Source organism: Procambarus clarkii, chromosome 2 (genome assembly GCF_040958095.1).
Source record: "Procambarus clarkii isolate CNS0578487 chromosome 2, FALCON_Pclarkii_2.0, whole genome shotgun sequence".
NCBI lineage: Eukaryota > Metazoa > Arthropoda > Malacostraca > Decapoda > Cambaridae > Procambarus > Procambarus clarkii.
Genome location: NC_091151.1, coordinates 45707541 through 45779629, shown reverse-complemented (window position 1 = coordinate 45779629; position 72089 = coordinate 45707541). Strand labels below are relative to the sequence as shown.

Sequence of the window (72089 nt, the reverse complement as noted above, 5' to 3'; positions counted from 1 at the left end):
TACCTGGGTGTAAGTCAGCTGTCACGAGCTGCTTCCTGGGGGTGGAGGCCTGGTCGAGGACCGGGTCGCGGGGACACTAAAGCCCCGAAATCATCTCAAGATAACCTCAAGATAACCAATAACCGTAATAAATTTAGAAGCACTAAAATATTTCCAATCTACTTACGTCTACTTACGTCCAATCTACTTACGTCTACTTACGTCCAATCTACTTACGTCTACTTACGTCCAATCTACTTACATCAAATTTAGTTTTTCGAAACACAAAATGTAACGTTGAAGGGGAAAAGCAACTATAAGGACGAATATCCTCAACTGTACAGAACATCACGGCGGTAGAGCAACAGAAGCACACTTACATCGCACTTGGATACCCATGTGCATAGGGAATAGGTTTACAGGTTCCAGAAGATGAGAGGAAATGTCAGCACTGTGGAGAAATGCCTGACAGACCACAGGAACATTATCTAACACAGTGAACAGTTACAAATCTAGCAAGATTTCAACTTAGATTCAACAGAGCAGAAGAAGTTGTTAAACACACGAGGGAAAATCTTACTGAAGCGACCATACGAGTCATAAATACTCATAGAAATGGCAGTCTCCGTGGTGTAGTGGTAAGACACTCGCCTGGCGTTCCGCGAGCGCTATGTCATGGGTTCGTATCCTGGCCGGGGAGGATTTACTGGGCGCAATTCCTGATCTGTAGCCTCTGTTTAACGCAACAGTAAAATGAAATGAAAAAACTTGGATGAAAAAACGATTCTTCGCGGCAGGGGATCGTATTCCAGGGACCTGCCCGAAACGCTACGCGTACTAGTGGCTGTACAAGAATGTAACAACTCTTGTATATATCTCAAAAAAAAAAAAAAAAAAAAAAAAAAGTCAAACAGAAACAAGTAACACTTAGTGGGCCAGCCAGAGGCGTAGCGCCCGCGCAGAAATATCCCTGCAAAAAAGAAAAGAGGAAAAAGACATCACGTCATTTGGAATGAAACGACAGGATATAATTAGAACCAAACTTCGTCTAAGAATATTTGATATGCCTTCCAGACAGGGACTGATCTTCGAGGACGTCCGAACAGAGATCCAAGTTGTACTCGTGAATTGATAAACGATTGCTGAACAACTGATTGCCCGGCAGGTGACCTAAATGCGGATAAAAATGCAACAACGCAATTTTCGAAAATTCAATAAAAACAGTTTTTAAGTAATTCTCCAATACAAATCAAAGGAATGTATAACTATTTTCTATTTAACAATAACAAACAAGATAACTCGATATCTCCTAACAATTCAATTGGCAGTCCTCGTCATTCTGACTTTCTTTTTCTAGCAATCACTTCCAGTTTTTGTTTTTCCAGCCAGTATATTTATGCTGTTTATTCATGCTACAGCACCAATTTATTCACAACCATTAGCCACATTTTAGCAGAACTTCACAATTCATTTAAATTTATTCTCAACTTTCATCACTGTTATTGCCATTTTCTATATTTCCGGCTTAGTCTTTACTCTATTTCCTGTATATCTGGGAGTGGAGTATTCCAACAATATTTATGTGCTCTACAGTGACGCTTAAACTCACTCGCTTAGTGCTAGGTCGTATATTTATGTCCGAACTCTGTAATCCATACCCCCCGAGTCTGTAATCCACACCTTGGCTCTGTAATCCACATCCCCGACTCTGTATAATCCATCCAGTGTCTCTGTAATCCATCCCCCGACTCTGCAATCCTTCTACTGGCTCTAAACATTTGCGATTTACTCTAAAACAGTTGATATGGGAACTAAATCTTCGTATTTCATGTTTCCGTTCTGTGTTATTGTCGCCGTGTGTTATTCCATCACAGCATTAATGAATATATTTATAACATGTTTTGCAAAAAGCTCAATTTGGTTTAATGTTATATTTTTGGTAATATATGAACAGAAATGTTTGTAGTTCAGAGTATAATCAAGTAAATAGTTTTCTTATTTCTTCTTCTTCTTATTATTATTATTATTACTGTGGTTGTCATTTGTTTTAATATTTTTATAATACAATTTATAACACTGTTGTTGATTTTGTTCTGTTTATAAATGGAGCAGGAGAGGGTGGAGGGCCCAGCAAGGGTCAATGAACAGTAGTAAGCTTTAGAAATTAATCTTATTGGCAGCAAATATTTTTCATGAAGATAAAGTACGTAATTTTCAGAGTGAAATTTACGTACTTTAACTTCATATTTCATGTTTATGACGGACTGTCTCTGTCTGTCTGTCTGTCTTCTTCATTCTTTCTCTCTCTTTTCCTTACTAAAAAGGTAGAGAGGAGGGATGATAGGCGGACGGGCATAAAGGAAGTGGAGCGACAAAGAAAGGAATTAAGGAATAAGGCAAGAAAAGAGGTTAGGAAGCAATAAACTAAATACAGGAGAGGAACACATATAAAGGACGAGAACGTAAAGGAAGAACATATAGAATTATAAAATGACAGAGCGGGAAGAGGAAGTAATTAGAATAACGAAGAAGGGTAAAGAAAAATAAAGGAGTGGGAACAGTGTAATAATATACAGAATGACATGGGCAGAGAGAGAGAGAGAGAGAGAGAGAGAGAGAGAGAGAGAGAGAGAGAGAGAGAGAGAGAGAGGGAGGGGGGGGGGCAGGAACAGTCAATGGTGTCAGGGACAGAGGAGAGGGGAGACGAAGCAAGAATGGGAAGAAGAGGAGAGAAGGAGGAGTGGAAGAGAATACGGAAGTGAGAGGAAGAAAAGAGGGGGAGGAAGTGGATGAGAAGGAAGAGGAGACAGAGGTAGGAATGTTTTGTGAGGTTCAATGAATATGAAAGAAGGAGAGAGTGAGTGAGGGAGAGAGAGAGAGGGGGGGAGAGAAAGAGATGGAGGTAGAGAGAGGTGAGGGGGGGGGTTAAGGAGAGAAAGGGTAAGGTGAAGAACGAAGAAGCAAGGAGAAAATCCTGAAGAAAAAACTGATTCACCGGGTATCATTTAAAAATGAACAAGCACCACCAAGTCTTGAGTCATCAGTAATACAATCATTAATTCACTCTGCTGTCTTCTGGATCTCGCTCCAACCACAGTATTATCGAAGACACGGCAGCTAAATACCATCTTCTTCAGAGGAGCTCATTTGATATGTAATGAATCTGATCACGTTGCTACAGAGACTTAAGTAAAAACATCCAGATATCAAGCTTAGGAACTTTTCTTTTTAACTTTTGTTTCATTGTTACACAACGACTTAAAAATACTTAACATTATGCTGATACAATTGCTTGGGTGCAGAGAGAGAGAGAGAGAGAGAGAGAGAGAGAGAGAGAGAGAGAGAGAGAGAGAGATTGAGAGAGAGAAAGATAAGCGTAATTACGTGGACACAGTTGAAAAGGCTCACTACACTTTAGCATTTTGTTAAACTCTCAAGTCCTCGTCCCATAAGTATGAAGGTTGCTATATGATGTTCAAAACAAAATGTGACATATAGTTATGTTTTTAAACTGCCTTTTGTTATAAGTATAATTTAAATTTCCCACGTTGACAACTCAAAAGCTTATATTTTGATTATATATATATATATATTATATATAAATATATATATATATATATATATATATAAATATATATATATATACACTATGGGATTTTTATTGAATTCTAACGACAGCGGTGACAATCAGAACTCCTTAGAACTTATACTCAAATTATACCAATAATAAGTCGCCGCAAGCCAGGATAAAGTGCAAAATATCCACAGCTCTGCTTCTAAGGCAGACTTTGGTACACCTCCAGATCACCCGTTATTTAAGTATGTTAATCTGTTGGCCTGACATTTTGTACAGTGAGAAGCCCCGTTCCCTCCCCTGGTGCTGCTCATCAATATATTACTTCATGTCTCCTTTGTCATGCAGTAACGTTAAAGGATCGGATTTAAGTTGAAAATTTTTCAGTGGAAAACCAGAGCATGAAGAATCTTTTTGGTGACCAGACCACACACTAGAAGATAAAGGGACGACGACGTTTCGGTCCGTCCTGGACCATTCTCAAGTCGATTGTCAATCTCAATCGCCTTGAGAAAGGTCCAGGACGGACCGAAACGTCGTCGTCCCTTCACCTTCTAGTGTGTGGTCTGGTCAACATTCTTCAGCACGTTATTTTGACTCATTGCCTGCATACGAATCTTTTTGTTGTTGTAGAGTAGCGGCATATAAACTTTGGGTGAGTATAAGTATATTCAGTTTGAGTAGCATTTGGACACTGGGTGAGTAAATGTGGTAAAATAAATAAGTTGACCCTCTAAATACTAGGGGGAGACATGATTATGACGTTCAACATACTAGTCGGCATAAGGTAGAGAGGACAAGGATAGAGAATTACAGGTATAAGGGAATTAACGTTCACATCAATATTTTTTATTTACCTTGCTCGCTAACACACGCACAAACAACTCCCTCCTCCACAACACACATAAATAACCCCATTCATTACCATACCAGCATAAAATTCTCTCATTCAACAACATTCTGACATACACCTCTCCCACAAACACACCAACATAAACCTCTCCCACAAACACACCAACATAAACCCCTCCAACAAACATACCAACATACACCCCTCCCACAAACATACCAACATAAAACGCTCCAACAAACACACCAGCATTCACCCCTCCCACAAACACACCAACATAAATCTCTCCCACAAACACACCAACATACACCTCTCCCACAAACACACCAACATTAACCTCTCCCACAAACACACCAACATACACCCTTCCCACAAACACACCAACATACACCCCTCCCACAAACACACCAACATACACCCCTCCCACAAACACCCCAACATACACCCCTCCCACACACACACACCAACACCTGCCCCTGGACACAGTTTCTCAATCCCAAATCCCTCAAAATTGCACGATGCACTGCAGCTGCCGGAGGAAGCTGCACTAAGTTCCTGCCCACTCAGCTAGATTACAAGCGAGGGACAGACTCTAGTGTTTTACCTAGAGTGCTCGGGATGCTTTGTGTGTGTGTGTGTGTGTGTGTGTGTGTGTGTGTGTGTGTGTGTGTGTGTGTGTGTGTGTGTGTGTATGTATGTGTGTGTGTGTGTATGTATGTGTGTGTGTGTGTGTGTGTGTGTGTGTGTGTGTGTGTATTCACCTAGTTGTGCTTGCGGGGGTTGAGCTCTGGCTCTTTCTGTCCGCCTCTCAACTGTCAATGAATAAATCAACTGTCTCCCCCCCTCCCCCTCTACACACACACACAAGCAGCCCGTAACAGCTTTCTGACTCCGAAGTACGTATTTACTGTACCTATCTAATGTATTTGTGCATGTGTGTGTGTGTGTGTGTGTGTGTGTGTGTGTGTGTGTGTGTGTGTGTGTGTGTGTGTGTGTGTGTGTGTGTGTGTGTGTGTGTGTGTGTGTGTGCTTATCCATTTGTGCCTAGAGATCGACCTTTATGAATGTATACGTGTGTACGGGTACACAGAAGTACTCATCTGGATGTAATCACCTAGATGTCGTACGACAGTCGAGCATCAACTTCTAAGCTAATTACTTCCAGCCATCTGTAGTTTAATGCAATCATATTAAAATCGACGGCATTGCGTCCAGTCTCCTAAACTTATTTTCTATTAATCCCCCACAACTGTCGTTCAGTTCCTTCGTCAATCGATTCCTCGTTCTGTTAACTTTTTCTTCCTATTCATCGTTTTTTGTTAACAATATCGATTCCTCTTAAAAAAAAAATTGCATGCTGTTATGTCTTCCTCCTCGTTCGTTTGTTCTGGCGTGGCGGGGCTCGGTTATCTTGGCCTTTGACTGTAGTTCATTCCTCTGAATTCAGAGGCAAGCTTTGTTGTTGCTCTTTGTCATGGTATACTGTGTGATTTTTCAGGTAAGTAGTGTCAATATCTACACACCCGGTGCGTCAACCACTATAACAGTATGCCACAAGGATCTAGCTCAACTGAGGTCCACACTATCACTAATAGGCCCCCCCCCTCCTATCAAGAATGTTCCAACCTCGCAGGTCCAGTCCGTAAATGGCTAACCTAGGTCTAAGGCCCTCCAACGTTTCCGCCAATATTTGTGAATTCTATATAAATAAATCTGATATTTTTCATAAACCTGAAAACTTTACAAAAACTCATATGGAAGCACCTCGTTTCACGGCGCAACCAATGCAGGAGACCAAAGAAGCGTCAGGCGGAAAACGAAACAGATGCTGAGGTCTCAATATCCTCCCAACACACCTCGTTATCGTGTACACCAATTGCAATAAGTATTCTAGTATTTAAAAACCAGCATTAATGCTTGGTCACTCAGCGGACGGCGGATAACCTGGTCCAACTACACAGAACGCGCTTCATTGATTCAGAGAACTTTTTCTAGCATCTTTGCGAGACTTTCCCAACTTTTAACAGATAATTACATGCTTTCACTTCTTAAGTACTGTAAGTGGAAAGAAATCGTGTCTAGTCAGAAGACCAGACACAATGTACCAAATGCGAAATGAAATTGTTAAAACATTAGACAGACAGACAGAAAGATCTGAGATTTTAAACCGATCCACTCTTTCTCTCAAAACTCACATCAAATAGACATCATCAGTGACATATGTTGTGTTGACCGAGACAAGAACTGCCTTTAAAAATCTGAGCAAGAATTATTTAAGACCTTCCGTATCTATATTTCAGACTGGAATATGTGCGGTCCTCGTGCAGCCCTTATCTAGTCAAACACAAGCAAAGTTGGGGAAAGTTTAGACTAGCACCGGAGCTAAGAGGTATGAGTTACGAGAAAAAACTACAGGATTGAAACCTCACCTTACACTGGAAGTGGAAATCTCACTGGGGGACATTCTTACCTCTGCCAAAATTCTCAAGACAATTGAAACGGAGAACATGGAAAGTCTAGTTTAACATGGGTGTGTTCCATGAAGCATGGAACACAGGTGGAAACTATATGAGCCACAGAGTACTTATAAATAATGAGTTCGGTGTTGTACTTATAAGTGAGCACTTATGAGCATTTATAAAAGTGGTACTTATAATGAGCGAGTACTAATGAACAAATGGAACCCACTAAGAAGTAAGGTGGTGGAGGAAGATTAATTTTAATGCTTCAAATGCAGATTACAAACCCGTCCGCTTGAATAGTACTTCACATTTCGAATATAAATCCTCAAAGGCCAAAAACTGCTGTACTCAAAATCGTAGCGACTCGCAAAATTGAAGTGATGTCTCGTTTTTTTATTCTTGGCCCCTCGATTAGGTTAGATTCGGGCAATTTAGTACATCAATTTAGTGACTTCGGGAACGCTGAAGATATAATATAATAATAGTAATAGCACAGGAACCTTTACATCAGCTGATTGAAAGTTGATGACCGGGACCAGAGAGCTGAAGTTCAACCCCTGCAAGTATAATTTCACGAGCACACACGCACACACACACACACACCCACACGCATACACGCACATACACATATAGTTCTCGAGGCTGTGTAGACAGCACTTGGGAGTCATAGTCCAACGGGCCCGGGTTCGATTCCCGGCCTTGGCAGAAATAAACGGACAGAGTTCCATTCACCTGATGTTCTGTTCACCTAGCAGTAAATAGGTATGCGGGAGTAAGATAGCTGATGCGGGCTGCATCCTGGGGATGTGTGTGTGTGTGTCTATGTACTTAATTGTGCTTGCGGAGGTTGAGCTTCGGCTCTTTGGTCCCGCCTCTCAACTGTCAATCAACAGGTGTACAGATTTCTGAACCAATTGGGCTCTATCATATCTATTTTTCAAACTGTGTGTGTATGTGTGAGAGAAATATATGTAGTACATATCAAAGAAAATTAGGTCCGGCGTCAGTGATTAGAGAAATGATGGCTAGAAAGGCGGGGTCCAAGAGCTAACAGCTCGATCTTGCAGTTACAAACAGTAAACACACACACATACACAAATACAGACACATATATCACTCAGTTTTTCTTGTTTGAAATGCCTTGATCTTACAGGGAAGCGCGCAAGAGATCTGGAGAACTGGATGTTAAGAATTGACGACTTCGGATATACAAGACGCGTGTCTGGGGGTGACATATTACTTTCTTAGTGGGGGAAAGGTCGAATGTTGTCAGGTGTTTGGGTGAGGTGCTATGTTGTGAGGGTGTGTTTGTGTTTTGTTTGTGTATGTATGTTTGGGTGTTGCTTGTGAACGTATGTTTGGGTGTTGTTTGTGAACGCATGTTTGGGTGTTGTTTGTGAACGCATGTTTGGGTGGGTATTGTTTGCGTATGTATCTTTAGGTGTTGTTTGTGTATGTATGTTTGGATGTTGTTTGTGAACGTATGTTTGGGTGTTGTTTGTGTATGTATGTTTGGGTGTTGTTTGTGTACGCATGTTTGGGTAGGTGTTGTTTGTGTATCTTTAGGCGTTGTTTGTGTATGTATGTTTGGATGTTGTTTGTGTACGTATGTTTGGCTGGGCGTTGTTTGTGTATGTATGTTTGGGTGTTGTTTGTGTATATTTAGGTGTTGTTTGTGTACGTATGTTTGGCTGGGCGTTGTTTGTGTATGTATGTTTGGGTGTTGTTTGTGTATATTTAGGTGTTGTTTGTGAACGTATGTTTGGGTGTTGTTTGTGTACGTATGTTTGGCTGTTATGTTTATATGAGTGCTATATGTATGAATGTTTAGGTATAATATTTGTGAATGTTTTAATATTGTTAAGGAAAAGAAAGAAAGAGCATTATGAAATTGAATATATCTAACTCTACTCACCTATGAATTCCGTGACTGAGAGTCAGCTCCTGGGATCCGGCTCTTAACCATTTCTCTTGAGTTGTGGCTAAGCCTCCTACAATACTTATTTTTATCCTAGCCCTTCATCGAGGCTCATAGCTACACAGAGCCTCAGACGAAGCTTATTTTTGCCCTCTATCTCCATCAAACCTTATTGATAAAGTAAGTTTTCAGAAAAGGCTTCCGCAGACTAATTGTTAAAACAAGGTTCAATAACAAAATATAATTTTGTTGTCGTTATTATTATTTTTTTACGACTTTAGAGAAGAGTCGTACCTCGAAAAATTGCTCAACCCTAATTTAAAACTTGTATTATTTATAGACCAGTTGCGATGTACCACGAAACCCTGTTTAAACCAAATTATTAAAACATGTCATTACTTCATCCTGTCATTACTTCAGCGGAGCCGGTCGGCCGAGCGGACAGCACACTGGACTTGTGATCCTGTGGTCCTGGGTTCGATCCCAGGCGCCGGCGAGAAACATTGGGCAGAGTTTCTTTCACCCTATGCCCCTGTTACCTAGCAGTAAAATAGGTACCTGGGTGTTGGTCAGGTGTCACGGGCTGCTTCCTGGGGGTGGAGGCCTGGTCGAGGACCTGGCCGCGGGGACACTAAAAAGCCCCGAAATCATCTCAAGATAACCTCAAGATAACCTCCGTTAGTGGGTATCGTCGGGCACTGAGACACTAACAACGCTGCCAGTCTCAAGCGATAGCCGGACTCACCATCATGCCTCAAAACTCACGCTAAAGAATACATCTGGCAACAGCCATAAAGTTAGCCAGCATTTGCATATCAACACACGCTCGCGAATGCAATCTATTGAAAAGAAAACACATGAAACGAACCGCCCCTGCTTGTTTGTATATGTATTTAGATTCATACATAATATAATACACACCCACGTATAATCTGCATGCAGGTGTGTGTGTGTACCCTGGTGTATAAGCAACTTGCCTCCCCAGAATATCCAACCGAAGGACACTGCCGGCAAGAATCTAATTCCCAGCTCAAATCTTGGGTGAATGAATCTAACATGGACGAGTCGGTCGGTGCAGAGGAAGTCACGAGGCAGCTGATGAATACGCATAAACCGGATAACTAACCGTTTCATAGCCGGAAAGCTGATTTGCGGCGGCCTGCATTCCTAAGTGGTATCCCCGAGGGTAGAGAGAGAGAGGGGGGTGGGGGGCAGAAGTAGCCTCATTTTGCAGTGGAGAGAGAGAGTGAGTGAGAGATTGGAATTGAATGGAGGGACGAAATGGATCAACTAACAGTATACGTGAAAGAGAGAGAGAGAGAGAGAGAGAGAGAGAGAGAGAGAGAGAGAGAGAATTAAGTATCAGAAACAACATTTGGAACCAAAACACACTTCTAAAATCTAACTAACTCGTGGATAACATTTTCAGCTCATCAACAAATCCCACGTTTCCAGCTCCTGAAATAAAAACCTTCAACTAAAAATCAAAGCGAAAAACAATTAGTTTAACAAGCAAATCAAATTAGAAACAACGGAATGTGTTAACACACACACACACACACACACACACAAACACACACACACACACACAAACACACACACACACACACACACACACACACACACACACAAACCACTCAACAGCCGACGAGAAAGGCAAGATTGAGTTGCAGTTGTTTGCAATTGCTTGCGTGGGACACCTGCTACATCTCATTTGCTTGGAAACTGAGCCAAAATTGACTGATCGGATAGATGAATATCAAGTTTTATTTCTTACAAATTGGTGAGAGTTGCTGTTTTCCTCCTTGAATTGCAACGACACACTCAACAGCAAGTACAGCAACAAGAGCAGCAGGCACGGAAACAGAAGCAACTACATCAAATAAAGCAACAACAGCAGGAACAGCAGCAGCAGCTGCAATAATAGCTACAATAATGGGAGCAGAAGCAACAGAAAAGTAAGGAAAAGTAACAAGAGAGAGAGAGAGAGAGAAGAGTATCCCTTTCAATAATAATTCTTTCAGGAACAACAGCCATAGGAAGAACAGCTGCAGGAACAACTGCTTCAACAGCTGCATGAACAACTGCTACAGCAGCTGCAGGAACAACTGCTACAGCAGCTGCAGGGACACCAGCAGCTGGCAAATACGAATCCAGAACTGGAGTCACAGAAACAATAGCAACAGGATCAGGAACTGAAGAGCAGCAACAGCAGCTGTACAAACAGCAGCAACTGTTACAACAACAATAGAAGCAGCAACTGCATCAACAGCAACAGCAACAGAAACATGTTAAAGAGACAAAGGATGAGGAAGGAACAGAAGGAGACAGAACAAAAAAGGACAGAGAAGGAGAAGCATATTAAGCTGAGAGGACGGAAGAAATATACGAGAAGGAGATTGGGCGAAGGAAAAAGAAGGTAGCAGCAGCAGGAGAAGGAAGAGGAGGAGGAGGAAGAGTAGCATCCTGCCTCTCCTCCTTCAGGAGGTCCCTCTCGACCATCCTCAGAGCGAGTCAACTGCTCGCAACATCTCGCCAACTCTTCATTACCTCTGCTCCTGAGAACGACCCCGCCTGTTCTGAGGCTGGGGATGGGGGGTAGACGCCGCCCTCAGATGGACCACGCCCACCCCTCCCACACGAGTGGAGGAGCGACGTACCACACCCACACCTCCCACACGAGTGGAGGAGCGACGTACCACACCCACACCTCCCACACGAGTGGAGGAGCGACGTACCACGCTCACCCCTCCCACACGAGTGGAGGAGCGATGTACCACGCCCACACCTCCCACACGAGTGGAGGAGCGACGTACCATACCCACACCTCCCACACGAGTGGAGGAGCGACGTACCACACCCACACCTCCCACACGAGTGGAGGAGCGACGTACCACGCCCACACCTCCCACATCACACAGTGCACAAAGCGATAGTATTAAATGAAAATGTTAGAAATACCCTTTTTTTAATCACCGTGTGCGATCATGTCGGATAACAAAGACCTTTTTCATGGCGCAGAAGTAGTCACTTATTTTTCGTTCCTATGCCACAAATCATATAGACTGCAAGCCAGAATAGCCTTGGATTATGATCTGTGCCACGGGGACGGAACACAGCAGGATACCACTGCGGCCCCAGGTCTGAAAAGAGGGGGGTGGAAAAAGAAGCAGATAGCCGCCATCTCTTTCCATTTTATTTTGATAGGTTCTGTGGTACAGTGGTAGGGTACTGGCCTGGCACTTTCTGCACCTCAGTTCGCCCTCCCCGAAAAGCCAAAAGGGATAAAATAAAAAACAATAAAAAATAGAACAGAATAAGGTCATGAACCCTGGTCTATAACGATCAGATCCTTGAGGAAAAACAAGAGCGCATCGCCAAGTTAGCTGGAATAACGACCTAAATAAAACCCCGGACTCGGGGGTAATTGAAGGGAAAAGCCTATTTAACCGGCGTCAATTACCTTCCATTAACTGGCAGACGGCAGGTAATGCTCGGAACACACCTAGCTGTTGCCTGTCTCTCGTTCTGTCTCTTTCTCGCTCAATTAAAATAGCGAGAAAAATAACCGAAAAAGGAATTGCGGGTTAATGGTTGACTCGCGCGGTGCCAGCACCAGGGAGGACTTGGTAGGGGCGTAAATGAATTTCTGGGTCGTAATAACGCAAATAATTACCACTAGCTTGAAGGCCGTCTTGAAGGGGTTTATGTCTCCTGGTGATGACACAAGGAGGTGGAGGGGGGGGGGGGGGAAGGAGTTAGCGAGCGAGGATAGAGGGAGAGAGAGAGGGAGTTAGCGAGCGAGGGGACCAGGAGGAAGGGAATTAGAGAAGAATAGATGGAGAGCGCGGCAAAAGAGAAAGATGAAGTGAGGGATGGAATGATAAGGGAGAGAGAGAGAGAGAGACACAGAGAGAGAGAGAGAGAGAGAGAGAGAGAGAGAGAGAGAGAGAGAGAGAGAGAGAGAGAGAGAGAGAGAGAGAGAGAGAGAGAGAGAGAGAGAGAGAGACACAGAGAGAGAGAGAGACACAGAGAGAGAGAGAGAGAGAGAGAGAGAGAGAGAGAGAGAGAGAGAGAGAGAGAGAGAGAGAGAGAGAGAGAGAGAGAGAGACACAGAGAGAGAGAGAGATAGAGAGAGAGAGAGAGAGAGAGACACAGAGAGAGAGAGAGAGAGAGAGAGAGAGAGAGAGAGAGAGAGAGAGAGAGAGAGAGAGAGAGAGAGAGAGAGAGAGAGAGAGAGAGAGTGAGAGAGTAGCAAGAGAGAGTGAAAGAGAAACGATGTGGAGAGAGCAGCCCTTCACACGGCAACATTTTAAGAGAGTTTATGCCTCACGTTGACGACGCGAGAAAGGGAGACTGTGTAGCAGGAGTGTATGTATCGCAACAGGAAGGAAGGAAGCCCATCGTCAGGGAATTAATGTCTCGCAGTCACAACGCCAGGCAGAGAGGGAGGAGGAAAACAGTTCAGAGGGAGTTTATGCCACTTATTACCAACGCGAAGGAGAGAGAGAGGAGAGAAAGAGGGATAATAATAAGCTCATCAAATAAATGAGCTTCTAGGGTCAGGCTTGAGATGAGAAGAGATAACAGCTCTTATCTTGCGGTTTCATTAGGAACATCATCAGCACTATTCATAATGAACCCTAAACTTCGTTTAAAAAAAGAGAGGAAGGGAGAGAGAGAGAGAGAGAGAGAGAGAGAGAGAGAGAGAGAGAGAGAAAGGGAACTCTCATGAGAAAGCGCCAAGATATTTCGACTAGATAGCACTTGGAAGGGGTCAGGATAAGTATTTGGGATTGGACAGGAGAAAGGAATGGTGCCCAACCACTTGGACGGTAGTGAATTGAACGCCGACCTGTATGAAGCAGGACTGTCGCGCTCTACCATCCAGCCCAAGTAGTTGGGCCAGAGAGAGAGAGAGAGAGAGAGAGAGAGAGAGAGAGAGAGAGAGAGAGAGAGAGAGAGAGAGAGAGAGAGAGAGAGAGAGAGAGAGAGCTCAGCCATATGAAGGTACACAGTTGACTCCTTTTTTCATTCTATTAATTACACAATTATAACTTAGTACAAAATAAAATTTATCCCTAAAGGAAACAAATAATAAGCTCATTAAATAAAGGTGTTCCTAGGCTCAGGCTTCAGATAAGCTGATGTAGGATTGCAGCTCCTAGCTTGAGGCATTATTATGAATATCATTATCCTAATGAACCCTGGCCTCAGGTGAGCTGATAATCCGACACTTCCGATACGTTTGATTTAAAACACGTTTCTAGTCACTGATTGATACAAATATTCAAAAAAAGCATTTCATTGCAATCTCATCTTCTAAATTCATCTTCTAACTAGAACGCCGCATGTGATTGGCATCCCCCTCCCTTGGTCCTAATTAATTCAATCACCGTCTTAAAAATACAAATACCTCATTCCTACATTTCCCTACATCACTTCCTCCTCGTGGAAATAATGAGTTTATTTCCACGTCTGATGTCAACTCTCGGGAAGCATACCTGCATTGTCCCTTTTATGTTCTTAGTGTAGACTGGAGAACTTTAAGGTGATATTTGCCTCTTATGGGAACTAACAATACCAAGATGTTCATTCGTCTTTGTATTGATTTCTGTTCTCTTCTGTGGCCTTCCTTCGTTGTACAGAGTCATCTCCTCACTACACTCATTTGGAAGAACAGAATGTGTGTTCATCGCCTTAACGTCACGGTCAGTACATTTCACTAAATACTCCATCCACTTAGACTAGTTAGTAGAGCGACGGATTCGCTTCTTGCTGGGTCGGCGTTCTATCCCCAATGGTCCACGTTGGTTATAGGCATCGCTTTCCTTCACTCCTGCCTCATATCCCAGCTCCTTGTCCTCATTTCCCTTCTAAGTGCTACATAGTCGAATTGGCTTAGCGCCTTCTCATAATGTCATTCCATTGAATTACTACGGGCACGCACACACACACACACACACACACACACACACACACACACACACACACACACACACACACACACACACACACACACACACCGGCCTTCCCTCTCTCTCCATCTCTTCAATTAGTGAAAGATACAGCTCATAAAGGATCTAGAAAGTAGCTATCCCCGTGTCCTACAGGTAACCCTCTAACAATTTCGTACAGGTAGTCCGCTAGCAATGTCCAGCATGTAAACCCAAAAATATTGCTTATACAAATCAATAATTTATTCAGGAACAATCCTTCCAATCTCACTAATGCTTCACCTAATCATTTATAACAGGGTGGTAGTCAATACACATCAGTGCACACACAAATACTCAATAGGCACTGATATGGGAATATTGTATTAAAAATATAGCTTTTCTTAACAATCGGTTCATATAGAAATATAGAGATAGATATAGAAGTATAGAGGTAGCTTTATAGATATAGAGGTAGATATTGAGATGGGTTGATAAAGAAAAACTTGATGAGTACTTTGTACGGCCCATAAATATTAGTAGTATTAATATTTATAAAATGAAAAATGGTTTACACACGACTCACAACTGATGACGTTCGAACACGTCTCGAGCAGTGCTTTGCTGACGACCTTTGCTCAAATCGCAACTCTGTAAATGCTTCATCCACGTTTTTCTAACGTAAATAATCGTCAACAGAACCTTAACACCTAACCTAACCTACTCAACTATACATAGAAATTTACCGTATTATAATATTAACTTATATATGAGACGAAACCATTTTTGAATAGGCAGTATGTTAAACTTAATGAATATATCTTGGGGGACGACCGCTTCCTTAACCAGCCTGGCCTGAGGACGAGTTGCCCATCCAGCAACTGTGACGTCGTGGCTCCTAAAAAGTCAACAAGCTGCCTTACGTAGCTAAATTATAATATATACATTAAATATATATATTCCACACCACAACGGGGACGCTTCAACTAGACCATAACACAATGCTTTAAAAGATACAGTTTTCACCAAGTTAAACAGCTTATACTGAATCTCGAGCCGATGAATGTTATGAATGGCTTCAAACAATCGCTTGAGTTGTACCGCTAATTCACGTAAACTCCTTTTGTGAAGACTATTAATGGGGCTTTAAACGATGGTACTTACCTTAGATCCGGTGATGCAGCTAAATCCTTAGTGAGTAGTGAGTCTCTCAGTGTGTAGAGGGTCACTACGCGCGTAAAGCGTCTCTGAGAACGTTGAGTAGCACTCAGCACGCGGAGGGTTCCTCACTATACGAGTGATAACTTAGTATGACTACTGAATTAGAATTATTGACTGAAGACAGGTTGCCAGCTGCACGACCCCAGAGCCGCACTAATGTTGACAAATGAACACGTCACAAAGGACTCATAACTTGTGGCTCGAGGGGTCGAAACGGAATTCGGGATCCACGAAACAATTTTCCAAAACACTGAATCTTCGCGGCTGAATCGAATCTTTGAGATTTAATTATGGCAGTCCGTCCTTATCAACCAGCCCGTCCTCATCAACAAAGAGCAAAGTAAATTCCATGTACCCACCAAACCCTCTGTTTATGAATGAAGAACTGTTTACATACGACTCACAACTGATGACGTCAGAACACTTCCGGAACAAGTGCTTCGCTATTGACTTTTGTTCGAGCCACAATGCTGTAAATGCTTGACCCACTTAGAAAGGGGTCCTTTACTATTCCTGTTTCAGAAAGAAGTCGCTGTTACTCAAATCTAAGGATCAGTCTGGCATATGGTTTTAGCAAACACCTTCTTTGCTTCAACTAAGCAAAGCTTCAAGTATTCGCAGAATTTCGAGGTCGAGTGCTCTCACTCCGTGACACAAGACAAACAAATGACGTACTGTGGTCCAATAATGGGCGGTTTTACTGACGCATGATTGTCATAGATCTCCTCTCATTGTATTCATCAGGTTACGTGACCTATAAAGCCTCGTCGACGTCTGTGCTCCTGTAGGTGACATTTTGTTTGACATGAAATTGCAGGTGCATCCTAGTATGAACCTTATTACATACGTTTCTACATCCTAATGTGAATAAAATATTTCCTGGGAGTCCTTCATGCTGGTGGTGGGTAGATCTATCACAGAAGGCTGAGTATGTTATGATGGATTACTGTATTATAATACTACTAACAAGACATGGTTAATACTGACAAGAGATTGTCACCGTTTGAAAAGAGGTGCAGGCAAGAGCCGGCCAGCTGCTGATTAGAAATGGTTAGCTACTGTCTAGCGACGGTCAACTGTTAACAAGAGATAATCAAGTACTGATAAAAGTTGGTCAGCAAGTGACAAAGATTCGGTCAGCTATTTACTCTGTATAGCCATACTGAACCTCTCCTTCCCACTGAAACACTTTACTCTTTCATTTTCCTCCAATACCATACGGCAGATCTCGATTACATCACCGCCACGCTCTTGCTATCGATGTCAACACTGTACTGCTAAATTCGAGAACGCCGCTGCCAATGTTTTCACACGACAGTATATAATAAAAGGTAGATTTGTCTGTGTGCTATTCGTAGTTCCCTGTCTATGTTTCACCTTTATCCAGTATCTTTTTTAGCTATTTCCATCCACGTATGTGCTTGTCAGTGCTTTCATCTCGTTCGACTCTTCTCACCTACTCTCATGGCTTCATTTTCCATTCACGTTCTATGTTATACTCACTAATTATACAATCACCAATTGTAACCACCATGCAAAGTCACGCCTTGATAATATAAGCAACAAGCTTCGTTCATTCATCTTTCATTCAAATGCAGGCAAATGATTTCAGTCCTTCGCCTTGCGTGCCTCTGACTTGATTCAGTCCCGTGCTTGCACGCTTGTGGCAGAGGTGACTGATGCAACAGCAGCAGCCGTCCACCGTAATCCGTGCACATTTACCGTGGCAATAACCCGGTGTGGACGACCTTATTTACTGCCTCCATGCCGCTTTCACTCCCACCGGTCCCTCCTCTCCACAAACACAGTCTCTCTGTCTCTGTCTCTGTCTGTCTGTCTCTCTCTCTCTCTCTCTCTCTCTCTCTCTCTCTCTCTCTCTCTCTCTCTCTCTCTCTCTCTCTCTCTCTCTGTATCCTATCCTAGTCTCACCAACGGGGTATTACACAATCCGCATGTCACACCGTATTTTAGTTCATCCGGATCTCTCCTTTTCGGCAAAGTCGCTTCTCCATGAATTAATGTTTGTGTGTGTGTGTCTCCGCGCGCTTGAGTGTTTGCGCTTGAGGTGTTCGCTTGGGTTTGTTAGTTTGAGTGCGTGCGTTTGAGTGCATGGTGGTGGTGGTCCTGCCACTCAAGGTGAGGTGGGAGTCAAGCGGGATATTGTCTAAATCAGTCTTTATTTGTGATGTGTAATCCGTTTATGTGTTTGAGGGAATTTCACATTAGTTGAAAAACGGAGGGAAGGAGAAAAGGAGAGAAAGAGAGAGAGACACAAGGAGGGATGCAGAGATAGGGGACAGTGGAAGAAATGTGATAGGAAAATATGAATGCGGAGAGAGATGGAGGGAAAGGCCAGAGGAGAAAGGGAAATAGGAGTTTAAGACATGGAGAGAACGAGCGAAGTGTAGATGCGATAAGAGAGAGAGAGAGAGAGAGAGAGAGAGAGAGAGAGAGAGAGAGAGAGAGAGAGAGAGAGAGAGAGAGAGAGAGAGAGAGAGAGAGAGAGAGAGAAAGAGGAAGGAATGCTGCGGACTAGGGAGAAGAGACGGAGTCTGGAAAATGCTGGAAAAGATAGCTAGGAACATAGTGAGATCTGCTATCGAGTATGACATTAAGAGATATGAAGGATTTGAGTGGATGCGAGTTAGCAGGGATAGGTGACTTGTTACCCAGTAGAGGTGTTGAAAGGGGTGAAAGAAGAGGGCAGGATAGACAAAGGGTTGAGGGAGAGCTGAGGGGGAGAGGAGGGATGACCAAACACTACATAAACAAAGAGGCTGGAGTGTGTGTGGTTGAGTGTTGTAGGGGATAAAAATGGGATCACAATGTATTATTTATAATCTGATTTGTGATACGTTTGTAACACAGCCCCGCATTATGCCTGCTGTAGCGAGTGGGAGACCTGTGTGTCCCCTACTGTGTCCCCCTCTCCCCCTGTGTGTCCCGCCCCCCCTGTGTGTCCCCTACTGTGTCCCCCTCTCCCCCTGTGTGTCCCCCTACTGTGTCCTTCTCTGTGTCCAACACTCAGTATTACACCACACGACTTCTCTTACTCCGTCGCCTTCGTCTCTATCACCTGGAACATGTAATGTGCTTTCACAAATGTTGTGGACACGGTATTGTCTTCACATCACCACCACAACTCATCTCTTCCACACAACACCTCCACCACACAGCACCACCACCACACAACACCTCCACCCCCCAGCAGCACCACCACACAACACCTCCACCACACAGCAGCACCACACACACACATGTCTTTTAACGTCTGGTTTCTCTCTCTCTCCCCCTGACTTCGCCGATGTCTTCAGAGGAGCTGCCAAGTTTCGGCTCACAAGACGAGTTGGAGGTGAAAGCAGCCGTGGGAAGAGACGCCGTCTTCAGATGTACCGTCCATAACATCATGCATTACCAGGTGGGTGTGGCTCCCTGCTTGTGTCTGCAAGGATGGCTCCCTGCTTGTGTCTACAAGGATGGCTCCTTGCTTGTGTCTACAAGGATGGCTCCCTGCTTGTGTCTACAAGGATGGCTCCTTGCTTGTGTCTACAAGGATGGCTCCTTGCTTGTGTCTGAAAGGATGGCTCCCTGCTTGTGTCTGCAAGGATGGCTCCCTGCTTGTGTCTACAAGGATGGCTCCCTGCTTGTGTCTACAAAGATGGCTCCTTGCTTGTGTCTGCAAGAATGGCTCCCTGCTTGGACGCTTGCCCTGGTCAATGTCTGTGTGTGGCTGTGAGGTTGGACAGTTGCTGGTGTGCGTGGCTGTGTATGGTTGAGTGGTATGTGGTTGATGATGCGCGCGTGCGCGCGTGCGTGTGTGTGTGTGTGTGCGTGTGTGTGTGTGTGTGTGTGTGTGTGTGTGTGTGTGTGTGTGTGTGTGTGTGTGTGTGTGTGTGTGCATGTGTGTTTAAGTGTGTTGTATGTGTCTTTGTGTGATCGTATGCGTTTACGCGCGTGTGTGTGTGTGTGTGTGTGCGTCTGAGTGCACATGTGTGTGTGTCAGTAGGAATTTGAATTTCCCGTCGTGTCTAAACATTAATATACACTCTATTAAACACGCAACTGTATTAAATATTACAACTTTGGCTTCTCCTCCGTTCACTAGTTCAGGTAAAAGAACAGATAGATCCAGCTAAGCATATTGGGGAAGATCGTAATCCCTTAAGCCCTGAGGTTGCTTAAAGGATCGAGGAATTTGCAAAGTTGCAGCGCTCAAAGGCGGTTTGTGAATACCCAATTTTACCTGTGTGTAGTTAGTGTTGGAAGTCTACTCTGGTACACATCCTAATGCAGAGTTCTGTAGCGTCTCTGGGATGAAGTGTTGTATATTTAACTTATAATGTTCTGTAATATATCTAACCGAGCTTAAACCGAGACTGTTGGGTGTAAGTGGTGTCACGCCTCGACCAGCTTAAGTGGTGTCACGACTCGACCAGCTTAAGTGGTGTCACGACTCGACCAGCTTAAGTGGTGTCACGACTCGACCAGCTTTTGTCATGAATATGATGATCACATCACACACCAGAAGATGAGGAGACGACGACGTTTCGGTCCGTCCTGGACCATCATCAAGTTGAGTGTGGTAATGATCCACGACGAACCGAAACGTCGTCGCCTCTTCACTTTCTAGTGTGTGGTTTGGTCTACATATCTTCAGCCACGTTATTGTGGCTCATCGTCTTCTTTATGTCATGAATTACCTACACAACAACATATATTACCAATAATGAAGCTACACAATCGACACACACGCACACACACAAACACATATATACATAATTATTATATATATTTTTTAACATAGTTAAAATGGCAGATTGACACTTTTCAGGAAGAAAATATTGGCGCACAGATTTTGAAAGTAAGTTGCCTAAATAAAAATGAATGAGTCCTCTAAATTGTTATGAATATATAATGACCCGATTAACATCGACTAACGAGTCATGCTGAAGCAACGAGTTAAGGCTGTAATTATGACGAAAATTATATATTTTGAAAAGTATGATAATTATTTATAATTATAATATATCATTTTTGTGATACATTCTAATTATTTTTATCATAATTAAAATACTAATTATGAGTATCAAAAATTATATAACATATTATGATAACTAATTATAATAAACAGGATGATAATTCATATTATAATAATTTGGATTACAAATTATAATAATAAAAAAGTGTAAAATTTATTAGGATTAAGTATAATTATCATGATAATAAAAATTAAGATTATTTTGATAATGTTAAATATATATAATACTGATTATATTATTTACATAATTTTAAATATATATCTGGTGCAATTATAGGGACCCACAGCCTCAGAGAAGGGAACACAGAGCATTCAGAGAAAAACTTGCCATATATCTCTGAATACGTATTCAGAGTTAAATATTTAAAATATTTTAGTTAATATTTTAGTTATATATTAACTAAAATTATTAATATTTTACTTTACAGAGTTAATATTTTAAATATTATTAATAATTTATATTATTATTATTATTATTATTATTATTATTAATAGTAGTAGTAGTAGTAGTAGTAATAGTAGTAGTATCACATAATGTTATCTGTTAGAATGATAAATACAATTATCGATTATTTTCGCTCTTTTATTTAAGATATAAAATGAAATACGCATAAAAGTAAACTAAAAACAAATATGTATTGGCAAGAAATAGTCTGATTAGTCACAGACTCTAGGATACAGAAAGGTCGCGAGTTCGATTCCCGAGCAAGACGAGACGTTCGATCACGTTTTCTTTCACCTGATGTCGCTGTTCACTTGCAGTAAATACGTACTCGAAAGTTAGGCAACTGTTGAGGGGTTAGATCCCATGGTAGGTCAGTAGTTGGGTTCTTGATTAGCCTGAATACGTCTCTTGTCTCCTACAATGGGAAACTAAATGTATAGATGTATAAATGTATACACTTGCACAATTATCATTCGTTGCAGGAGTGAGGAATTGAAATCTATCCTCCTAGTCCCATGAGGTTCCCTAAGAACCCAGAGATTTTCTGAGTTATTCTGAATATTTTAGTAAGACTATTTGAAAACAAATTGAGAAAATTTGCTATAGTAGTGATCATCCAAAATAGTTAAAATCCAGCCCAAAATACTACATTCTCTCATGTAAAGAATTAATATAAATTTTGTCTATGAGGCGACGATTCAAAAGGCCTTGTATTTGTTCACTATGGTTCAGAAAGGAACAGAAGGAGTTCAAAGGTGTGACGCTGAACACTGAGACTCACGTCGCTATGACGTGTAGTGAGGGACTCACACTTCAGCCAGGTACACGTTGATGGTATGAACAGGGTGGAATGTGCCAAGGTCGATGTTCATTGCTTATGTAACAGTTAGATGAAAGTCTGGAGGGATGTATTTGCTTACCAAACAGGTTTCCTACACATGTGTACATTACAAAACATGCATTGATACCCTCGTACAACACATCACATATGTACTGAAAATACATAATACAACTTCGGTCTGCATATGTGTACACAACGAGACATATCTCCACATATATACAACAAATGTGTTTATACATGTATATATTACATAACATGTCAGATTTGATGATTTTAGAAAGGTAATTAACTGTAAATATATACCAACTGCCTTTTCCTAATTGAATATAATTGGATTTGGACTCAAATTGATACTTGGATCAAATTAACAACAAAAAAAAAAAAACTCCCGACGCTGGGATCAAGAAGCCTGTATTCAGGCTAGCTACTGACCTTCCAAACGATGCTACTCAAAATAGGTGCCTAACTCCTGAGTAAATTTTTTATTGCGAGATGAACAGTCGCATCAGGTGAAAGAAAATAAAACAGTTTTTGTACTGATTGAGCCCTGGATCATTGATTGTAAAACGAGGACGTAGACTATTGTGCTCTAGGACAGAATGGCTTTTTCACATGTTTGAAAAAGTGAATCATGTTTTTTAATTAAATTCATGTCCTCACCTATAACAAAGTGAGTCATGTTTTGTAAATAGTCCGGCTATTTTGAACATGTTATTTACAGCCTGAGAACGTGAAGGTGAGATTAGGTTAGGTTCATTAGTTTTAGTTATGACCCAATTGGAAATGAGATAACTAGACATGACTCCTAATATATCCCAGCCAACCCTAACTAACCTCCCTAATATCACCCAAAATAAATCTAACTTAATGTACCCTAGAGTGCGCAGTGTGTATAGGTAAAACACACAGTCAGCCACCTGTGAAGAGTGTACTTAGTGGGCACTATTTACAACTCATGTTGCTGGTTATAAATGATACCCATTAAGTTTACACGAGTCTCTGATGGTAATACTGTCTCTTGAATACAGTTTATTGCCATAATAGTGTGCGTTACAATGAGAAAAAAAATGTGGCTAAAATTCTTAACATAATATTTTCCCAGTTGATTATTTTCACAACTAGCCAGAAAATAGCTAGGGAATGTAGATAAGTCTCGTCTAATATTAGGGATATATATATATATATATATATATATATATATATATATATATATATATATATATATATATATATATCGTACCTAGTAGCCAGAACGCACTTATCAGCCTACTATGCAAGGCCCGATTTGCCTAATAAGCCAAGTTTTCCTGAATTAATATATTTTATCTAATTTTTTTCTTATGAAATGATAAAGCTACTCATTTCATTATGTATGAGGTAAATTTTTTTTTATTGGAGTTAAAATTAACGTAGATATATGACCGAACCTAACCAACCCTACCTAACCTAACCTAACCTATCTTTAAAGGTTAGGTTAGGTTAGGTAGCCGAAAAAGTTAGGTTAGGTTAGGTTAGGTTGTCGAAACACAATTAATTCATGAAAACTTGGCTTATTAGGCAAATCGGGCCTTGCATAGTAGGCTGACAAGTGCGTTCTGGCTACTAGGTACGACATGTATATATATATATATATATATATATATATATATATATATATATATATATATATATATATATATATATATATATATATATATATATATATATATATATATATATATATATATACGAACCAATCTTCTAGGTGAATATACACTGAGAGTTTGCATTAATCCTCTACTATGTTAGGGCAAGAGTTGTATACTGAAGGATTAGTCAGTATACAATTGAGGTGCCTTTACTAATCTTCTCTAGAGGGTGGAAGGCCTTAAGGATTACAATAAAACCAAACCGGAACTTTGAACCGAGTACAAAGCTCAAAACAAACTTAGAAATTTGTACCCGGACTAAGGTCTTCGTGCTGGTTGTTTAATAAACTCTTATGGTCTCAATAGCCCTCTAGATAGAAAAAAAAGTACTGAGAGAAAGTAGATATTAGACTTTATTGACAAATCTGATATCCACTTTTTACTTCTGTACATTCCGTAGTTGAAACAGGTATACAAATTGTCGAATGAAATATCATTAAAACATTAAATATTGGAGTCAAATTGGTTGCGTAATTCCATAAATATACCGAAATTAATGAAATACTTTAGATAGTGATGCATGCATAATGACTCAATTACCATCGGGTCCAGATTCATGAATATTGATTAAAAATCGGGGCAATAATACTGCCTTAATAAAATATAGTAATACCAATAATAATAATTATAATAATAATAATAATAATAATAATAACATTAATAATAATAATATTAATAATAATAATAACAATAATTACTAATTAATGATAATCAGAAATAATAATTACTACTATTACTACTATTAATAATGTCTGGAAGTATCCAGATTCGATTTTCGTTCTACTTCAATGATTTTCTGATAGATTTATCATCTTATTGCTAGTTCCTTGTACAGAGATTTTCCAGCATCACCCAGCACCGGGCTCTGGGATCAATGACTTCAGTCCATGTAAGTCTATTACATGGACTGAATGACTCCCTAACATAGAGAATAAAACCAACGTCGAGAAGTTCACATTCCAAATGCTGATACTTCAGAGTACAACTATTCCCATATTCAGGAAATCGGTGAAAATCTGTTTCCAAAGAATGTTCCTGAGTATGGAATCGATCTAAAAGAACATTAGCTCAAATAAGTAACTCAGGAGATAGGTTTAATACGTGAGTAGTTTGTATAGCGTGGGTAATTATGAGAAAGCACTAACAGGGCCGTACGACTTGGAGTGATATGACATCCCTTCTAAGTCTGCACTTGTAAGGGATATGAAGACAAGCAGCTGGGACAGGACTGAGGGAAGGAATGGTAATCAACCACTTGGGTCAATAGGGATCGAATACCGTCCTGCAACAAGTGAGGACGTCTCTGTACTGACCAGTCCAAGTGGTTGAAGATTTTGCAAATAAATGATGAGGTCGATCGTTATCTAGTAAAGGTTGGGGGTGCATAGCAAAGCAGTAGCATAGAGAAGCATCTGACGATTCAGCAACATTCAGTCATGGTAAACACCGCATATTCTGCACTCAAGACGCGGGTTATTAAGCCAGACCTGTCATCACTTTTCAATGTTTTCTCCACCCAAAGATACACTGTAAATACAATTCCTCGGGGATGTTAGCGAAGCTTTGAGATCATATTGCCCAGTTCCTACGTGCCTGAAACATGTGTAGCTCCACTTATATTGAACAAAACAACATGGCGAATTGCCCGGGAGAAAGCCAGGGTCGTTGATTTCAATAAATCGAGACGGGACATAAAACTCACCTCTCTCGTTTGGAAGCATATGTTATAGATTAATATATAGTAGAAGAACACTCTGTAAAACTATGTGAAACAAAGTAACCAAACCATGCCAGTGATAACACACTTAATACCGATACCTGAGCCATATTTTGGAGCCAAATTCTGGCTTTCTGCACGTATTACCAGTTTGAAATTCCGACTTTTTATATCGAAAATATGCTAATTACTGAAAGCGGCAGTGGGTCACATTTTGCCCAAACCCCCCTGCAGTTTTCAAAATATCCCAAACATCCCAAATCCGATACCTGAGCCATAGTTTGGAGCCAAATTCTGGCTCTCTGCACGTATTCGCAGTTTGAAATTCCGACTTTTTATATCGAAAATATGCCAATTACTGAAAGCGGCAATGGGTCACAATTTGCCCAAACCCCCCTGCAGTTTTCAAAATATCCCAAACAATCCAAATTCGATACCTGAGCCATATTTTGGATCCAAATTCTGGCTTTCTGCACATATTCGCAGTTTGAAATTCCGACTTTTTATATCGAAAATGTGCCAATTACTGAAAGCAGCGGTGGGTCACATTTTGCCCAAACCCCCCTGCAGTTTTCAAAATATCCCAAACATCCCAAATCCGATACCTGAACCATATTTTGGAGCCAAATTCTGGCTCTCTGCACTTATTCGCAGTTTGAAATTCCGACTTTTTATATCGAATATATGCCAGTTACTGAAAGCGGCAGTGGGTCACATTTTGCCCAAACACCCCTGCAGTTTTCAAAATATCCCAAACATTCTAAATTCGATACCTGAGCCATATTTTGGAGCCAAATTCTGGCTCTCTGCATGTATTCGCAGTTTGAAATTCCGACTTTTTATATCGAAAATATGCCAATTACTGAAAGCAGCGGTGGGTCACATTTTGGCCAAACCCCCCAAACTAACATAATACAACAACCTATCGTGCAACCTATTCTGTAGCCTATCATGCAGTCTATCTTGCAGTCTATAATGCAATCTATCCTCCAACAAAAATGTTGGTGCCTATGGCTACTTTGAATTTGAATTTTAAAATATGGTCTATTGCAATAAATAAAATTCATGTTTTCCGGATATAATAAAATATAAGCGTTAATTAATTTTGAGATAAAATAAAAATAAAGCTTTAATTATTTGTTTACTGCGGTCGTTGAAGAGTATAAACGTACTCATATATACCTAAACCTTCCTTGAAAGTTTAGGTATATGTGTGTCGCCACGATGCTAATGCGGGCCCCCCTGTACACTATATTATTACTCAACCAACGTGACCAGTTTCGTATAGAGTGTGAGCCGTAAAATTGTGCAGTTTCTGGTTTAAAGAGAGAGAGAGAGAGAGAGAGAGAGAGAGAGAGAGAGAGAGAGAGAGAGAGAGAGAGAGAGAGAGAGAGAGAGAGAGAGAGAGAGAGAGAGAGAGAGAGAGAGAGAGAGTGTATGTTATGTGTAAGTGGAGAGAGAGAGAGAGAGAGAGAGAGAGAGAGAGAGAGAGAGAGAGAGAGAGAGAGAGAGAGAGAGAGAGAGAGAGAGAGAGAGAGAGAGAGAGAGAGAGAGTGTATGTTATGTGTAAGTGTAACGTTATGTAACCATCTTCTAGAGTCACTCCTGCGTTTCACCCACTCAATTCGCTTCTGGCCACTTTTAAGTCAATTTCCCCATTAAATTTTTTTTATCTAAATACGTCTGAATTTCCCTAAAATCAATCATCTATCTAGTGGCCTTGACGGGGACTGGAAGCTGGAGGCTTGTCAACGGTCCCCCCTTCATTTTTCCTGAAATTTTTTTTCAATCTATCTTTTAATCGCACTCTCAGTATCTCACTATTGATTTCTTCATCTCATTATCACCACCTGTGTCTTATTCTCCCTTACGTTACACAGACTGCGTGGCTGGAGATGAAAAAGGGCATCGTTTTCGCCATGGGAGATGATGTTTTCACAGAAAATCCTCGCATCACCGTTCACCACTCGCTAACGTTGGACGGGGAGGAAGCTTGGATTCTCACCATCAAGAACGTTAACATGAAAGACGCGGGAACGTACATGTGTTCCCTCAACACTGGAACCAGCCTCAGGAAGTATTACAGCCTCGTAGTTGTCGGTGAGTCGATCAGTTGATCATTGTTAATGTTGTTGAGTCAGTTGATCTTTGTTTATGTTTTGGGTCAGCTGATCTTTGTTTATTTTTTGGGTCAGCTGATCATTGTTTATATTTTGGGTCAGCTGATCATTGTTTATGTTCTGGGTCAGCTTTGGTTTGTTTGCATTCTTGGTCAGCTGATCTTTGTTTATGTTTTTAAGGCATAGAGTAGGGCAGTAAAATAGGTACCTGGGTGCTAGTCAGCTGTCACGGGCTGCTTCCTGGGGGTGGAGGCCTGGTCGAGGACCGGGCCGCGGGGACACTAAAAAAAAGCCCCGAAATCATCTCAAGATAACCTCAAGAGGGTTTAGTGGGAAATGTTATTGTTGGTTTTATTTCTGTTTCAGTGTAATCACCCCTTTGTATTCACCAATTAAAGCCTGAAGGATCGAGCTTTCAGCTCTTGAAGCCCGCCTTTCCACCCGTTGGTTGATTACTAGGCCAACTGCTGACTCTCCTTTGGCAGCAACACAACAGATGTCAGACTTCCAAATCCTTATTATACTGCTAGGTGAACAGCGACATCAGGTGAAAGGAAACGTTGTGCAAATCATTTATGTTCCGGCCGTGATTGTGAGCTTGTGTGTGAGAGAGCGAGAGAGAGAGAGAGAGAGAGAGAGAGAGAGAGAGAGAGAGAGAGAGAGAGAGAGAGAGAGAGAGAGAGAGAGAGAGAGAGAGAGAGAGAGAGAGAGAGAGAAAGAGAGAGAGAGAGAGAGAGAGAGATATCGTAAATTTAGCCTTGTCACTCCCCTACGCTACTCCAACCCTGCCATTCATTAGCCTCTACCGAAACACACGACCTTCACACTTGCCTGACCTCCCTTGCATCCCTCCGCCCCTACAATCACTCCCCTCTCGTTGCCCTCTCCCCTCTATTCCCTCTCCCCTCTTTCCGTGGTCGTGTTATCGCCCCATCCAGTAATAAGCACCCTGGCTCTCCCTGTTTTATAGCCTCCCTAAAATCAATAACAGAAACACTAACACGGATATGGAGAGGGAGGGATAAAGGGAGCGTGTAAATTCGAAGAGGTAGGGAGGGAGGGTATGAGAGAGAGAGAGAGAGAGAGAGAGAGAGAGAGAGAGAGAGAGAGAGAGAGAGAGAGAGAGAGAGAGAGAGAGAGAGACGGAAGGCAAAAAAAGGGAAAGAGGTGAAGGGAAAAGAAAGATAAATATAAATGAGGAATGAGGGAAGGAAGGGAGTAAAGGCTACATAAATTGTTTTTAATTGTTCAGAAAATAGGATAAAATGCAGAAAAATGAATAAATTAGAGCAAGAAAGATGATGAATTGCATATAGAACACAGATGATGGGTATCTCACTGCCCATCATCATACAAGAAAACACTGAACACAATCCATTAATTGCCAAATTAGGAGTGGAAGTTCATGAACAAATCTGTCCTTACAAAGACACAATGAAAAATGATGCAGCCAAATGCGATCGGTAACTTGCTTGTCTACAGAAGACAGATGTTAATGGATGCATAACATTTTGAAACCCCCAAATCAGATCCATAATGAAGTACACATTACCAATTTGGGATTTATATCCATAGTCTTAGCTAAGGTTGTTTGACAAAATTCAAAATGTGTTTGAGCATCTAGGGAGGAGCAAAGATGATGTACTTGACTCAATGCAGTACATCCGGACTCCACAACACAGGGATGTGGTGAGGCGTGTGTCTGTATTCTTCAAAGTTAACATAATGCAGTCTGCCATTATCCTTCTCAAGAAGTCCTTTCCTCAAGAACAAACTATTAACCAAGAGATGCAATGTGTGACAACCAGATGAAGGATCGATCTCCAGGAATTCAGCAATTTTCAAATTTTTACCATCTGAAATACTCAAAATGTAGAATACATTTTGATGATAGGCTGGTAACTAAAAAATGCTGAGATTATAACATTTAAAAAATGGTTAATAATATACAATAATTTTGATTAAAAGTAAAGACCTCTCATTACTGCAGACAACTGCACAGAAAAAAGTCAGTTCTCGCTTTCAAAGATCAAATTAAACTCTAAACAGAAACTTGTAGAAAACCAGAACAATTCGAGAATAATAATAACAATAATAAAGTGAAAAGAAGGGAAAGACAAAAGGGGGGAAAGACAGAATTAGTAGGGAGTAGAGTGGCATCAGAAGAGGGTGAAAGGTAGAGAGAAGGGACAGGGGAGGGGGGGGGAGGGGTATAGCCAAACCGTCATCAATTCTGTGTATTTATCTGCGCTAAGAGCTGAGAGGGGCGGGAATATGACATCCTGGAGACGAGATGGTCGTGTTGGGGGATTTACGGCCGCCGTTACTGCCCTTGTTATTGATCATTATCGAATGTGTGTGTTTGTCATTATGGTTGGTGAATGTGTGTGTGTGAGTGTGTGTGTGTGTTTGGGAGATTTATTTTTGTGTAGGGTGCAGGAAGGAGGGTGTAGATGCGGTATGTGAGTAGCTGGATGTAGATGTGAAGTGGATTTGAGTGTTTATGGGAGATATGGTGAATATAAGTGGTTTGTCTGTGAGTGTGAGTGTGTGTGTGTGTGTGTGTGTGTGGGTGTATGTGTGTGTGTGTGTGTGTGTGTGTGTGTGTGTGTGTGTGTGTGTGTGTGTGTGTGTGTGTGTGTGTGTGTGTGTATGTGTGTGTGTGTGTGTGTGTGTGTGTGTGTGTGTGTGAGTGTGTGTGTGTGTGTCTGGTCTGCCTGTCTGTCTGTCTCTCTGTCTCTGTCTCTGTCTCGGTCTCTGTCTCTCTCTCTCTCTCTCTCTCTCACTCTCTCTCTCTCTCTCTCTCCCCAAATAGAACGCACTACTTGGCCTAGTATTCAAGACCCCGATTTAGTCTAACAGGCCAAGTGATTTTTGCTATTTTCTAATTTTTGTTTTCAAAGTGCTTTATTTAAATTAATACTATTATATAACTCCACTTGACTCCATGACTCAGTCATGAGTCCATTCTTATATGCAGTTATAGCTGCTTGAATGTTCAGTGGACTGCATTCTGGATTTTCTATAATTTTTGTGAAAGATTACTATTATCTTAGACGTTGCTATTGTTGATGTGGTTGTTAGGCCGTCAATGAACCTCTCACAGCCTTGGATTACTAGCTTGGATTACTAGCCTGAGAGAGCATTAAATTTGTTGTGACTCTTGACTTCTGAAGGTCCGTGCAGATTCTCCTCTTGTGTCCATTCCTTGAGATCGTTTGCTTTGTTTGTAGTGCCATCTTCATTTATTACATGACATTAAATCTCACTTCTTTCTGTGCATTTAACTTCTAAGCTTTGTTTTCATTTATCTATCGAGTCTGTAATGTTCGTTTGTGCGCGGCAGTGTTAGAGTGAATCACTATATCTTACTAACATATAAGTTTCCAAGGACAGTTTTTTGTAGAGTTTTGCCTATACCACCATACTATATTTCTCTCTCTCTCTCTCTCTCTCTCTCTCTCTCTCTCTCTCTCTCTCTCTCTCTCTCTCTCTCTCTCTCTCTCTCTCTCTCTCTCTCTCTCTCTCCTGTGCTGCTTTCACTCCATTATCATCAATTATCCCTCAGTTCCCTCCTAAACTTCCCCTCTTCCTCTCCCTGAGCCCTCTCTCCCTCTTCCCTCACCCTCTCCCTCAAGATATTAATGATGATGCTGTTGAGGGAATGACAAGGTCGTTTATTTAGGTCATTGTGTGTTACCTCAGCCTAGAGACACGGGAGATAAAAATGAGATGTCAGATCCAGCATCCATCATGGCAGCTGGATGACTGACGAGGGGGAGATCTGTGGACAGACAGACATGTTCGCTTGTCCATAAATTGTCAATATGGTTGTATAGTATTCGAGGGGAGGGAGGAGGAGGAGGAGGAGGAGAATAAGGGGGGATAGGTAGAAGAGGAGAAATGTAGAGAGGCAAATTGGGAGTGAAGGAGTGAGTAAATCAAATAGGTGGAGGAAAACGTGAGTGAGTGAGTGGGTGAGTAAGTGAGTGAGTGAGAAAATTGATGGGAAAGCCAGTAGGTGAAAGAATAGTGAAACAGCAAATTCGCTGTCTGATTGCTTAAGTGAATAAGTAGGTGAATGACCCTGAATGAGAGAGCGAGTGAAATGCTCGTGAATAAGTGAGTGCCGTTCTGCACAAACGCGTAACAGATAAAAACTTGCATAATAGCATTTATTTCTCCCATTATATTCCTTTAAATCTTCACGATCTTGCTTCGATTCTTCTAACTGAGTCCAGTGTTGAACCCAGGACACTCATGATGGAGGCTAAGGTCATCGCTGTGCTTGGTCAAAGGTCAAGATAAATTGGAAGATTAGCAATGTCGTGTCAGGTCATAGGTCACGGCCAATGGGGGTGAAGGAAACGCTTTCCAGAAAATATTATTGACCCATTCGAGGGAACATGGCGAGTCTGGTTCCCACTTCAGTCAATATTGACGAAACACAAACTCTTAACGACGACACGTCCGCCAGCGGTGTTCTGTGGCGCCGGTGACACTCGGAGTCGTCTGTGGCACAGATCGTGGCCATGCAGGTATACGGGGTCGTCGTCTGTGGCACAGATCGTGGCCATGCAGGTATACGTGGTCGTCGTCTGTGGCACAGATCGTGGCCATGCAGGTATACGTGGTCGTCGTCTGTGGCACAGATCGTGGCCATGCAGGTATACGGGGTCGTCGTCTGTGGCACAGATCGTGGCCATGCAGGTATACGTGGTCGTCGTCTGTGGCACAGATCGTGGCCATGCAGGTATACGGGGTCGTCGCCGATGGCACAGCTCATGGTCCAGACCATAGAAGAGGTTATTAACGGCACAAATATTGACACGGATGATACACGGGGAAGCGTCTAGCCTAGATTATGGCCCCCTTATGAAACACAGGAGTCGACTGACGGATAAATCTCGGCCCGGATTAAACACAGGGTTTTGTTTGTAGCATAGATTGTAGCCCCTGATAACACACACACACACACAGGGTCGTCTGTGATATAGATCCTGGCTCTGTTAAAACATAGCGGGACGAGTTTGATATACAGTGTGACCTCTAATAATACACAAGGTCGTCTGTTGGATAAATTGTGGCCTCGAAATACACAGGGATCACCCTATCATACACCGTGACACGGGACAGTGAACAAGACGACACACGGGATAGTGAACATGAAGACACACGGGATAGTGAACAAGACGACACACGGGATAGTGAACATGAAGACACACGGGATAGTGAACAAGACGACACACGGGATAGTGAACATGAAGACACACGGGATAGTGAACATGAAGACACACGGGATCTTCATCTTCAACAAAGATCAACCCTTGAAGACGGTATGCAGAACGACGCAAAATCTTAAAAAACACACACACACACGTTTCTTAAATACATTTTCATTACGAAAACATAAAACAGCAGAAATGAAAAATTAAAGTAAAAAAACCCTGCGTAATTGATGGCCTTAATAATATTTGACCTCCAAATTCTCAACATTTATGGAAAACTATGAGAGGAAGAAAACTGTAATATCATCATTACTGGAGTTTAAAAGGGACGTAATTTTTATATTTCTGTGATTTTATTGTCAGCCTTTCCGTTTAGCAGGCAGCGAATATAAATTTTCCGCGCGAATTTCGCTTTCCAAAATGCGATATACTCACTTTATTATTTTTATTATTACAGCTATGTATATATTCCTTTTCTTCTCCTTATTAGTTATCATAAGGTTAATATTATCATTATTATAACCTTATTATCATTATTTATAGCAATGGTGTTATGTTTAGTTATAGTTGTAGAATGAGATCACATTAACGTGATTAATGAAGAAGATTCGAACCCGGACACTTGGTAATCCCAGACACGCAACCTTGACCACAATACCACGACGTGTTCATAAGCAATGCATCCTGGGATGCATCTGAGTCTAACGTAACCTAACATCGTTTACAACCTGAGAACAATTACATTCTACAACTTTTCCACAGCTCTAGAGGCATAACTCAATTTGGTGAATGTTAATCTTCTGTTATAATGACGGAAATGCTTTCACGAATCATTCAAACACTCGCCTGCCATCATCATCATCATCATCATTGTCATTGTCATCATCCCCAATCACCATCACCGTTATAAAATGGTTACTCACGTCCACGAATGAGGAGGCATCAGCCAGGGGAGAAAAACCTGGACGAGTATAGGGATACAAGGCTAAGCTTGGTACACATGACACCTGCTCTCTCCTGTCACCCTACACGCTCTGTCAGGGTGAGCCAGAACACTACACTCCAGCACCACCACACTCCAGCACTACCACACTCCAGCACCACGAAGAACCAGGACCACCACACTCCAGCACCATGTAGAACCAGTATTATTTATTTCATAAGAACACAAACTCACATGAATCAAGGACACCTCAGAATACTCTTGGACCGCACAAAGCAACTCCTCTTGCCTTACCCTAGGAGCTCTGGGTAACTAGATAACTATATAGTAACTACCTAATTGGGTAACTATGACTAACTTCACCAGTATACCATGTAAGGTATTCAATCAACGTGATACGAAATGTTTCAGTGTGCGCTCCTCGGTGTTTCAAATGACAGATTTTTGTATTCCAAATCTCTTCATAACCTCATATTCTGTTCTTGGTCTATTCTCCTCCCATGTTCATCAAATTGTTCGTTGCTGCGTATAAGATAATTTTTCACTATTTTACTACGTCTTGCACGCGTACATAAGGAGAAGCGTGATCTCACCTTCTTGCAGACCTCTAACCTCTGCATTGACCTAGTCTTTCTAAACAGAAAGACGTTCTAACCTAGTCTTTCTAACCAGGACTTCAAGTCCACCAGCCACTTTCCTTCCTCTAAACGACTCAACTTTCGACTTGCTCAAATTCCTTCTTTTGTCAATCACAAATGTCAGGTATTAAAATTGAACATCCATTTCAGGCACTTTATTTAAATTTTTATCTCACACACACCAGTGAAACTGTCAACTAATCTGCATAAATTTATAATATTCTCAGTTAAAAAGACCTGCATCGTCAGAATATGACGTTAGCTAATTACTTCTGTAATACTCTAAGTTGATGGCCTATCTCTAATATTCCTACAATGATCTCCCTCAGTGATCCCAACTATCACTGGACACTGGAAATCAACTATCACTGGAAATAGACACAATCAACTATCATAGATAGTTGATTATCAATTCATCAACTATCACTGGAAATAGACACACACTGGATCTGTGTGTATGTGTGTGTGTGTATTCACCTATTTGTATTCACCTATTTGTATTCACCTATTTGTCCTTGAGGGGGTTGAGCTCTGCTCTTTCGGCCCACCTCTCAACTGTCAATCAATCAACTGTTACTAACTACTAACTCACACACGGGTCGCCGGTGGCTGTGTGGACAGCACGCTGGGCACGTAATCCTGTGGCCCGGGTTCGATTCCCGGCGCCGGCGAGAAAACAAAATGGGCAGAGTTTCTTTCACCCCCCCCCGATGCCCCTGTTACCTAGCAGTAAATAGATACCTGGGAGTTAGACAGCTGTTACGGGCTACGTCTTGTGTGTGTGTGTGTATGTGTGTGTGTGTGTGTGTGTGTGTGTGTGTGTGTGTGTGTGTGTGTGTGTGTGTGTGTGTGTGTGTGTGTGTGTGTGTGTGTGTGTGTGTGTGCGCGCGCGGGCGCGTGTGTGTGTGTGTTTCTGTCTGTCTACCTGACTTGTCTCTGTCTGTGTCTCCGTCTCTCTCTCTCTCTCTCTCTTTCTCCCTTCGTCTCAATCTCTCTCTCTTTCTTTGCGTTAGAAAACAGAATTAAAAAAAAAAACAGAGATTACTGGCACCAAAAGTGAAAGGCAGGAACACGAGAAAATAGAATAACAACCACACACTTAAACGATAATAATGGGACACAGCAAGCGACGCAGGAAGCTGACTGGTCTGAGAAATGGTATTGTATATGCAGGCTCTCCCTGCCTCTCCCTCCCTCCTTCCCTCTCTCTCTCTCTCTCTCTCTTCCTATCCCTCTTCCTCTCTTCTAACTCTTTCTTCTTCTTCTTTCATTTTTCCCATCGGTACTCTCAATTATGCTTTCACTCTTCCTTAATTAGTCTTTCTCCTTTGCTCTCTCATCTTTACTGCTATTTCTCTGTTTTATGTAATTGCTTTCCCCTTTATTATTTTCTCCTCACTTTATGCACGTCTACTCATCGCTTTGTTTCGTCTCTTCTTCTCTCCTCTTGCGTTTTTCCTTCTCTTTTTTATTATACAAATCATCATTTCTCTCTTTTATTTATTTTTAAGCCTTACTTTCCCTACTTGCTTATACTTCAGCTCCTGTGTCTATCACTTTCCTCTGTTTGTATTGTCTCCTTCTGTCTCCTCTTTCTATCCTCATTAACCCCCTCATCCCTTATTTCCCTATCCTGTGTATCTCTCTCCCCGTCCACACTTGCATCCCTTCATCCACTTCCTTTTAATCTTTCTCCATTCCTTCTCTTCCCTCTGCTCCTCCTTCTCTGTCTCATCATGTATACTCCACTTCCTTCACTGTACCTTCCCTCCAAATATTAACATGCTTATTGTGAAGTACTTCGGCTATGACTATATTTTTTTCTCGTTGTATCTATCATTGTTTTCGATTTTATCTTTGAATTTTCCTCTAGCGACACGTGAGAGTTGATTAAAATTATAAAACGAAGTTTGGAGCGCTTATTTTTCTCCTTAATTACACAAGTGAAGGGGGGAATATAAGAACATACTTTATATATTATTTTCAAACTTTATAATATAGGCAAATGTTGTGTGAGTAGCTCGTTAGAACTTGAAGCGAAAAGAAGATATCCATTTTAATTTATATTGATTTTTGTTTTTAAGAAATGTGATATTTCTTTCATCTGGAAAAGCCAAGGCTGAAGAAGAAGGAGGTGAGATGAGAAGAAACAGGTAAAGAGAAGTGGAATAAGGGGGAAGAGGGAGAGGTGGAGGAGGTGTAGGCGTAGATGGAAACAGTTGAAGGAATGAGAAGTGGTAGAAGATGGAGGAAGGATGAGGAGTAGGGGGGGAGCAAAAAACAAATAACGTCGAGGAGATGCGGAGGATGAGACGAAGAGGATTTAAAAGAAGGATGACGGGAGAAGTAGGGAGGGAGGCAGGAACATAACAAGTATAAGTTACTAGTTGTCAACAGCATCATACTACTTAAAGACAAATGAAAAACTAAATACAATGAAAGCTTATACTCCTGAACCAATGAAATAAATGATTGTCTTCACAGCACAACATTACCCTATCCCCTACCCCGCTCTCGACCCTAACCCTTACGCTCTCGACCCCTACCTTCAACCCTAACTCTTATCCACTCGACGCCGTCCTCGGCCCTAATCCTTCAACCTCGCTCTCGACCTCGCCTCCACCCTGACCCCTACCCTCGACGCTACACCATAACCCCTCGACTCAGTCCACAACCAAGAACGTCACCCTCAGATTCATCCTCCACTCAAATCAAGACTCAGATCCATACTCTCCAAAAAAAGAACACCACCTTTATCCCGTTACTCATCCCCATCTCGACTCATCACCCAAACCCTAATCTCCAAGCAACCCCCCCCCACCAACCCCCAGCAAGCCCCCCACCCGCACAACCCCCCCAACCATCCACAACCTCCTAAACAACAAAAGCCCATAAAAAAGTGCTTAAAAATCAAAGAGGAAATAAAACACGCCTTGTGATGTTTGCCAAGTGACGTCACCGTCACTTGAGGAGCGAAAAGTTGTTGCATAAATTTACGTAGATTAACTTGGAACGATCTTAGACGACAGGACATTTGCTCACTGAAAAGTTTCGAGATTATAATGCGAGAGTGTTCTCAATATCTTAACGTTCTTTATTGTCAACAAGATGAATTTAGTGACCGAATACACTTCTTATGCTACGCTCCAACCACTTGGGCTGGACGATAGAACGACAGTCTCGCTTCATGCAGGTCGGCGTTCAATCCCCGACCGTCCAAGTTTCTTTACAATGGTTTGGGCCGGACCGAAACGTCGTCTTTTTTTTTAGTTTCTGATGTAGGGATTTAGGTCATCAACAATATTTCTTATGCTTGCAGAGATTGTATTGAACAGCTGTCGACCTCTGATGTTCGTACAGTGTTGTCTGATTGTGTGAATATTATCTTTTGGAACAAGGATATGACCATTGCACAAGCAGAGTATTAACTGTCATCCGGATCATCAACTGCTGTTCAGTCGAGTCGTTATTACGAAATCGCTGTACTTTTTTTCCGGCCATAAATTTTGGCGTTGGTCATTTCAGATTCATGAGTTTGGATCGACAGTTTATTTCACGTTTAAAAGACAGTTTCATTGACGTTTGCTGAGAATTTCGTGTACGTTTATGTCGAGTTTCATTTACGTTTACAGACAGTTTCAGTTACGTCTCAACGGAGCAGTGATTGTGGGAAATGTCCCTGCTAGAGCCCGAGGTGTAGTGAGACGGTAATAATTCATCCTATGTGTCTCTAGACCCGACGGTGTGTGTCTGTTTCTCTTGCTTCACTTTCTGTCTATTTGCCGTTCTCTCGTTATTTGTATCAACCTTCACTCTCTGTCTGTTTCTCTCCTTCAAGTTCTCCCTACCTGCCTCTTCTCTCTGTCCATGCTTCTAATTTTTCAATTTCCCACTTCTCTCTTTATATCTGTCACTTCTTCTGTCTGTCTGTGCTTTTCTCTTAATTTTATCTTTCTTTTACTTTCTTTCAATCTTTCTCTCTGATATAGAGAGAACCACTTGCACTAACCGTAGAGCGAAGGTCTCGCTTCATGCAGGTCGGCGTTCAATCCCTGACCGTCCAAGTGGTTGGGCATCATTCCTTCCCCCCTGTCCCATCCCAAATCCTTATCCTGATCTATATAGTGATAAATAGTCGTAATGGCTCTCTCTCTCTCTCTCTCTCTCTCTCTCTCTCTCTCTCTCTCTCTCTCTCTCTCTCTCTCTCTCTCTCTCTCTCTCTCTCTCTCTCTCTCTCTCTCTCTCTCTCTCTCTCTCTCTCTCTCTCTCTTCCTCTGTGCAAGGACCCTGAAAATACAACAACAACAACAAAAAAACTGAAGAATCAGCGCGAGTAATGCCTGTTAACAAGACACAATTTTATTTGTTTATTCTACAGAATGGTAATGTAGTTTAGGTCTTGATGTTATTAACAATGATAGGAGAGGTATTAGTTCCTTGTTTATTGCTTTGATACGGAGCGGTGGATAGGAATCACAGGCAAATATCTGTTGATCTTTATGTTTATGTCATGTAAGCGATGGACGTGCAGTGAAGGGATATTTGCTGGAGGTAGCTTCAGCAAATGTTCCCAACGAAACGATTGAAATGGTGAGCAAACACCAGTGAGTCAGAGAGAGAGAGAGAGAGAGAGAGAGAGAGAGAGAGAGAGAGAGAGAGAGAGAGAGAGAGAGAGTGAATTAATATAATGCTTTTGAATTAGATGATTGGTGTATTAATTTTATTGGAGGCGTACTTTTAATTTTTAATTTATCGTCGGTTTCTTTGGATGTTTCTGTGTTTGTCAGTGAAGGAGCCTTGGAGAGAGCGTCTTAAGTCATCACCTAAGCCTTCAAACTTCGTCGTTAACTTCTTCACGGTTATCGCCTTAAGTCAATTGGTTTTTCTCGAATTAAGAGGTCAAAGCTCACGGTCACTGGACAATAACTTAATGTCTTAGGTCAACGATATAAAACCCAGCTCTAAGGTGTGTTTAAATGTTCATAATATATGTTGAATTTAAGGGAATTCAAATTCATCTTTAAACAAAATTCAAATTCATCTGTAAAAATTAATAAGTAGAATTCAAGGCAATAGGTTAATGTTGAATCTCATAAGTTCAAAAATCAATGCAAATGTCCAAGAGTAAAAACAAAATTAAGATCCAGTGTCAGAGTTCAAGATGTTCGCATGTTAAGAGTTATGGATGCAGGTCAAAGTTCGTGTCCATAGTTAACAATTCATACGTCACACGTCGAAGTCCAGGTCACATGTTAAATTTCTCAGGTCAGAGGTCACACACATGACGTCACTCCTGAATATGGTTGGGGCATAACCGATCAGACTGACAAAATGATTTACAAAATTGTCATATAAATTCCTAAAAGAGGACTACACTCACAGTCTTCTTGGAAGGGTTGTGAGGAGGCAATGAGGTGGGTAGATAAGAGTAAAGAGGAGGCGAAGGGGAGCAAGGTGAGGAGGTAGGGGATCGTGCCCAATACCCACGAATGTTACGAGCTCACCATAGCCTGTGCTACATGAACATTTCGTTCTGAGTAGCTAAATCTAGAACAACAACATCCCACGAATGCCAATGTGGGCATTGGGCACGTGTTTATAGTGTCCTGAGCCACAATCCAGTCACAATCACAATCCAAGCGATTGTGACAGTCACAATCGCTTCTGCTAGAATTTAGCGAATTTTCTAACGGTGACCAACGAGTGCCAAGGAAACAAATAGTTTAAGCGCTCGTTGACCACACTCGCTATTAGCGATTTTTTTGTCTGTTTACCGGCAAAAGGCAGTTGGTAGCGGGTCGCATTTTGTCTTCAGTACCCTCGAGCAACGTTGTCTGTTCCAGAGAGGAGCGGCAAGCATCAGATAGTGAGGAAGAGGATATGGAGGAAGAGGAAAACAAGGAGGAGAAGACGGAAGAAGAAGAGGAGGAGAATAATATAGAGGCGGAGGAGATGTAAGATGAGGAAGAGGAGGATGTGAAGGAGGAGTAGAAAGAGGAGGAGGAGGGGAGAAGGAGAGAAAAGATGGGGACGACTAAAGGGATAAAAAAGGCGGGGAAAACACAAGCGGGCATAGAATTTTATGACATGTTAGAGGAGATGAAAGGAAAACATGACAGAGATGAATGGGCAGGGAGATGGGCAGGGAGATGGGCGGGGAGATGGGCGGGGAGATGGGCGGGGAGATGGGCGGGGAGATGGGCGGGGAGATGGCTAGGAGATGGTTGAAAAGATGGGGAGATAAGGGAAAGGGGATAGACAGGGAAGATGGGGAAAGATAGGAAAATAGATGCAGAGATGGGTGGGAAAAAATGGGGTGGGAAGCTGGAGAGGGAAGAAAATGGGGCAGGGAAGAGGGTGGTAAAAAAATGGGGGTGGGGAAAGAATAAGGCTGAGGAAGAGATGGGTGGAGGTAAAGGAAGTTTCAAGACAAAATGGGATGAGTAAGTTGAGGTAGAGATGATGAGTAAGGATGAATTTGGAAAAGGAAATCGATTGGGTGAGTAGATAAGTAGGTAGGAGGAATGGAGTAGTGAGGTAGATGTGGCAGAGACACGAGGAGTAGAAGAAAATAAGATTAGAGATATCAATAACTTTAAACATGAGATAGAGACGATAAATCACAGATTAAAAAAAAAAAAACAATATGAGGAGCAGGAGAAAATTGGAAAATCAGGAAAATGTACTTGAAAAGACGGAAATATTTTGTTGATGGTAATTCGAAGATATAGCTGAAAAGAAACAGGAAAAGCCTCTCCATCTTCACTTTGCTCTTCTTTTAACATTTCTCTTAATGACCCTCCAAGCCGCGACACTGAGTGCTTATGACGTGTCGTTCCTCATGTCGACCTTCGCCAGCGTCTCATTATGGCCTAACTGTGCTAAGCTCGACTTAATACTCAAGATGACGCAAGAAACTCACAATTGATTTCTCATTTCCTCGCTAACCGTTGATATATATATATATATATATATATATATATATATATATATATATATATATATATATATATATATATATATATATATATATATATGGTAAAAAAAAGGGAAGGGGGTGGTAGGAGAAAAGCACACAGAAACTGTATTGGAGGGGACCCACATTCCCTCCAATGCGTTATGTGTGGTTTCCTCCGAGGCTATGGGTCCCCCTTCTTCCAGCCAGAGGTGGTACTCCCTTCCCTATTGTAAAAAAAAAATATATATATATATATATATATATATATATATATATATATATATATATATATATATGTGTATATATACATATATATATATATATATATATATATATATATATATATATATATATATATATATATATATATATATATATATATGTCGTACCTAGTAGCCAGAACGCACTTCTCAGCCTATTATGCAAGGCCCGATTTGCCTAATAAGCCAAGTTTTCCTGAATTAAAATATTTTCTCTAATTTTTTTCTTATGAAATGATAAAGCTACCCATTTCATTACGAATGAGGTCAATTTTTTTTATTGGAGTTAAAATTAACGTAGATATATGACCGAACCTAACCAACCCTACCTAACCTAACCTAACCTATCTTTATAGGTTAGGTTAGGTTAAGTAGCCGAAAAAGTTAGGTTAGGTTAGGTTAGGTAGGTTAGGTAGACGAAAAACAATTAATTCATGAAAACTTGGCTTATTAGGCAAATCGGGCCTTGCATAGTAGGCATAGAAGTGAGTTCTGGCTACTAGGTACGACATATATATATATATATATATATATATATATATATATATATATATATATATATATATATATATATATATATATATATATAGACATATGTCGTACCTAGTAGCCAGAACTCACTTCTCAGCCTACTATGCAAGGCCAAATTTGCCTAGTAAGCCAAGTTTTCATCAATTAATTGTTTTTCGACTACCTAACCTACCTAACCTAACCTAACCTAACTTTTTCGGCTACCTAACCTAACCTAACCTATAAAGATAGGTTAGGTTAGGTTAGGTAGGGTTGGTTAGGTTTGGTCATATATCTACGTTAATTTTAACTCCAATAAAAAAAAATTGACATCATACATAATGAAATGGGTAGCTTTATCATTTCATAAGAAAAAAATTAGAGAAAATATATTAATTGAGGAAAACTTGGCTTATTAGGCAAATTTGGTCTTGCATATTAGGCTGAGAAGTGCGTTCTGGCTACTAGGTACGACATATATATATATATATATATATATATATATATATATATATATATATATATATATATATATATATATATATATATATATAAGCAATGCATAATTCGTGAAACAAGCTTAAGTTTTTTTCTATCTTTTTTCTAAGTCTAATATCTGATTATGCAAGCTTTACACTAGGGGTGTTCGGAGGCCCTTCCCAGGTCACATTCAGACCGGAGGGTGTTCAGAGGGTCTTTTCAGGTCGCCTTGAGCTCATGGATATAAAAAACAAACTCTTAAATTGTTCAGTAACCTTTTCTCGGTCACTTTAAGACCATTTAGGTTGAAAGATAATTTCTATGACACCTTCAGACCACGTTTGTTCAGAGACCAAGTCATGTTCAGAGCAGATTCTCAGAGACCATTCCAAGGTTACCGTCAGACCTTTAAATTTTAAAGTCCATTCCTAGGTCACTTTCAAAACATGGATATTAATATTTTGTGCCCAGTTTATAAAAAATATTGACTTTTTCCTCTTAATCAGATTATCTTTTAAATTGAAAACAAAATTTCAAAATACTATGGGGCTTTTCTCTCTTTTATTTAAACTGCTATTGCTTAATAAAAGATCAGTATGGAAAAATAGTGGAACATAATTGGAATTGAAAGGTCAGTTTGCAGCATTTGTGGAACGTTTTCATCACTGGAAAATCAGTTTGGAGCATTAATGAAGCGTCCTCCTCTCCGGAAGGTTAGTTTGAAGCATTACCGGAGCGTTCTCACCACTGGAAGGTCAGTCTGGATTATTAGTGAGGCGCTCACATCCATGTAGGATCAATCCGTTGCAATGGTGGTGCATTCACATCCTAGAAAGATCTATCTGGAGCAGTAATAGATAATTCTAATCATTTAGTCAACGCCGAGCTAAACTAATCAGGTAACAACCCCGAGCTTGTTACTAGTTTTAAAAGAATTTCATCTAAGTTTTAACAAGATTTTACAACTTTTTAAAGTTTTAAAACTTTTATAAAACTTTAAACAAGTTTAAAAAAAGGTTTTAAAGTTGTTAAAATCTGTTTAAAAACTTTAATCGACGTTTTCGTGAAAATAATCCAACGGAAGATTATAATAAATATAGTCTAATAAGAACAGAAGAAGACGAAGGAGGAGGAGGAGGAGGAGGAGAAGAAGAAGAATAATACGACGAATAAGAAGAACATATAGACAGAGGAATGAGAATGGCAACAGAGAAAGACAATGGCGGACGCGGGTGTGTGTGAGGCAGACAGCGAGGAGCGGACATGAAGGTAAAAAACTGATCCATCAGGGAAGATGGACTGTATATAGCGTGGAAGTAGTTAGCGTGGACATGGAAGTAGTTAGCGAGGACGTGGGAGTAGTTAACGAGGACGTGGGATTAGTTAGCGAGGACGTGGGAATTGTTAACGAGGTCTTGGGAGTAATTGGCGAAGGCTTGGGTACTAGTTAGCGAGAGCACGAGCGTAATTTGCGAGGAAGTGAAAGTAGTTAGCGAGACCCATCACGCACTTGGAACCACCTGCCACCACCACCCTTAATCGCTAACTACCCTCCCTAATGACCTCTCTTCTTGCTGCATGAGGGTCCGTGCCACCCCTCGTCCCAACTCTCTCTCTCTTTTTTTTTTCTCTCTCTCTCTCTCTCTCTCTCTCTCTCTCTCTCTCTCTCTCTCTCTCTCTCTCTCTCTCTCTCTCTCTCTCTCTCTCTCTCTCTCTCTCCGTCTCTTCCATGCATTCATTCTCACTTCTCTCTATCCTTCCACTCAAAGAATCTATTGTGCTTCAATTTTAATTTTCTCCTCTCAATTTCCATCGCCCTCTCTTCCCTCCTCACTCTTCTGATAATTCTTTCTTCCCTTCTTCTCCTCACCTTTACGTGTTCTTCTTTGGCAGCTTTTCCGCTCTCCCTTCCATTTCCTCTTTCGCTGTTCCCTCCTCCTGCCTCTTCTTTACTCTCATGCTCTTGTATTACGAGACTCACACCTCACCTCATTCTGTTTTGCCCATTTCTCTCCTATTCCCTTCTTCTTTCCTCTCTCTCTCTCTCTCTCTCTCTCTCTCTCTCTCTCTCTCTCTCTCTCTCTCTCTCTCTCTCTCTCTCTCTCCCTCTCTCTCTCTCTCTCTCTCTCTCTCTCTCTCTCTCTCTCTCTCTCTCTCTCTCTCTTTCTCTCTCTCTCTTTCTCTCTCTCTTTTCTTTTTCCCAACTCCAATAGTTACGTGTTCCCTCTTTTCTTAATCTATTTTGTGCAACTTCTTCCCCTCATTCTCATGCTTCTGCTCTTCCTTCATTTTCCTTCCTCTCCTCTTCACCTCTCTTCTAACTATCTTTCCCTTTTCCTTCCATTAGCTCATCAACGTTTCCTGCTATTCCTACGTGTTCTTCTCTTTGTTTTCCTTTTGTTCTTTGTTCTCTTTTCCTCTCGCTTATATTTTCGTTGTCCTCTTACCCCCCATTTTCTCTCTTTCTTTTCCTTCAACCCTTATTCCCCCGCTTCTGTCATTCCTCCTTCTGGCTCCTCTTTCTCTGTTTCTTTCTCTCTCTTTTTTAATCACCTTCTCCTGCCTCTGTTACTTCTCTTTGTCCTCCCTCCTCTCTACACCTCCTTCCTCTCTTCTTCTTTCTTCCCTTCTGCTTCCTCATCCTCCACATCTTATGCTTGTCTTCTGTTACTCACCCTTCTGTACTGTCTTCTCCCCCTCCTCTTCATCTTCCTTCTCTCTCCCTTCTTCCACCTTCTCCTATTCTTCCTCCTCCTCCTCATCTTCCTCCTCCCTTGTCTTCACCTCCTCTACTCCTCCCCCCTTGTCTTCACCTCCTCTACTCTTCCTCTCTTGTCTTCCCCTCCTCTACTCCTCCCCCCTTGTCTTCCCCTCCTCCTCCAGCACTCACTCGCTCCTCGCTCCTTCAGTCATTCATCACGACCTGATTGATTCTCTTAATGCGACTCCGTTTAGCTCAAAGTTGTAATGGTTCGCTGTTTGCTTTTTATTTAGACGTGGAAGAAACTCACTCAAGACAAAGTTTTTTAAGGAGAGCGAAATAAAAATGGGGGAAGGAGTGAATGGGTAATAAACAGAGGGCATGGAAGAAGAAGGATTGATTAACGCTTCAGAAAAGGGAAAAGTTTGCTTAACTGTATTTTGTTGTTGTTGCTTTATTTAGTCATTTCAATCCTAATTTATTTTGCTTGTATTTCCATTTAGGTTATATTAAAATTGTTAATGTATATATTTGTTATCGTTCATTATTGTTATGTTAATGGTATTATTATGATGACCATCAGTAGGAAGTATGAGGAAGATTCGAAGCTGCACACTTGGTACTTCCAAACGCACGAATTAAACCAGTGGACCAAGATAAACCACCATGGGGGTCCAGTGGTTTAAGATGCGTGCTTGGGAGTACCCAGTGTGCGCAGGTTCGAATCCTCAAAATAGTTCCTACTGATTTTCTTTCATATATCACGTTAATGTGACTTCCTTGTGCGTTATTTTTATTATTATTTGTATTACAATTATTATTATTATCAGATGAATTTTTATTGCGTTTAAAATATGTTTTTGCATATCAAATGTTATGTTTTAATTGAAAGATTGCAAGGTAGAACTACACATTTACCGTAGAGCGATCAGTAGCAATGCTGGTATCCTCTGCTCAGAGTATATGAATATTATTGTGTATTAATAACCATTCATTTAAAGAATTGTCGATTTGTTAAATCTTAGGATGTTTTAGATGTATTTCTGTTGCCAAATGTGTTCCATAATAATGTGGGTTTAACGGGATAATTGGGTCGAGATTGTGTCATCCAACAAAGAAGGCACAACTAATAGTGACTTGAATGAGCAGTTGGTCTTGTTCTACGGCATAACGATGGATACGATACTAGTCAATGTGCTCACGAGAAGTGGTTATCTGGCATGATAAAGAAATCTACTAAATCTACTAATGATATATACACAACGGGCTCACCATAGCCCGTGCTACTTGGAACTTTTTGTTCCAGGCAGCAAATCTTAAACAACAACAAATACTAATAACGTATTACACGTCACTCTGCAGAGTCAATCCAGACTCGTTTCTGGATTTAAAATGAACCGGAAGCAGATCGTCGTCAGTGTTATCTTGTCACTTGGTAGACACTTTGCTGTAGACCGCACTAAACTACAGGGAGACCACTGTAGTTCAGTGAACTCGCTGAACTAAGTCTACCAAATGCTACTGACTCATTTGAGATCGCCTCTGCTTAAACTATGATTCGAACCTTCGTGTGGACTGAGCACAGCACACTGGGATCGAGCATCTTCACTCTGATGTCAAAAAACTAAATTATGTCATTTCGCTCGCGGCTCAAACACCAGGTCACATGACATAGAGTTGTTGACAAACATCAAAGCTCCTTCGAGTGTTACTCTTATAGCCCAGAATTATGCATATATATATATATATATATATATATATATATATATATATATATATATATATATATATATATATATATATATATATATATATATATATATATATATATGTATATAATAATAAAATTCAGAGAATAGTTAACATTCCACAATAGACAAAGGTATAGCAACATTAATCGAACAAATGACTGTGATACTTAAGGATGTTAGTGAGGCAGTTGTTTCACAGAAGCGGTCTGATTGTTCACTACAACCTGGAAAGTTCGGAAGTTTAAGCAGCTTTCAACGAGGTACAAAAGATTACCAATAAATACAGGTCTATTAAACTTACATAGCAGACCATAACGCCAGACCACAATCAAATATTCCAGCAAGTTTTAAGAGTATGATGTTCATGTCCTCTCGACGGTCAATACTCTTACTCCATTTTACGTTCAATCACTCTATCATATCCGATGTGATTTTTTTGCCAATAAAACAAAATTACTTGCAACTGTACATTAGTGAATAGCTCTTATGAAGATAATCTTCCATTCTCTCAAAAACGATTTTACCATAGATCTTCCCACCAACGGAGGGAAGATCTATGATAAACGGAATTCTATACATCTGTAGAAATTATTGATCTATTATTTTTATATGGATTTTACTTTACTTTATGGCACAAACATAGTGTTCTTGTAGATCAGTTGCCAGGCATCATGATCAATATAAACTTCAAAGAGGGTTGTGAGTAGAAGTTGTCATATCTTATGGATGTAAGGACTGACACAATCTGGTCGTAGGGGATTTCCTGACATTCCTTTCAAGTAAACATTTTGCTACCTTATCTTACGTAATGTTATAGGAATATTAGAGAGAACTAGTAAAGCTAGGAAACACATGAAGCTCTTCTGGTTCAGAAGCTTACATTTTTCCATGTTAATTTGTTTATGATTTCTTTGTGTCTTCCTATTGATAGTTCATTCTTGTATTTGTTTTATAAGGTTTCTTGAAATATACTCAGCAATTTTTAAGATGTTTTGGTACTTGAGATGTAAACATTTCATCCACCCTGTCAACATCTCCTGCCAGGATAAAAACCCCAACACAGGCTCACAGCACCCAGCACAGCCCACAACATCCAGCACAGACCACAACATCCAGCACAGACCACAACATCCAGCACAGACCACAACACTCAGCACATCCCACAGAACCCAACACAGTCCCACAGCACCCAACACAGCCCCATAGCTTCCAGCACATCCCCACAGCACCCAACACAGTCCCACAGCACCCAACACAGCCCCATAGCTTCCAGCACATCCCCACAGCACCCAACATAACCCCACAGCACCCAACACAGCCTCACAGCACACAGCACCGCCTCACAGCTCCCAACACAGCCCCACAGCACACAGCACATCCCCACATCACCCAGCACAGCCCCACAGTACCTAGCACAGCCTCACAGCACCCAGCACAGCCCAACAGCACCCAGCACAGCTCCATAACACACAGCACAACCCCACAGCACCCAGCACAGCTCCATAACACACAACACAACCCCACAGCACCCAGCACAGCTCCATAACACACAACACAACCCCACAGCACCCAGCACAGCTCCATAACACACAACACAGCCCCACAGCACCCAGCACAGCCCAACAGCACCCAGCACAGCTCCATAACACACAGCACAACCCCACAGCACCCAGCACAGCTCCATAACACACAACACAACCCCACAGCACCCAGCACAGCTCCATAACACACAACACAGCCCCACAGCACCCAGCACAGCCTCACAGCACCCAGCACAGCCCCACAGCTCCCAACAAATCGTGGTAGGAGGCAAGCGGAGACACCTTAGGTAGTATTTATGGCCGTGGTTCGCAGCAGCATGGAAGGAGGTGGGAATAGGGGGAGAGAGGGGGAGAGGAAGTCATCTATCTCTCCCCTCTCCTGTCCTTTATTATCCCCTTCTCTTCCCCCTCGTTTCTCATTTGCATATTTCTCGCTCTCTGTCTCCTCCTTTATCTGCCTGTCTACCTGTCTGTCTGTCTGTCTGTCTGTCTGTTCATTTATATTTTGTCGTAATGTGTTTCACTTTCTAATTTGTTATTATGTCAGTTATTATGTCTTTCTCTTATTCCTGCACTCCATTCTTACCTCCCTCCGTTCTTCCATACATCCTTCGTTCCTTCCTTCTTTTATTAATCATTCCCTCTGTCCCTTCCTTCCTTCTTCTCCTTCTTCTTCACTCGCTCTCATTTTCCTAGATCATTCTCTTCCATTCTCCTCTGTTTTCCTAGTTCCCTCCCTGCTTTTTCTCTCTCTTTCTTCTTCCTACTCATTTCTTCCATTTAATCTTCGTTCGTCGCGCTGGTTTAACCAATTCTTACTCCTCTTTTTAATGTATTAACGTTCTTCTTCCTCTTTCTCTGCTACTTAGTCTCTTTCTTCTTTTGTTTATTGTGCTTGTTGTCCATGTTTTTCTTCTTGTTATTGTTATTCTTACTGTCCTATCCCACGTCCCATCCCCCAATCCTTATCCTGGCCCTTTCCCAGTGCTATATAGTCGTAATGGCTTGGCGCTTTCTCTCTTGATAATTCCTTTCCCTTCTTACTGTTCTTGTTCTTCTTGTTCTCCTCCTTCTCTTCCTCACATCCATCACGAGAGAGAGAGTTCCAGGGAGTGTACCTGGCCTCTCACTCTCCCTCACACAGCTCGCCATCTCTTTCTCTCCCAAGTTTAGCTCTAGTTGCTTCTAACTTTCTCCAAAGTTTCTCTAACTCTCTCGCTCACCCCTCTTTCCTGCCTTTCAAATATCCGGGTTGAATAATAAAGGATGCTGCCTTCCTTCATTGTTCTTGAAGGAGGATGAGAAGAAAGTAGAAGAAGCAGAGAACGATGGTGTAGGAAAGGGATGAGAAGAGAGGGGGCTAGATGGTTGGGAAAGTAAGAAAGATGGAAAATGGGGAGAGAGAGAGAGAGATAGAGAGAGAGAGAGAGAGAGAGAGAGAGAGAGAGAGAGAGAGAGAGAGAGAGAGAGAGAGAGAGAGAGAGAGAGAGAGAGAGAGAGAGAGTGGAAGGTGAAAGAGCAAAGAGAAATTGGTGTTGGAAAGAGGATGAAAAGGAACGAGAAATGGATGTAGAAAAATGCTGAAGGATACTTAGGACGATAGATAGTTCATACATGAATAAATAAATAAGTCAGATACTTTGCAAATAAAACAGATACAAATATAAATTTAGATTAATATATTAATGGGTAGACAGAGAGAAAGAGAGGGACACACAACATGAAAATGCGGACCTCTCAACACCTTCTCTACACATAATCGTATATGTACACTTATACATATCTGTCTGTCTGTCTGTCTGTCTGTCTGTCTGTCTGTCTGTCTGTCTGTATCTCTCTCTCTCTCCCTTTCTCTCCCACTCCTTCTCTCATAAAATAACATTTAAGTTATATGATAGTGTCAGCTCCTCCCCTCACACCTATTTCTTCCCTTGTCGACTCCTTCTCCGGCTCTTCCCTACGTTGTCCCTCCGCTCCTTGGCTTCCAGGCCTTCTATCCATTTATCTTTTGCTATCCACCTTTTACCTCCTTTGCTGCCAGTCTTACTTCCTTCTCCTGCTTCTCTCTTTCTTCCTCTATTCCTCTATCGTCTCTCCTTCCCTCCCTCCTCCCGTCTATGATTATTCATGTACTACAATTATCTTCACCCTCTTCTACCTTCTTGGAGGTCTTACCTCACCTATCCCTCACCTCCTTCCTTCCTTCACTCCTCACTTCTTTTCCCTCACCTTACCCCTCACCTGCTCTCCTCACCCCTCAAGTTCACGGACCTCACTCAACGGGTTCCTTCAAAGTTACTAATGAAGGGTATCGTGAATTATGACTCGTCTCCTCAATATAATTTAGATAAGTTATCTACGTTCTCTCTTTATCCTTCCTCTTCCTCACCCCTCTTTATTCTTCCACTAACTCTCCCCCTCTTTATCATTCATCTGCTCCCACTTTCTCTTCATTATTTTTCCTCTGCTTCCTATTCACTCTCAGAATTGTCTTTTTTCTTTTACCCATACTGCTTCGGCTCCTATCTTCATCCTTCCTTTTTTCCGTTCTCTTTATCTCATCCCTTTCTCTCTATTATGCTCTCCTATCTCCTACTCTTACTCTCCCTTCCAATATTTCCTCATTTCTGTCCCACTTCTCACTTATTTCCTCCTTCCTGTCCCACTTCTTACTTATTTCCTCATTCCTGTCCCTTATCTTACTTATTTTCTCCTTCTTGTCCATTATCTCACTTATTTTTCCAACTGGGCCTATTCCACTTTCGTTTTTCCATTCCTTTCCTCCCTTCTTCAGCAAATATACTTCTCTACAATTCCTTACCATTTCCACTATTTCTATCGTTAATTCTATTCATTCCATTATCCTCTTGCCCTTTCTAATTCCTCCTCATGCCATTTTTCATGCTATTTTCCTTTCGGTGCTCGATTCTTATACTTCAATCTCATATACGAGCTCCTTGTCCTCATGTCGAAGCTCCTTTTCCCCATCCCATCTCCTTCCTCATATTTCCTTATATTTCCTAACACCTCCATTCACTCCAGTCGTCATACTTCCTCATATGTCGTCCCCTGTACCTTACCTTCATTCCCTTCCTCATATTTACTCATACTTCATTCCCCCATCCTCTACTTCCCTATATTTCATTCCTCATATTACCTCATGCCTCTTCCCTTTCTCTCCCCTCTCCTCATTAATTCCTGGTGAAGGGAGTTACGACTCCTCTTTGTCCTTGTATTGAGAGCCGCTGTTCGTAGCGAAAGACAAATATTCAGAAATACAACACGACGCTCATACAATACCCCGATATTGTATGCATAACGTACTGCACTAGAGCGATACGACAGAATTACAGGGATATAATCCTAGAGCCATACTGGGAAGAAAACATGGATTTTGTAGAGCAACTAAGTTATGCAATATAGCAAAACAATTATAAAGATGCAATAATATGTTGCAGTGATGAAATACAGTAGTAAAATGAAGCAACATACTGTAGTGACACCGGAGCTCAAACTAAATGAATCGTGATTCAATATTGCGATTTACTGAAATGTTGGATAGATACAATGTAGCGATATGCAGCAGCGAAACAGTAATACAGAATCACGATATAATACATCAATACAGTAATGCAAAATCGCAATATACTACAGCTATACAGTAATACAGAACAGTGATAAAATGCAGCAGTACAGACACACGCTGGAGGAATACAGTGTTACAATACACCTTTGCAGCTCTACAGAAGTGCGATACAGTTTAATTTGTTATTGTATCTTGTGATTAAGTCTGTGTGGAGTATTATATATATATATAAATATATATATATATATATATATATATATATATATATATATATATATATATATATATATATATATATATATATATATATATAACCAACACTCTCAGCCACCATCACTACCCATGCAATTAATCAAACACACTCACCGCTCCACACAACACACACACACCACATACTCACCCCCCCCCACCTCACACACACTTACATCCACCTGTACCCTATATACTCACCCCCTCCCACACCCACACACACACACACACACACACACACACACACACACACACACACACACACACACACACACGCACACACACTGCCTCATACTCACGCACCTTGCTAGAATTAACCCTCGCAGACTCTCTGATGTAATTTGGTAACTAATCTATAAGGTTATTATCTCGGGCGTTTTCTCAGCGAATTTTCACTTTTCTGGACGATATACTCAAGGGCCAAATTGCCTCGTCTTGTCTCAAGATCGAAATAATTTAAAGTGTTTCGGAAAGTTATTGCTTTTCGAAGATGGCGTCGAGGCGTTTACGCCCTAACCTGAGGCCAAGTTTATGTGACAATGGCAGTCAAGGCGCCAAGAATATTGTTGACGCTAAGAATACTAAGAACATGATAAATAACAATAATAATAATTTTCTATGGTAATCTCACTGAAGTAATTGTTTGACTTCCCATCGTCCCAATAACCAATTTTAAATGTTACCTCAATGTAACTTCAGTACTAAAATGCTTTTCTGCACATGAATGAAAATTTGAACACTGACCAATTGATATTAAACAATTCTATGACGAGCAGCAGTACTGAAGAGAACGAAGAGTCTTAATGGCAACTAACTAAGAGTTGGGCAAGAGTCTTTGCATCCAAAGAGTTTCCGACCGAATTTATGGACGATAATTTCGAGAGCTCTAAGTTTATTTGAGTTCCTAATGATTGACTTTTGTATGTCGTAGCCTTGACCTTTGGATGGCATAACGTTGAACTTTAGTTGGCGTGAATATGACCAATAGTTGGAGTAACCTTGACATTTGGTTCGTTAAACCATGACATTTTCCGATATGTAGTTTGGTCGTCAATACGCTGATTGATCTCATGAATCATGAGATGTACACTGAGTAATTTTAAAAAATCAAGAGGACTCTTCGATCTTAAGACTTGATCGATGTCACAAAAAAGTTTGCAGACAACTGTCCCACGTATTCGACGTCAGATCCATAAGTAAACAAACTCGGAGGGTCCGATATACACACTCACACATACATACACAAACTCCTGTAAAGTTATTCATGCAAACATTCCATACCCATGAGCGCATTTCCACGATAATAATTTGTGATGGACGATAAAATGAACATGGTGGACGATATATACACCTGGGCGGAATCTCTGGATATTTGAACGCCTCCGGTACACGAGTGAATTAGTTATCAGGTGGTCAGGGCCTTCTCTTTATCTTCAGTGCGAGGAGACAGGAGCTCTCAATGCTGGGGAGTTCTACGGTATAGCGAAATATACGCCCCCCAGCGAGTGAATAACAACTGGGCTTCTCCATGGAGCTGTTGATTTATAGATCCTAGGGAGATTATTTTAAGTTGAAGAAAAATGGTCCACACACTTCCCGTGCAGTTTGTCCGGTTTTCTTCTCAGAGAAAAGATAATAGATATATTATTTTAGTTTTTGTTTTATGTTATTTAATTTGCATAATGTATTAATGGGCATTAGGCATTAAGTAATTCGTATTGTTTTATTGTAAGTTATCCATAACCCACATCTCGGTATACATGCACTGAAAGGCCGCTTTGATAACCTGTATACAGTATAAGTATACAAAAGTATACTAGGAGTTCGGTCAATAAGCGATTCGGGGATATAAATAGCACTCCCTTTCCGGTGCTTGATAAGCTCTAAGCTCTACACCACAAGAAAAATGGTGACCTGAAATATGTTTCAGGACAAAAGCATTGTACCTGATTGGTATGAAACTTCTTGTTTTGGCTCTACTGGCTCCCTGTAAATTAACAGACTTTGACCTCACGACAAAACCATGACCAACCATTTGCTGCAAATGTATCAGTAGCAAAATAGAGCTCACCTTCACTTATGTTATATATATATTTAACATGTGAATTATCTTCGTTTCCATTTCGAGTCATTGACCAATCATCAAGTATATTTGAATTGTTGACGTTTTCTTCGTCAACCAATTTTCCAAATGAGTTATATTATTATGGTTAGTTTGGATCACACGAGCTCAGACATTGTCACGTCCGTGGAAGGAGAACATCTATCAGAACGTCACATGTGGCTCCTTTCATTTGCAATCTGAGTTCTAAAAATGTGCTTTGCAGGAAATTTAACTTGTGGGATGGATTTCTGCACACTGTAGAATACACGCAGAGCAGTTAGGTATCTTTGTTTCTTGTGGACTTATGATGTATTGCGATATCTCGGTTGTATTTGGTCTGCTTCTCGCTACATGTTTAGTCTTTTCTGGGAATTTATTTATTTTGATGTATGACAGTTTGTTGTATTAAGTTTGCTTCTCAAACCAAGGCTGGTCTTCTCCGGGAGGTAAGAACGAAAAAAGGAATCTCGGCACATATGTCTTTACTCAACGATCGATCTTAATTGCCAGTTATGAAACTATTTTCTGTCTTAGATTAAACTTTTATCTTGAATCACAGTTTAAAGAGTTAAGATTTAATTAAGATAGCTTTTCCATTGGCAATACTTAGGCAAAGGCTTTTTGCTGTTCAACAAATTCATCTCTTTTGTTTCATCTTCGTTATTCTGAATCCTCAAAAGGACTCGTTGTCTCACCATCCATGTGGCATCATCTCAGTGGCACCTTGCGTGTCACACCATCTTATTACTCTTTCTCAGGACATAGAGATCTGCTAAACATCTTAAAAAATGTAAATTTCATACCCGTGAAAAAAAAGATTCTTCTAATATTATTATCTATTATCACATTCGATATTTCCGCTATTCTTGTTACATTTAAAATATTTACCTGTCGCACAAAGCATTAAAAATTTGCATATTAATGGTTATAAATTATAGGCTTTCAGTTTTTACAACTCAAACCCATAATGTAATACATATATATCATTCCCTCTGTTATACATGCATTATACTCGTATTGTACATATATAATCCCCGCTGCAATACATGTATAATCTATGCTGGAATACATGTTTAATTTACACTGCAAAATGTGTAACCCACGTCGAGATACATGTCCAGGCTGCAGTATATGTATATCCCATGCCTTAATACATGCATAATGTAGACAGACCACACAGCGAGGTGTGTATAAATGATGAAACATGTATAACTCTCTGTGAAGGGTTAAATATGTTATAAGTGCATACATAAACAAATATGTAGTTCACATGAAATGTGAAAAAACACATATGGCGTTCAGTATATGTTGAACGTGTTCAACACACATGTTCAGTCCGTTCAACATACTTGTTTAGCACGCTCAACAAACATGTTTATGTCGTTCAACATACGTGTTAAGTCCGTTCAGCACATATTTAGCCTGGTCAACACACATTTTTAGCCTGTTCAACTCGCATATTTATCCTGTTCAGTACATATTTACATCGTGTTCAACACATAATGCTATATTCAATAAACATCCTTAGAACCTAACTCTACATATTTTACCACAAATAATACCATCATAGCTTACTGAACTTCGAAAACATTAACCATAGTTAAACTATAGCATTATATAATAACTTGGTTCAAGTTTTCTAAGTTTTATCCACATTTTGCATTTAGATAAGAACTATCTGCGGTAACCCCTCTAAACCACATGCTCAATTTTCTATAATACGCATAATGAGAACCATTTGGGTCATAATGCCATCATGGACCATTAAAACTTTGACATGCCACTTAATTCAAAGAGGGACAGATGACGGTCGCCCACACTTGAGACACCTTGTGCTGGGGATGCTGAGATTGATGCCATAGCTGCTGCTGCTGCTGCTGCTGTCACAGCTGCTGCTGCTGCTGCTGCTGCTGTCACAGCTGCTGCTGCTGCTGCTTTCAAACTCCTCAAGACGTTGCCTTATATCCGGGAGTCGAGGACAACCATCAACAATATGAAGATTAAATTGACTTTCATACAGTTTTTTTTATAAGCCTTAGGTGTGGAATATCGATATATTGGCATCCATACAATGCTTAGCTACTTATTGACGTATAATATATATATATATATATATATATATATATATATATATATATATATATATATATATATATATATATATATATATATATATATATATATATATATATATATACATATATCCACAAGGACTTTTCAGAATACTCTTCATTTTCTTCTCCGAGGTTATGGATTTTGCTACAATTGCACCAGAGGTGGTACCCCTATATATATATATATATATATATATATATATATATATATATATATATATATATATATATATATATATATATATAATATATATAATATATATATATATATATATATATATATATATATATATATATATATATATATATATATATATATATATATATATATATATATATATATATATTTATTTATTTATTTAATATGCATGCAAACAAAAGATAAAAGTTGAATTTTAATGTGTTATGAAGACACATTAACCCACTCACACGCAATCAAACAAACACACATTTGCCAAAAATTGAGCTTTGCTCAATATCATGAAAATAAATTCTTACTGCAAGCGGATAAATAAAAAATGTCTACTTTTATAAAGATTTCAATACCTGGACGCCGAGGGAGATGGCTTCCAGCCTATCCCGGGATCACGTACTATTGCATCAGTCCTCGCTCCCTGATAGATATTGGTATTTTAAACGATCAAACAATATTTTAAAGAATTTTCCTTGCCGCCTTTCATTAAATATGTAAACAAAACACAAAAAATAAACCTTTTCTTGCAGCAAATGAAAACGCAGGACAGTCTTCCGAAAACAAAAGGTAGTGCTCTTATGTATAAACACCACGAAGCTATAGATGCCAGATCCAAACACGAGGTAAAAAAGAAGAGAAGGAGAATTCCACCCGACATAGGAGAAAACAATGGCACCATCAGGGAAATTGAAGAGCTTAAGAGCTCCATATCTCGAGGCTTGGGGCATCCTAATCTAATCTGCAGTGTCAGCCGTGTTTGTTTTGCAGGATCGCTGTTATAGTTTGCCCCCCAAAAAGAGGGGTGAAGATGCTAAATTATTTCCAAATGAATGTCGTCTTTGAAATTTGTGAACTGGGACGCTATAAAGGAAGTGAAGATGGAGATGGGTAAAGGGAAACGGTGGAGATGAAGAAAAATATAAGTTATAAAATGTTGAAGAAGGAAGAAAAGATTGATGAGAGGAAAAATATATCAAGTATAACAATATGTATGTTTAGCAATATATTGTCTATGGCTTTCTGGCTATCCGCCTAATTCTCCTTCTTTCATTGTTCATTGTATCCATCTCTACAACTCTTGTCAATGTTCTTACTGAACCCACCAAGCTCTTATATCAATATTTGTACTTCCAATTCTTAAACACACTTCTCTTCCTGAAGACTACCTTAAATCCAACTACCTCCCACCATGTAACCAATATTCCACGCTCTATAACACCAAAGAACGTCCCTCTTACTCTATCTCCCTCCCATCTTCCCTACCATACCTTCCTCCCCCAACCTCCTGCTTCAAAAATTAATACATACATCCAGGCTTCGTGTATTCTAGCAACACAGTTCAATGATATTATTTAATTCAGAGTTTGCCAGCACCTTCTTCTTCTGCCTCGTAAATTCCGTGCAATATGTAAATTCTCGCGGAGCAAAAATTCTCTTAAGGCGTACATTTTTCTCTTTTAATAAATTCCTATTTGACTTACGGGGGCGGAAGCGTTATTTGGGTGAGATATGCAAATGTGGACAGCACCCCACGGAGCGGATGTTTGCGTGTATGTGTGTTTCTGTTTATGTGTGTACTCACTATTGACGTTTCTATTTGTGCTTGCAAGATCGATATGTTAGCTCTTGGACCCCGCCTTTCTAACCGTAGGTTGTGTAATGTTCTGATTCACAACCTTTTTTTTCCATTATCATGTCTACTATATATTTTCTTTCTAACACATATACAGACAGGTATATACAGCCCGAAGTAGCTGTCTAACTCTCAGGTATATATTTACAGTTAGGTGAATAGGGGCATCAAGTGAAAGAAACTCTATTTATTTGTTTCTGTTTCACCCGGAAATCCAACCTGGGCCCTTTGAACTACGACCCCAGAGCGTTGTCCTTTCGGCTGCGTGTGTGTGTGTGTCTGTGTTTGGTATGTAATAGCGGCCCATACCGTTCCTAATATACGTAAACGATCTAACAGAGAAAGTTAGCTAATTTTGTTAATGTTTGCTGACGGTGCTAAGTTATTGAGGGAAATAAGTACTGAGGAGGACTGTAATGTATTGCAAGATGAACTAGACTATCTTAAGGGATATTCTAAGAAATGGCTACTAGATTTTAACCTTGACAAATGTAAGATTATAAAGATAGAAGGAGCAAGAAGGCATCAAATACTGTACTGAATAAAGGGAGGGTATCTTTAAACTTCTAAAAATGGGAGAGCCTTAGGAGTAGATATAACTAGTGAATTAACACCAGAGGCTCATACTAGCAGAGTAACAAGGGCAGCATGCCACCCCTCTCTGGCAAACGTCTGGTTATCCTTCAGGAACTTTGTCAAAAATCCCTTTTGTTCGCTGTAAACATCATTTGACCAACCTATTATTGAGTATGCTGCCCCGGCATGTAATATCTACCTAAAGAAACACATAAAAAACCAGAAAAGGTTAAAAAAAGTGCGAAAAGACTCGATCCTGAGCTAAGCGAACTGATCAATGAAGGAAGGCCGAGAGAAGTGGATCTCACTTACCTGGAGGAACGACGAAATAACGCAAACATGATAACGATGTACGAGATGATAACGGGATTACAAATGAATATATGGAGGCAATGTTTAAATTAAGGAACAGTAGAACGAAGAGACATAATTGGAAACTGGAAACACAGATAAGCACAGAGACGTCAGAATGATTTTTGTTAAGTCTTTGAGTCGTAATTGAATGGAACAGATAAAAATGAGGACATTGCCAATTCGACGTGAAGTTTTCAACGTCACTGCATCGTACTCCTGATTGCTTAACAGCTGTCTAACTTCCAAGTTTACTGCTAGTTGAACAAAAGCATCAGATGAAAGAAAAATCCTGCACAAAAGTTTCTGTCCCTGGCTGGTATAAAAACCCGGGCCCTTTCAATTGTGAGCCGCAGACGCTGACTAGTAGACCACTAGAGAACGAAACCCCTGTGTGTGTGTGTGTCTGTGCTCGAGTATATATGTGTTTGATTTCGCGTCTGCCTGTGCCCAAAGACTGTATGAATAGTACTACACTTCGTATATATACAACTGGAAACGCCTTTGCTTAAGATTCACGCATCCCAAGTTCGTAAATCATCAACAGCAATATTCACCAAAGATATCTGCGTTGTATCTTAAAAGCAAAACTTATGTCAGCACCTACTCAACCTTTCCACGCCCTCAACACGAAAAGCACGACAGGACAAATGTTTTAGCAAATAATTGCACGTATATTATAACAAAGACATTTTTTTAATCATGGAAAAGGAGATAGGGGGGCGGTAGTAGGTAGTGGAGATATATGAGAATGAACTTTGAGTCTGGCGGGGTCTTAAAGTGAGCAGTAAGTGATTTTTCGAAAGTTTTTTTGTGTCGAAAATCCAACTTTTACCCAAGTTGTGGAGTGGCGATGGTGATGTAGCAGGGTGGGGTAGGTTATGAAGGAATGGAGGATAGGTAGGAGGAGGGAGAGGAGATATCGAAGTAAAGGGGACTGGGAGGGAGGAGGTGACGTGGTAGGAGTTTAAGGGATGCCGAAAGAGAGGAGGAAGGGTATTGAAAGAAGGGAGGAGGATAGAGAATTGGAGAGAGGTGCGTGGGAAAGAGGGTGAACAGGCATGCAGTGTGAACAAATGTGTCTGGAAATGTACAAATGTGAGGAAAAAGGTTGATTGTGATCAATAGGCGGATGAGAAGAAATGGTAAGGCATTAAGAGAAAGGTATATGAACACATAAAGACGATGAGTGTGACATTGTCGTAGTCTGTTGGTCTCCGTCGGTGTCTCTATCACTTTCTTTCACTCTCTCTCTCTCTCTCTCTCTCTCTCTCTCTCTCTCTCTCTCTCTCTCTCTCTCTCTCTCTCTCTCTCTCTCTCTCTCTCCCTCTCTCTCTCTCTCTCTCTCTCTCTTTCTCTCTCTCTCTCTCTCTCTCTCTCTCTCTCTCTCTCTCTCTCTCTCTCTCTCTTACACACACACACATACACCTTGTTCACCTAGCACTAAATATGTACCTTTAGTTATATAGTTAGACAGCTGTTACGGGCTGCTTCCTGGGGATGTGTGTGTAAAAGAAATATATTTAGTACAGATAAAAGAGGGAAAATAAATTGGTTAGAAAGGCGGGGTCTAAGAGCTAACAGCTCTATTCTGCAATTACAAATAGTAAATACAAATAGTATATACATAAAGACAGAAGAGTAAGGGAAGACACGAAAACTACCTACAAAATTCTCAGAGAAATTGACAGGATAGATAAGAATAAACTTTTTAACACTGGTGGTACACGAACAAGGGGACACAGGTGGAGACTTAGTACCCAAATGAGCCACAGGGACCTCAGAAAGAACTTTTTCAGTGTCAGAGTAGTTAACAGGTGAAATGCATTAGGCAGTGATGTGGTGGAGACAGACTCTATTCACAGTTTCAAATGAAGATATGATAAAACCCAGTAGGCTCAAGAATCTGTACACCAGTTGATTGACAGTTGAGAGGTGGGATCAAAGAGCCAGAGCTCAACCCCCGCAAGCACAACTAGGTGAGTAAAACTAGTTGAGAACACACCTACATTCCAAACTGAAAATTTACACATTTTTTTTAATTACATAAGGGGAACAGTCTACGGACACCACCACCCACGTTTCACTTACTCTGAACTTCTTGTTGGAATATATTCATATGAAAGCGCAAGTAACTCCAGAGTTTCACCATAAAATCGGTTACTTGACTCTTTAAACACTACATTTCACAGTACACTATTTCGAGTTTAGTAAGAATATCATATTTCCATATTTTATGTTTAACAACATTTAGGGTTTATTATTAATGCCATTGAAATTTCTAATAATACTTAAAACTTAAAACTGGTATTCTATATAACACATTATCTCTCCCTCTCACTCTCTATGTTTCTGTTTCTGTCTCTCTCTCTCTCTCCCCCTCTCATCTTTTATTTGTATTATTAATGTTAAAATACCTCCATTACTACTACTAATAATAATAATCATAATATCAATAATAATAATTAATATTAATAATAATAATAATATAACATCGTAATTATAACATTTTTATTACTTTATAATTTAGATTTTACTGTTTATAATTTTATTTCTTCCGACTAAGTAATTTTTGTAGTTGTCTCTTGGCATTGTGTCTGTTTTTGTTATATGTGTTTTTATTGGGGTGTTTTCGTCTCGTTGTTGTTCATGGAATAATTTTTTGTTTTAGTTGTTGCTGTTGTTATTTTTGTTGTTGGATGTTGATTTTGTTGTATGAATAGTGTTGTTATTTTAGTGACGCATAAATGTTTGTATTTTTATCCCGCGAATCCAAAATTTAGCTTCCCTATTGCATTAGTTTTTGTTAACCGAGCAACTAATTCGATTATTCAAACTTCGGACTTCAACACTGTTTTTTTCCGGTGTTTGTGTGTGTTTGTGTATATGTTTCCTTTTTTTATGCATTCGAGTGTTTATGCTTTTAAGTATATGTGTATTTTTTTTGTTTCAATTTATTTTCTTGAGCATATGTTTTCGTGTGTGTATGTACAGGAATATGTGTTTGTGCATGTATCTGCCTGTGTATGTGCTAGCATGTGTGTGTGTATGTGCTAGAGTGAGAATGTATATACAAATGTTTGAACACTCAACGCTCAACCTGTATTCTGATCTAGGTAACATTTAATAACATCTTGGATTGTGGGGATTATTTTTATACGTATATGTACACTTGTATTTCAGTGTGTGCGTGTGTGTGTTTATGTGTGTGCGTGTGTGTGTTTATGTGTGTGCGTATGAATGTGTGTGTGTGTGTGTGTGTGTGTGTGTGTGTGTGTGTGTGTGTGTGTGTGTGTGTGTGTGTGTGTGTGTGTATCTAATGGTACAGACACACACACACATGAACTAGAGGTCTCAAAAGCGACCTCTACCTCTTGCGTCAGTAATTAACTACTCTCAGGTATCTGGTAAAATTCCCTTTCATTGCCTTATCATCTCTATACTTGACATATGAAAGGTTATCTTGTAAAAATATATATATCCCCTATTTATTTTATTTTAGAACTCTTCTCCTATATCATCACATTCCCTCCCTTCCCATTCCTCTCTCACACCTCTTCCGTTATCCTTTCAATCCTCCAATTACAACTACTCATCCTATAAATTATACGACAAAAGCTGAGAGAAGACATTCTATTGCCTCTGAATCCTGTTCTGCATAGACACCAATGACCTATTCAAGTCATAAGCAATCTCACTTCCCCCCACCACTCATGCACCTCTTTCCCCTCTTTCACCTCTCTTCGTTCACCTGTTTCATTTCCTCCCCAATCTCTTTATTGTCACATTTCTTCTCTTTTCTCGTTCCTTCCCCCCCCCTCTCCTTATAGTCATCCATCTGATTCCTCTTTACTCTTTCTTTTTCTTCCTCCTCTTCGTCCTGTTATGTATATCGTTCTCCTGTTCCAAATTTTCCCTATTCCATATTTTTCTAATTGTCTTTCAACTTCTTCCAACTCCTCTCGCACTCGCTAATATATTATGCATATATATATATATATATATATATATATATATATTCCACACCCCATTTATCTCGTCCTCTACAGTATATTTTAGACGGATGGAAAGACATTATAATTGGAATTGGAGGCAGTTTCAGAGTAATAAAAAAGAAACAATGTAACAATGTAATACCTGGCTGATATCAAAGGTAAATATTGACAGAAGAGCTACAAGTGCGAAAGCAAAACCATCGAACATATAAATAGCTTTCAAGAACCTGACTAAGGAATTCTTGAATTTTTGAACCAGTCTCAGGGTATGCAGGATAGAACTCATCTGTAAAGACGGGGTTCAAGAGCTAACAACTCGATTCTGCAGGCACAAATAGTAAATACACACTCACACACATCATTTTCATCAGGCAGGACCAAAGAGCCAAAGCTCAACCCCCGCAAGCACAAATAGGTGAGAACACACACATACACACACTAATAATCCGTGGTCGTGGGTGTACAAATGTCCCCTAATACCAGATCTGATAGCTACAATCCAGACAAATTGGTTATTCATGTGGTACACGCATCATGTGGAGGCGGTGGAGATGCAGGAAGCTGCAGTAATAGATGGCCTTCTCGCCGCCGGCTAATTACTGATGGTGTTTCAGAGACTTGGCGGCGCATGGGGTCGTTATCCGTCATGTTTTTGTAGGTGTGTGGTACGGCCGGAGGAAGAGGAAAGGGGAAGTGAGAGCGAGAGAGAGAGAGAAAGAGAGAGAGAGAGAGAGAGATACATTCAGGTCGACAGACAGAGTACTGACGAAAATAGAGAGAGGTTGAATCCCAGTACCAATGAGACTCACATTTCCAGGCACCGCTGTTTCTGATGTTTCGACCAATTTCAGAGTGCCACAATTCACTTACCCTTTCATAGACTGTAAATATCGCGGAAGCAGACGCTTCTACAATAACCAAGATGGCCCCAACTTTCTACAGTTTTAACTTTGGGATTCTATGTGAAATATGAGATCGCATACTATCTAATGCACTGAGTCTTACTTTACCGGTAAGAAAAATGACCCCCAACAGAAGATCTGAACACACACACACACACACACACACACACACACACACACACACACACACACACACACCAGAAATACAATCACTCCTCATCTCCGTTCCACTCTTCTCTAACACTCACATAGTTTTTCAAGCTTAGAGCCATTGTGCTTCACTATGGAGGAAAGGAACTCGGCTATCTAAGAGAATGATGTGTTGGAGGTGGTGTGGTGGTGATAGTTGAGTGGTGGGGGGTAGTGGTGGTGTGGCGATGGTGTTGTGGAAGTGCGGGATGGGCTTGTGGTGGCAATGGTGATGGCTTTGTGGGTGGTGGTTGAGATGGTGGGGATAGTAGTGGGTTGGTGATGGTGTGGTGGTGGTGGTAGCGATTGTTGTGTGGTGGTGTTGGTAGTAATGGTGATGTGGTGGTGTGATACGGTGTGGTGGTGATGGTTGTGTGGTTATGTTTGTGTGGTAGTGATACTCGTAATGGTTGTGTAGTTGTGATGGTAGTGTTGTGGTACTGATGGTAGTGTTGTAGTAATGATGGTAGTGTTGTGGTAATGATGGTAGTGTTGTGGTAATGATGGTAGTGCTGTGGTAATGATGGTAGTGTTGTGGTAATGGGGGGTAATTATGGGAGTGTTGTGATACTGATGGAAATAGTGGTAGTGTTGTTGTAATGGGGGAAAAAGTGGAAATGGTGGTAGTGGTGGTGGGGGTGATAGCGTGGGAGAGTGCAAGATATTCAATTGGCGCTGTATGATATAGAACTTATACAAAGTATTTTACTGAGACGAAAATAACTTAATGATTTGTAAAGACAAAATTCCCCAGAGTTTGACATTTCTGCAAGTCTAACTCCTGAGGTACACAAAGTGAAAGACATCTGATGTATATGCAAAGGTATGAAATTACGTTCTTTTCGAAACTAAATATGGAATAATTCATAACATTCCAAATTACGTATAATAGACCAAAATTTGCATCTCCCTCATACAGCGCTTAAACAGTTCAGAGCAAAGTCACGGATAGAACCCCAGAGTAGACCCACATTTGAAGATAAAATAAAGGAAATAAAATTAGCCTCAGTGAAAGAGAGAAGGGAATTATCCGGGGAAAGCGCCAAGCCATTGTAATTATATAGCACTAGGAAGGGGTCAGGATAAGGATTTAACATCACGACGCACTATTCTCAGAGGAACTAAATAATAGGCAGATAAATACTCATATAATAGGAACCAGAACGTGTTGACACAGGTGTTAGTAGAGGCAGACTCTGTATATAAATTCATACAAACATAATACAAAACCCATTGGAATAGTGAGCAATAATACCAATTGATTGAAGGCAGGTACCTGATTGAAATATAAACAGTAACAGCTGTAGGAATAAACATTGTCTCATATTTGCGTATTACAAAGATCTAAAGCCTAGTGCTAGACGCTTGCGAAGACTTGCAATAAATCCCTGAGGACAGGGTAACTTCAAAACCTTTGGAATACAGCCAATATCATGCCAATATACACAAACGGAAGAGATACAACAGGGGTACCCTTATATACATGCCAAGCAGAATGAGGCTTAAAAATAATAAAGGGAGAGAGAAGACAGGATCATTTTGAAATGGCCTTAGTAACGTAACAGTATCCAAGGATTCAGTAAGAGCAGATCTGATTCTGCTCTGGTGGGATCTTTGACACATGATCACGGAGGCCTTGGAGGGGAAACAAATGACAGAAAAGGATAATTTTTAGTAAATTGCCAAAAAAATCTTTGATACTGTGCTTATAGAAAATGAGTCAACAAAACAGACATAGTTGATCCCATTCGTTCTACCTTCAATCTCCACCCTTATTCCTTCTCTACTATACTCTCTTCTCTCTCTGTTACCTTCTCTCAAATTTACCCCCTTGTTTTATCTTTCCTATCTGCCTTTCATTCCCGCTTGCCAACCCTAATAGCGTGTCCCTACATAATTTCTTGTTGATCTCATTCTCAACTTCTGGGTGTTTTATATCTATACCTTCATCTTGCCTTCCCATCTCTCCCTCTGCATCCTGCCTTGACATCCATCTCGCTCTCTCTCTCTCTCTCTCTCTCTCTCTCTCTCTCTCTCTCTCTCTCTCTCTCTCTCTCTCTCTCTCTCTCTCTCTCTCTCTCTCTCACACACACATACACATATATCGAATGCACTTCAAGTCAAAAGAATCAACTCTGAAATGTATTTAAAGCCCTTGAATTATAATTAACTCAATAATTAATTCTCGAATTTTTGCCGAAATTCTGGTATGGACCAGAAGGTAGTCACCTCCGGTAACTATGTGTTAATGCTGCATTGACGTGTGTTTGTGTTTCTCTGCGTGTGTGTTTGTCTGCTTGCGTGTGTGTCGGCGAGAGAGATTGTGTATGTCTGCGAACGAGTTTGTATATGTCTGCGTGTGTGTTTGTGTCTGCGTGCGTATTTGTGTGTAGTGTGTTTGGGTGTTTGTGTTTGATGCCCCTTAATACACTGAGCTTATCAATTGCCAACTTAAGCTGGATGATTATTGAGTTACACTGAGCTATAAATGGCTGCATAGTGTGTGATTTCTGCCTGGGATCAGTTTTAATTAAATGCTCTTCTGTATCGTATAGTGCTGTTGTCTGTACCACTGTGTACGGTTAATTCTACATGACCTTCATAAGGTTCTTTACGTGACTCTCACAAGGTGCCTCTATATCTCTGAATCCTATTTCTCTGCTAAGGTATCAATTTATTTCTGTACCGCTTTATAAGAGACATCAATGACTTTTTAACGCTTTATAAAGACGGCTAAATCTAAAGCTTTATCAAGGTTCAATAGCATCTTTGTATCGCTGTATCACTGTACCTCTGTATTTCACAACACACTCTATAAAGGTACGAATGCGTCACCGTACCGCTCTCTAAATTACAAATATGTCATTGTACCGCCCCATAAATGTTCAGATGCTGCTATAGGAAGGTATATTTACATCACCGTAAACGTACGGTGATACGTACGTAAACGTACGTATCACCGTAGACTCGCTAGACCCGTTTATCCACCCGTAAGCAGTATTATTTCTGGATTATTTTAGTCTGCCTACCAAAAATAACAGGTGAAAATCCATTTCAAATTTCTTTTCACTGCAATCAGCAAACACTATTTGCTAATTTAGTTACTGCCAGGATGCATTAACTCCGCGATGCCAATTTACTCTAGATTTGCATAAAGAATCCAGGAGCCAAAGTTAGATTGCAGATGCTTAGTTGACGTCAGTTTTACAGCTCCTAAATTAACATTAATAGAAAGCGTAATTTGTTGATTATCTAGGTCAATTAAATGTGTGTGTGTGTGTGTGTGTGTGTGTGTGTGTGTGTGTGTACTCACCTAGTTGTGTTTGCGGGGGTTGAGCTCTGGCTCTTTGGTCCCGCCTCTCAACCGTCAATCAACTGGTGTACAGATTCCTGAGCCTATTGGGCTCTGTCATATCTACATTTGAAACTGTGTATGGAGTCAGCCTCCACCACATCACTTCCTAATGCATTCCATTTGTCAACCACTCAGACACTAAAAAAGTTCTTTCTAATATCTCTGTGGCTCATGTGTGTGTGTGTGTGTGTGTGTGTGTGTGTGTGTGTGTGTGTGTGTGTGTGTGTGTGGTTGTACTTACAGGGATTGAACTGCGGTTGTTTGATCCCGAATTTCAACAGTTAATCAACTTATTTTCCGGTCATAGCGACATTTGGAATTATGTATAGAGTCAGCCTCAACCACATAACTGTCTAATGCTTTCCATTTATTAACTAGAAATAAGTTTTAAGAGATAGAGTAATGTCCATGTGACTAAACTGGGTTGTCAGATTCCACCTAGGTCCGTCGGTAGAGCTCTGAGCAAACAATCATTACAATGACACAATTTACGCAATGACGCAATGTACTTACAATGATGCTTAGAGGCCCCACACTTACAAAGTTACAAGTCTCTACTAAACTTATATACTGTACTCGTAGACAACTCCAACAGTACGTCAAAAATAATCTGCCAGTGGCAATATAAGAATTATCTCATTCAGCCACCTAATTACTTATGAAACCGTTAACATCATCCAGTTTACTGATGACAATGGACGTATTTTCTGCCGAAAACATACTCGTGTTGATTCTTATCTCCCCATTAACTTTAATTAATAACTATGTTGCTTTAAATATCATATGCTAATTGGTGTGCTTGTATGAGGTGATAAAATATAATATTATGCAAATATTCACATATAATGCAGTAGTCACATTGTAATATCTATAGAGACTAGCCTTGGTAATAATAAGAGTTATTTACTCTGCAAAACATTAAATATTTGAATTTAATAACACAGTGTCAGTAAGAGCAATAGTTCTCATCAAATAATTGTGTCTCACTCTCTCATCAGCTGTGTGATAATTTCAACGCTACAGCTTATGTTTCACCCATCAATTGTGTGTCTTACACATTAACTGTCTCACTCATCAACTGTGTCTCATCCGTTAATTATGTGTCTCATTCTGCAAATATGTTTCTCACCCTCTCCTCAACTGTCTCTTAACTCACTCATTACATTCTTGTATTACTCCCATCAATTGCTCGAGTCTCACTCTCTCATCAAATGTGTCCCAATTCCTCATCAAATATCTTTCTCATTCTTTCCCCAAATATGTCCTTCTTCCCCCCTCATCAACTGTGTCTCATTAACTGAGTCTCACAAAGTCCCCAGAAAGATATCTCACTATCTCAGCAACTGTCTCAGTCTCTCATGTGCTCTACTCTCTCTCTCTCTTTCTCTCTCATCAACTGCATGTGTCTCATCTCTCACAGTGCCGCCGCGGATTATAGACACGAACACCAGTGGGGACACGGAGGTGAGAGAGGACGAGACGGCCAGATTGGTGTGTGGAGCCAGCGGGACTCCCCATCCGGCCTACAAGTGGAGGCGGGAAGACTCTTCCCTCATCGATGTATCCGGCACCACAAGTGAGTGTTGGAGGGTGGTGAGAGAGAGAGAGAGAGAGAGAGAGAGAGAGAGAGAGAGAGAGAGAGAGAGAGAGAGAGAGAGAGAGAGAGAGAGAGAGAGAGAGAGAGAGAGACAGAGAGAGAGAGAGAGAGAGAGACAGAGACAGAGACAGAGAGAGAGAGAGAGAGAGAGAGAGAGAGAGAGAGAGAGAGAGAGAGAGAGAGAGAGAGAGAGAGAGAGAGGGAAGGATGGAGGAGGCAAAGGAAAGGGAAGAGGAACGAAATGAAGATGAAAAAGAGGGGGAGGGAAGGTGAGAGGAAGAAGAGTGATAGTTGGTACTTGGAGAAAGTTGAGAGGAAACTGAATGGGGAGGAAGGAGAGAAGGATAAGGGAGAAAGGGGAGAAAGGAAAGGAGGAGGAGGAAAAGGAAAGAAAAAGTGAGAAGAAAAAGTGAAAACTTACTTCATTCCGGGTAAAGTAGAAGTAGAGACAGGGGAGAAAGGGACACAAGAAGTTGATGAAGGAATGAATGAAGTCAGCGGATATGAAAGATGAGGAAATGGAATAGGAGAGTAAGAACTTGGAGGAGCTTTTGTTTATAGTTTTGAGAAGCCATATAACATTGACGAGTTTTGATAAGCCATATAACATTCACGAGTTTTGATAAGCCATATAACATTCACGAGTTTTGATAAGCCATATAACATTCACGAGTTTTGATAAGCCATATAACATTCACGAGTTTTGATAAGCCATATAACATTCACGAGTTTTGATAAGCCATATAACATTCACGAGTTTTGATAAGCCATATAACATTCACGAGTTTTGATAAGCCATATAACATTCACGAGTTTTGATAAGCCATATAACATTCACGAGTTTTGATAAGCCATATAACATTCACGAGTTTTGATAAGCCATATAACATTCACGAGTTTTGAGAAGCCATATAACATTCACGAGTTTTGATAAGCCATATAACATTCACGAGTTTTGATAAGCCATATAACAGTCACGAGTTTTGATAAGCCATATAAAACTGATGAGTATATTACTGTTAATATGTTACTATTATCGTTATTAACGCTGTTACTGTTACTTCTGCAGTGACTGGTACTGCTTTAACTACAAGTACACGGTATATAAATATTATAGACAGGTTCCACACGGATCATATATAATGCAGTTTCCGAAGTCTATATTTAATAAAGTTAATAAAACTATATCACAGGAAAGCAGAAGCAAAAATTCTAATTCGCTCAATGCTTATTTCTGTGTGTTTTGAACAGATAAATCTCTCTCTCTCTCTCTCTCTCTCTCTCTCTCTCTCTCTCTCTCTCTCTCTCTCTCTCTCTCTCTCTCTCTCTCTCTCTCTCTCTCTCTCCTGAAATAATAACTGGTCCACGAGACCACAAAGGGTACGCTTGCTCGGATTTAAACTGTATACTTGCAACGAATGAACCGATTCCTGTATTATTTTGCATACAAGCCTGAATATACATAGCAGGCATATCAGTGTATTTTTCTTGTCCATTTGCTGGCTGGGGAGACCGACTTGAGTCCCTGGGTTGCAACTTTGTGTACTCCTTTCTACTGTTCATATTGTTGATGCTGTTCTTGTTATTCTTCAACTTATTATTACTTGTATTATTATTAATTATTTTTTATTAGTATTTCTGCTGCGATTTAAGAATTTAATTTCGTGTTGTTTTATGTCATAATAATAATAATAATGAGGAAAGTGTTGATGTTTAAATAAATATCATTTTAACGAAGAACATATAATTTGATGTTTTTTCTTCAAGCGCACACATGTGGGTCGCTACGAGCCAAGAGGCTGGCTTTATCTTTCTTGGAAGCTGTTTGTAGCATTGTTGAGGCGATCTCCACTATGAGTCAATCCCGGTGGGACGGCTAGTAATCTTTTCGTGAAGACGGAAGGAGTAAATAACCTGGGAGAGTATCCCACTGACTGGTTCCTTCAATGAATTTGGGATCATTAATCGCAATGGAATCTCTTAACTGCTCTGACAGGATGTCTCCCGCTAATTAAGTACCAGATGTACAAGCGGATACGAATCTGGGCAATGTTATCTTTGCTGCTTTATGGATGTCTATGCCCAAGAGAATATATTAGAGCGTTGCTTTTTGTAGTTGGTAATCTTCCAGGGAGAGACATTGAGCTTTACCATATTGCCTATGTGGCAAAACATAATGTCTTAATGCTTTCAAATGTACCTATAATTGTTAAGGTTTCACTCTATAGGCAGCAAATTTCGCAGGAATATATTTTTCTAATTTTTTCTACGGTTCGCTTGGGTCGAAAACTCCTGTATGGTTACAGAAGTTTCTATCATGCTATAAAATACATTACATACTAGGCAATGCACATTGCCTACAGAGCTAAAGAATCCCGAAGCAAATATGTGGACGTCGTATCCATAACAGATAGCCGCTCTAATTCCTTTGATAAGCAATAGCCCT

The 72089-nt window shown here is 40.5% G+C and overlaps 1 non-coding gene across 1 annotated transcript; it reads left to right on the top strand.

Annotated features, from left to right (window-relative positions):
- Positions 1-19251: 19251 nt before the first annotated feature.
- On the top strand, positions 19252-69616 carry LOC123762438 (uncharacterized). The gene is made up of 3 exons (XR_011229304.1): positions 19252-19358; positions 27550-27769; positions 69467-69616. It is a non-coding gene; the product is annotated as an uncharacterized protein (transcript).
- Positions 69617-72089: the final 2473 nt, after the last annotated feature.